The 70,797-nt window shown below is 35.8% G+C and overlaps 1 protein-coding gene across 1 annotated transcript; it reads right to left on the reverse strand.

Moving 5' to 3' along the window:
- Nucleotides 1–6,004: 6,004 nt before the first annotated feature.
- On the reverse strand, nucleotides 6,005–35,565 carry LOC308640133 (A-kinase anchor protein 9-like; the record flags this gene model as incomplete). The annotated part of the gene is made up of 11 exons (XM_081312152.1): nucleotides 6,005–8,359; nucleotides 19,512–19,688; nucleotides 20,454–20,609; nucleotides 21,562–21,735; nucleotides 22,112–22,165; nucleotides 25,427–25,471; nucleotides 25,994–26,239; nucleotides 27,410–27,466; nucleotides 34,415–34,819; nucleotides 34,873–35,110; nucleotides 35,204–35,565. Coding segments are annotated over 11 exons (4,269 nt in total), but the record flags the coding sequence as incomplete, so codon positions are not given.
- Nucleotides 35,566–70,797: the final 35,232 nt, after the last annotated feature.

The raw sequence follows: 70,797 nt of genomic DNA on the forward strand, positions 1-70,797 counted from the left end.
CACAAATAATATTAATTTTACAAATTTATTTTCTTATTCAATATGTCTCTGGTATTATTCCATGTAGGTAACAGGGGGTTTAATGTCCAGTACCACAAACAAACAAACAAACAAACAAAAAGTTAGCAGCATGTAGGCAACAGGTTAATTCATTTTAACTGTGGTATTATGACTATACCAAAATTTGTCCATTTCCTTTCAAGAGATAAATTGGTTTATTCCTAATTTTTGGATATTTAAAAAAATACTGCTGTTAAATTCTTACACATGCCCTTAGATAAATGCGCTAATTTCTTTCTAATTAGTGGTTCTCAAATGTAACATGCATCAGAATCACTTGGAATGCTTATTAAAACAGGTTACTTTAGGAACCTATCCCCATCCGCACGGTTTCTGATTCAGGAGAGGTCAAAGAGCTTTGAATTCTAACCCGTTACCAAGTAATGCTGTGCTTCTGGTCAGGAACCACACTTTGAGAACTACTTAGAAATATAGTGCATTTTTAACTGTGCTAGATTTGATCAAATTATTTTTATATGACAGTACTAATTTACAATGCTTCCAGAAGGTTGAGTACTTATATACTCACATCCTTACCATTCTTTATATCAGACTAACTTCACCAACCTAATGGGTATAAAATGTTATTTTATTTTTACACTGAATAGTAAGGTTGAAAGAATATTTTCATGTTTATTAGATACTTTGATTTCCTATTCAGGCACATGTCTTTCACATCTTTTGCCCATTATTATTTTATTTTTGGACCTCTTGTTACATTAATTGTTCTTTCTATATTCTTGATAGCTTTTGTTTGCAACTTACATACATGGCAAATATCTAGTCCCAGTCCTCAAATCTGTTTTATATTATTGTTTTTAAAAGATACAATAAAAATTTTAAATCTTTTCCCATGCTTTGTCTTTATTAAAAGTCTTTCCCTATCTTAAGATTCTATTTTCTTCTTATGTGTACATTTTTAACCAACCTGATTTTTTTTTCCCTAAAGCAACAAGGATCTAATTCCCTAACTTCTAACCTCTAGTATCAAAAGTCAATTGTGCTCAAACAATTTTGTTTTTTTTTCCTCCCAAACAATTTTGAATACTCTAAGCTTCTTCTGCTAATTTGGTTTATTTTTTGATTTCCTTTGTCTCTGCTCAAATATTATCTCACCAAAGTAGTCTTCCTTGACCTACCCTATGCAAAAAAAGCCCTACACTTAGGGATCTTATTCTTCTTATCATACTGTAATTTTATTCATAGCACTTAAGACCACCAGAAATATTTGTCTGTATTTTCTAATGTTCATCTAAACCCTAAAAAGTAAACTTTATTCTTCCTTGACCATTTTTATTCACTGTTAAATTATGAATGACTTGAACAGTGCCTGGAATGTAGTAGAGATTCACTAAGTGATTCATTGATTTGTAGGGCCTTCTTGCCACATACTAAATTTTTACAAGATACAGATCTGTTCTGGGCTTTTCATTATATTCCACTGATCTACTTAACCATCCTGGCATCAAACCATATTGTTTATAATGATTTTGTAATAAGTTTTGATAACAAATACATACTTTTAGGATTGTCTTGAGTATTCTTGGCTATTTACTCTTCTATATCAATTTTAGAATCAGTGGTCCACATTCATTAAGAAACCTTATTGTAATTTTGACTAGAACTATTAATTAGGAGAGAACTGATATTTTTCTTTGTATCTTTCCATTATGGATATGATATGTATTAGCACACAGTCAGGTCTTTGTGTCCTTCAATATTTTATAATTTTCTTAACAAAAACTCAAAACATCTTATCTTGGGTTTAAAGTTTTGCCTGATCTGTTCATATTTTTTCTCATTTCCTATTCTTGTCATATTGCAAGAACTGGAGAAGCATTCACTAAGAACTACAAAACCATGTTGCAATAGTAATGTTGACAATGGGTATGTATCCTAGTCCTATGCTTGATTCTAATGGAAATGCTTCTAAATTTCACCATCAGAAATATAATCTGTCAACATTTTGATGAAAATCAGCATCATGACTAGAAAATTTCCCTGCTATTCCTGATTTCCTAAAGCTTTTTTTTTAACTTATAAATGGGTTGTCAAATTTTTTATGAATTTTTTTCTGATTATGTACTAAAATAATCATGGATTTTGTCTTGCTACATAAAAATGTAGAGATTACAGTCACAGATATTTTTTCAAATGTTTAACTATTTGTCCACTCTTAATATAACTTGTTAATATTTTATTTGGAATTTCTGCAACCACACTTACAAGTTAGATTACTCTACAATTTTATTTTCTTTACAATTTCTATCAGGACTTCATATTAAGATTGGCCTTCTAAGGTGAACCGGGTGGTTTTTCTTTCTTCAGTTTTTCTTCTTTCCTTTCTTCTTCCATTCTCTCTTTAATCCTATTTTAGTGGACAATTACACTTTTGTTCTTGGAGAGTTAATAAGAATCACTTGTAAAATGGTCTTAAGTCTAGAATTTTGGTTTGAGATGAGGCAAAAGGGAAAATTTCTGACCACTACTTCAAACTCTTTAATGATTCCTGACTTATTCATTTCTATTTAATGGTCATTTGAACTTATTCATTTCTATTTGCATTAGTTCTGGTAATTTATATTCTTCCAGAACACCATCTAGAGTTTGCTTATATTTTCAAATCTATTGGCAGAGATTATTTGTAGCATTATTTATGACTTTTAAAATTTCTTGTGGTACCTGTACTTATATCCTTATTTCATTCTCGATTTTGCTTATGTGTTTTCCCCTTGGTCATATTTTTGGAGATCTAATACCTGTAAATAATCTTTTCAAATAATAAACCTCCAAAATTCTTGAAAAATTTTCCCACTTGTTTATTACAAGTTCCCTTATTTTTGCTCTTTATTTCCTTCCTTCTATTTCCTTTGAATGTAGATATTCTTGACACTTTTCTATGCTGTTGAATACTTAACTCATTTCAATATCTCATTTATTAAATTGATAATATTTAAACCTAAAAATTATTTTCACATATCATGTTACATACATTCTACTTTAAAAAAAAAATATTCATGGCTCTACTTGTGCATTTACTCTTCCAGCTGAACTATAAACCAATTAAGTCAAATTTCCGTAACTTTTTAAGTTTGATAAATCTAGAGATAACTGACATTCTATAATATAAAAAATTGCCCACTCAGAAATGAGACTTTTCATTTATTCAAATATTTTTCATTAAAGTATTCTAATTTTATTTGTATTGGTCTTACATATTTTTGGCTAATTTTGACATTTATTTCACATTAGGTTTTTTGGTTTATTTGCTTAGATTTTTTTTCTCAATTTCTTAATTACACCTGTGAATTATCTATTTCTATTTATGCCATGTATCTTTTTATCTTTGGAATGGTTAGGGCTTATAGAACAATGCTAAATAGCAAGCGACAAAAGCTATTCTGATTTTCATTCTAACATGAAGGCCTATCCTGATTCACTGCTGATTCTTGATAAAACGGCTTTATTTCCCCTATTCACCCCTCATCTGTCCATTCGTAAAACATTATTAACTGCTGATCATGTGCAAAACATTATTCTAGGTACTAGGGATATAGCAGCTGTCTATATAGCCTATATAGTAGTGTCTCTTCACTCACAGAACTGATATTATGGTTCCTCTTGAGGTTTCTAAGCTCCAGTATATGTTTCTAAGCTCTAGTATCTCTTCCAATACCAATAATTACCTCCAATTTTAAACACACACACTTGAATTTATGGCTTCTCTCAGCATCAATAATTAGCCAATATCTATAATGTTCCTGCCACTCCTTATTTCTTGCACCCCAATGTTGAAAAGATTCTCTGATAATCTGGAATTATACTCCAAAACTATTCATTTCTTTCTTTTCAGTTAAAAAATTATTTTTTTCTTTTTCTTTTTTGGTACCGGAGATTGAACTCAGGGCACTTGATCACTGAACCACATCTCATCCTTATTTTGTATTTTATTTAGAGAGAGGGTCTCACTGAGTTGCTTACCGCCTCACTGTTGCTGAGGCTGGCTTTGAACTCACTAGCCTCCTGCCTCAGCCTCCCTCAGCTGGGATTACAGGCATTTGCCACTGCAGCTGGCCAGTTAAAAATTCTTAACAGCCACATTTATTTTGGTTTCAGTGAGATATATCTGCTCTAATTACTAAGTTTAATACTGAGAGTAGGAGTATTTTGTTGCCTCTGCAGTATTTCAGACAAGTAAACAGTATCACTATGTAAGTCACCGCTCAATTTCTTCTGTGAGCTTCCCTCCACCTGCATACATACCTTACTCCCCTCTGTATCAATGATGGAGTTTATTTTAGTAATGATAAATGGGAACAATTTACAGACTTGCTTTTCTTCACTTTGTTTAGTTAATTTCAAGGAGAGAGTATCTAAATACCATTGCAAGTATCTTCAATACAGAAACAAAATTCCTATTAAGAAAATTTCACCAATTTGACAAATGTGCTTCAAATTCAGGTCTTCTTTGAATAATGCTTTTTAATAAAATTTAAATTATGTCTGACATTTTTTAGGAGTAATCACCACCATTTATAGTTTTAAAAACAATTTGCAATATTCATCATAGCAATAGTAGTTAAGCAATTTGAATTTCTTGGCTCTATTCAAGTTATTAAAAACGTAAAGTATGACCACATTTGATAAGATCATCAACATAAACATGTCAGTAGAAATAAAAACAGAAAACTTTCCGATGACTTCCTATTGTACTTAGGGATAAAAATCTAAACTTACAAAGTCTATAAGGCTCCCTATGATTGAGTTTCTTCCTTCTTCAAACTCTTCTCAAACTCAACTACATAAGCCTTCAATTCGGTTCCTCAAACTTACTCATGGTACAACTACTCTAATTTCCATAATGCAGCCTCCTCCCTCTCATTCGAATCTCAGTTCAATGTTAATTCCTCCAAGCTCCAGACCACCACCCACCTCCACCCATCATTCTCAATTTCTTTTGTGAGCTTCCCTGTTTTATTTTATCACAATACCCTATTTTATTTCTTCATAGACTGTAACAATATTTCTGTCTTATTTTCTAATTTATTACCTGTCTTCCTCACTGAAATATATACTCCTTAACTTCTTCTCTGTTTCAACACTAAACTCTTATATCTGCAAAAGATATTTATTACCTAACTTTTAGAAACACATAAGTTTATTTAGCAGGCTACAGTTGTGGCTCAGTGGTAGAGAGCTTGCCTAGCATGTGTGAAGCACTGGGTTAAATCCTCAGCACCATATTATAAATAAATAAAATAAAGGTAAAATGTCCATCTATAGCTAAAAGATGTTTTTAATTATAAAAAGTTTATTTAGCATTATCATACTGAAGATACACATCAGACTTTTCTGTTATTTCTAATATCAATAGCTGACATAAAAGGAAATAACCTATTATTTTATGTGTTCTATTTCTTTAGCTGTACAGAGAATTAATACTATTTTTTCCTCCTCAGGTATAAGACTCAAAAAACTCTAGGACTTAAGTGTTTTTCTTGCACAAAGGAAAAAGAATTTGTAACTATTGAACAACTGCATAAGGTTCTAAAACACTCAAGAGTTTGTTTACAATTGTGGAACCTTGAAAAAGACCAGTATGAAATAAAAACTCTAAAAGTCTTTGAAATTGCAACAAAATACTAAGTTATAAAATCAATAACTTTTGTAAAGTTGAGATTCTAAACAATATTATTTAAAGTATTGTCTTTACAAAGAAAATATTGCTTTACTTCCTGAGCAGAATATGTAATAGATTAGCTAAAAGAAAAACAGTGTTTAAGAAAAAATAGGAAAATTAAATGATAAATGATAGATCCAAATGAGAATTACATGATTCACTTTCATTCTGTTTTATGAATTTGTTTTAAGAAGGTGAAAACTCTTTTTAGCACGAAATGTACATTTTCACTGTGCTATACCATATGTAAATAAGTAAACATACCTGTTCTGATATAAGTACATAAAGTTCCTGAAGGAGTTTATCGTTTTCACTTGATTGATCTGTCCCAGGTGAGGATTCATTTGTTACTGATGGTGAAAATAACTGTTCTTGCTTGCTTTCTCTTCTAATAGCCACATTTTCAAAAGAAATTTTCTCTTCCACTACTGTTTTTGCTTCTTCTCCAAAATATTCACCTACATTAGATAATGATCCTTGAGAATCCTTGCTTATAATAGTTACTATTCCATCTTGTAAAGAGCTTAAATGAACATCACACATGTTTACATTTTCTGCTCTATGATGGTTAATTAGGAGTTCTAGCTCTTGACATCTCAATAGAATTTTCTCTTTTTCTTGCTTTAAAGATTTGACTTCTTCACTGAGAAAATTAACCTCACCATGTTTCTGTTTTAATTGTTCAGAGAGATCAGACAGTTTCTCTGACAATTCTAGCTTTTCTCGCTTGGTTACCTCAAGTTTTTCCATAAGTTCTGTTGTATCTTTCTCAACAACTTCACAGATTTCTAATGGCTCTGCGACAAAAGCTTTGTCAGTATCAAGCATGGCACTTTTCAACTTGATTATAGCTGGATTTATTCTTTGTAAATGAAGCTCTTCATTTAGTGCTTTAAGTTTACTTTTATACTCTAATTCTTGTTTGTTTTTACTATCTTCTAAATCATCTTTTACCTTGAGAAGGCAAATATACTCCTCCTGTAACTCTTGATAGTTAACTTCAAAATTTTTTACAGCAAATGAAAATGTACTTCTTTGCTTCTCAATTTCTTCATTTAGCTGAATGCACTTTTGCTTGAGGGCCTCATTCTCTTTTGTAAGCATTTCCATTTCTTTTTGCCAGCTACAATCTTTGGATATGGACTTGCTGGAGTCAATGAAAATCAATTTTTCTTCTTGTTCAGCAGGAACATAAATTTTCAACATGTCCTCAATAGCTTTTTTCTCATTTTTAAGAATGTTATTTTCTGTTTCAAGTTGTGAAAACTTTTCTTTAAGGTCATCCTCTTTTTCCTTTATTTGTTTCTCCAATAATTCAATTTTAAGTTGTAATTCCTGAACTTCTTGTTCAAGTGTAACTTTTTCTTTTTTTTCTCGTCTTAATATTTCGATTTCCTCTTGGAGTTCATGCATTTGAAGGGTCATTTCTTCTGATTTTGAATCCATGATGGACTTCTGTAAATCTTTCAGTTTTGAAATTTCCAAAACCAACTGATTCTGCTTAGTTATCAAATTATCTTTTTCAAATTGCATTGTTTCTATCTTTTGTCTCATTTCATTTTGTAAGCCATCTATCTGCTGTTTATAGTGAATGCCTAAGCTATCTTTAAGTTTTTCAATATTTATTCGATGTTCAACTTCTAAATCTTCTTTTAGTTTCGAAAGTTCTTCTTCATGACTAAATAGGAGCTGTGTTCTCAGCCTCTCTAATTCAGCTTCTTGTGATTCAGCCATTCTGTCTAATACAGCATTTTTTTCTTTTTCCAACATTTCAAGTTTTATCTTGTAATTTGTAACTTCTGCTTCATGTTTTAACTCTAGTTCTTTCCTAGATTCAGATGCCAGAACAATCTCAGCTTTTAAAGCTTCCACTGTACTAAGGGACTTATGTGCTTCATTCAGTTGACTTTCTTGTTCAGCTATTATCATTCTAGCTCTCTGAATTTGGTCCCTTAAAAAGTTCAATTCTTCCAAAAGGTCATCAAGTTGTCTCTGCAGAGTAGATTTTTCTCCTGAAATTATTCCTAGTTCTTCTTGGAGTTTTTCCTTTTGAGCGTTAGTATCTTGTAATTTCATATTCAGTTCATTTATTGCCACGTTCATTAACTTTATTTGATCTTCATTAATTGTAATATTTAAATGTGATTTTAAAACACTCTCAATTTCTTCCTTATGTTGTGCTTTAAGTTCCTCTATCTGTGACATGTGTTGCTTTATTAACTCTTGTTTCATCTGTACTATCTGTTGCCCATACATTTCATCCATCTCTGCTCGGAGTTGTTCTAATCTTTTCTGCATTTCTTGTTCCACCATTCTCTGTACCACATCAGATTCAAACTGGCATTCTGAGTAATGATATCTTTTCTGAAGGTCTTCAGCTGTACCCTGTTTTATTTCTTCAGAACACTGTCTTTCTTTTTGCTTAGAATTAGCCAGCTCTAATTTCATACTTGCAATTTGTTCTTGTAATTCTCTTATTAATTTTTCAGTGGCTGTGACTTGATCTTTTAGCTCAAGATTCTTTTTTTCTTCTTCTATTAGTCTTATATTTAATGCCTGGATGATTGCCTCCTTTTCCTGTAATTCTTTTTTATTTGACTTTTCTACTTCATCTTGTTCCTTTAGAAAGAAAAGAAAATGAAAATATAAGAATGACATTTTTAGCTTCTGGCAACTTCTTATGGGTGTCTCCTTTTTATATAATTCTATAAAAAGCAACTGTTGGGCCTGCCCCCCCATTTTTCCCAGTACAAGGAGACCTAGGACTTATCTACCTGACAGTACATATGAGCAAACAATATAACAGTTTTACCCTTCTTGGGAAGAAATTTCTCTTATATTGTGCTGTGATTAAATATTTAAATTTAAAAATGCAATCTAATTTGCCTAGCATGTGTAAGGCCTTGGGTTTGATCTCTAGCACCACCAAAAAAGCAAAACAAAACAAAAACCAGTCTGACTAAAATATCTATATAAACCATCACATTTTCATTTTTCTTATTAACTGGTCAACATTCTAAATATTAAGTATTTCTGATGGCTAGTTATAGTACTACATACTCTCTAGACACTTTCAGAAGACACAAAAAAATAAAAACCGGTCCTCCCCTGGATTCTCAGAAGAAACAAACAAAAAAAAAATACCGGTCCTCCCCTGGATTCTAATGATTTGAAGGTATTTCATGGACAAGTGCTATAAAATGAGAAAAACAACAAGAACTAAAGTGGATTCCTTTAAGTCTTCCTTAACTTCATTCCTGGGGTTTTAAGTGAATCAGAAATTTAGGGATATGCAATGCTTAAGTGACTAAACATCAAGTGACACCTAAGACCACTACTGTATATTTACGGCATACCAACTTGGGCTTAGACTCACAGTTCAAACAGAAATATAAAAGACCATCAGATAATTTTCCCCAGTTCCTATCTGGGGACTCAATTTTGGAACTGGAGATTAGGCTAAGACAAGACATATTAACGCATATTCATTAAGCAGTTAAGAGCTGTATTCCCAAAGCCAAGGAAATAAGTGAAATCTATATAACTGATGAAAATATGGGTAAGGAAGTAAAGTTATCTTAAGGAGACACGAGTCCTTGCCAAACAGGACTTCTAGGCGCCTTGAATGAATGTACTAAGAAAATGTAGGCATTGATCAATTGAGTATAGTTCTTGGAAGAAGACCAACGCACTGTCAACCTTTGAGAAGTCTGATCCCTCTCGAAAAGCCATACTTAATGCAGAAAACAATGTTGGGAGTTACAGCAAGGAGCATTTAAGAAGTTTAGTCTACAGACATGAACATTACAACTCTGAGATGGATGTAACAGGTTATCTCAACCTCATGCCACTGAAGATCTGATTCCTCCAACACCCTTTCATCTAATACTTAATAAACAACTTTTTAAATTATTACCTGGCTTTTAAAATTCATCTGTCCATAGAAAGAAAATAAAATCCAATGAGCTTAAAATCTGAAGTTTGTGATAATTATTTCTCATTGTAAATTCACAGTCTTATATTTAGACTTAAACATTAACCTCTTGAACTAATTCACCTCTGATATAGCTCAAGGAAAAAAAAAGACTTCTGAGCCTAACAAATAAAGGCCAAATTTTGCACTACATAAACCAAGGTTATCTTGTGCAGCCTCTTGAGTGAGACTATGAGCTGTTGTCTTAGTGTCACATATTCCTTTTCCAATTACATCATATGTTATTACCAAGTGCTGAGCCTTAATAATTTCTACACTAGAATGCAACATTAGTAAATTAGTTTAATCTGTTAATCCTGGTATTTCTATCTGTACAATAAAGATAAACTTCCTCTATTTCCCAGAATGTGTTTGAGGCTAAAATAAAATAATTAAGGTATTTTATTTTTACTGAACTTTATACAAATATATTCATATACTAGAAATAAATTTATAAATCATTTGGAACCTATATAAAATGTAAAATCAGGACTGGGGCTGGGTCACAGAGGTAGAGTGTTTGCCTTACACGCGTGAGGCACTGGGTTCAATTCTCAGCACCACATAAAAATAAATGAATACATAAAGATATCATGTCCATCTACAACTAAAAAAATTTTTTAAAAAGTAAAATCAGTTCATGATGGTCAATTTTAGCTAAACTGTTAAATAATAACTAGTTTTGAAAAATATTAACACTGATATAAAAATCTGCTATAATTTTATTTCCTGATTATTCTATAAGATAAAAGGAACACTCCTCATAAAAGAAAATAACTTAATTCAACACTGTCCAACACCTAATATGATTAATAAATAACTAACCATAATTCTTCATTCAACTATTAAACACCACAAATTCACAGTTTTCTTTGTTTAGCTTTTTTCAAATTACATGGTTTTAAATGACTTGTTCTATGTTACAAAACTGACAGCCCTTCAGTCATGGATGCAATCCTCTATTTTTAGAACTACACCTGGAAGAGTGGGGAATAATATACTTCCTGTTTGTGACTATTATAACACAGGAGGTTTGGAGAATTAGAATAATGAGCCTTTGACCATCAATATAGTTACTTCATCTGCTCTGACAGAACTACTTGTCAAAGGGATTCAATTTTTTGAAAACTGAGAAATTAAAATATAATAAGAACAATACAAGTATTGTTGCTAACATTCAAATAAACAGTTTATTTTCATTACTAAAATGAATTACATAAATTTTAGATAATCTGAAATTATACTGCCTAGTGACAATAAGAGATAATAAAATCCTAGATCTGGGCACTTTCAACCTAGGCCTCGATTATCTTTCTACTCTTACCCTCCAGAAAGACACTTCCAAAGCCTACTGCTTTCTAAGTAAATTATTTTTTGCTCCCTATACATTTTCAACATTTCAGCCTGGGTCTTTATGCCCACTCCACACCCCGCAAAGAATATCCTGCCTACCTCTATTTGTTATGAATTCATAAACAATTATCTTGATTACCAAATAGGTATTGAATAGCTATTATGTTCCATATGTTATACCAATTTATGGGTAAACAAAATATAAATACCACTTTATTCCAATTTATAGATCTATCTCAAATATTACCTCCCTGCTGATGTCTACCCTGAATCTTTTCCTCATAAAGCAGACCTAGTCAAAACAATCATAATACTTGTTACCTGCACTTATTTTTTATTTTGTGGTAACTTGTGTACATGTCACACCTCTCCATGGGTTCAGTGAAGAAAGGGGACATCTTAAGGTTCATCATATAACTTTTGCAAGGGTTACTACAGAATAGATATTCTGTAAACACTTGCATAATCTTTAAATTACCTTAGTTGAAAAGCATGCCCTTCTCATAATTTTAATTTGTACATTTCCTATTTTTTAAAGAGGAGTCTCTGGAGTCACATAACTGAGCTTTGAAATCTGGCTCTATCAATACATCACTTCTGCACCTGGATTATTTCCTTCATCTTGCGTTGTCTTGGTACCATCATTTGTAAAATGTAAATGATAAAGGTACCCTTATCTCATAGGGTTGTAGTGATGATTCAATGCATTAATATGTGTAAGAGGCTTTGAATACTGCCTGTTATAGAGTAAGTACTTAATAAGTGCTAGTTAATGCTTTTGTTATCCAAACAATATTCTTGCCTTGGTAATTTCTCAACTTTCTGTAGAATCTTCTATGTTTATAAAATATGCTGTATTATATGTATTCTGCATCTTCATTATTCACAGATTCTGTATTTGCCTACTTGCTCAAATTTATTTGAAACCCACAAATCCATACCAATGGTGCTTTCATAGACATTTGTAGACACGCACAGAGTGATGGCAAGAAATTTGAGTTACTGTAAAATGATGTTCAGCTATATTCAAATGATATGATCACACTATATGATCACACTGCCTTGTTTCAACTCTCATAGAGAAAAAAAGAGGACAGAGATGGCAAGGATCAGAATGCAGTGTAGTGCAAGGAGCTCAAAATCTCAACTCTGGCACCTGTTAATGGGGCAGCTTCAGGCAAATCACATCTAAACTTCAACTTCTCAAAAAAACAAACAAAAAAAAATAGAATCTACTAGCATGAATTGTTTTTAAGATTAAAGATTACAACATGGCGGCGGGCGCGGAGACATCAAGTCTCTGACCTCTTCAGCTGCGTGGGCATAGGGAGTCATAAACCGTCTAAATGCTGTTTGCTCAGGATCACTAGGCAATGCTGAGCTGATGTGGATCTGGGGCGAACAGTCTGGGCCTCTCAGAACACACACTGAGCCTGGATCGCCTGTGTCTCGCAGACAAACAACTGTGACTCAGCACTAAACGATCCCGCTGAAACAACTGGTCGGCCCTTCTGAACCTGCGGAGGTTAATACCAACCGAGCCTTCATAGGCAGTGGCCACAGGATTGAGACGGGGCTTGGGAGAGCCAGTCAGGACCCACCCATTACATTGGTCACCCGGCAAAGGGAATGAACAGTCGCCATTTGCATGGGATACCACCATGGCAGAGAACTGACGTCACCAGAATGCGGTGGAGGAGATAACTCCATTGAAACCGGCAGCTACAGGTGTGTAACCCCCAGCCCACCCTCTCTACACAGTGGGGAAACCTTAAGGGCCCCTCCCAGCTCTCCCGTGAGCACGATAGTCAGACCAAGGGAATCAAGAGTGGTGCGGGACCCAGGGCGCGGAACCCCCGGCTACCGCTCCCACCAGTGCTGACAACTGAGGTCTCTTGCACCAGCTACCAGGGGTGTGGCTACCGGAGGACAAGCAAAATTCACCGAGGGTTCTCAGCCCCAAGCTCCACAAACCTAGGGTCTAAGAGAATGGAAAACAGGGAGAGTGTGACCAGTCGTTCAAGAAAATAGGGCTCCCGGGAGCAGCAGACCTGGCGTGTAGCCAGTATTGTGGTAAGCATAACTGGTGAGCAGGGCCTGGCTTGAGGAAAAGTGGGGAAGTGACTAGACACAAGAGAAGGCCCTAGGCAATCAGGATTGGAGACCCGCCCAGTCTGGGAAGAGGAGCTGCTGCACAGTGATTGGTTCCCGTGTATTGAGAGGAGAAGCGTGGCCCAGTGGGCACAGCTCTACCTACTGGAAGAGAAGTTAATTAAACTCTAAGACTGCATTTATTAAATTTTTTTTCTTTTATTATTTGGGTTTTTTTCTTTTCATTTCCATTTTTTTATTTTTTAAATTTTTAAATTTAATTTTTTTGATTATTTTTTTAAAACTTTTTTCTTTTTTTATTTTCTATTTTTTTTCTTTTGTCTTTTCATTTCTTTTCAATTTCCTTACTCCCCCTTCCTTTAATTCTACCTGCTTACTCTCATTCTCTTTAGTGACTTGTTCCCTTCCCTTCTAATACCTTTCCTCCCAAGCATCAAATAAATAGGAGTACACAGTAACTCAGCAGTCTAACAGAACAAGAAGTAACATGATCAGCATGAAAAAGCAAGGAAGAAAAGGAATACCAACAAGGCAGGAGAGCCTAAATATTCAGGAGGACCTAGAGTCATCAGAAAAATGGTCAAATAAAGAACTCAAGGAATACCTTAGACAGATGGAATGGAACCTTAAAGAGGATACAAGACAGCAAATTAAAGCAGCGAAAGAACACATTGAAAATGAATTACATAAACAGATAAAAGAAGTTAAGCATCTTTATCAGGAGATAGAGATTATAAAAAATAATCAAACAATAATTCTAGAAATGAAGGAAACTATCAACCAAATTAAAAACTCAAATGAGAGTATCACTAACAGAGTGGAGCAAGTAGAAGCCAGAACGTCAGATAATGAAGACAAAATATATCATCTTGAAAAGAGTCTAGCCAACTCAGAAAGGCTGGTAAAAAATCACGAGAAAAACATCCAAAAGATATGGGATAACATAAAAAAAAACAAACTTAAGAGTCATCAGGATAGAGGAAGGTATAGAGGTTCAAACCAAGGGAATGAGCAACCTGCTGATTGAAATAATTATAGAAAACTTTCCAGAAATAAAAAAGGTATCGGATGAGCAAATTGTAGATGCATACAGGACACCGAGCACACAAAATCACAGTAGACCAACGTCAAGACACATTTTTATGAAGATATCCAATATACAGAACAAAGAGAAAATATTAAAAGCTACAAGAGAAAGGAGGCAGATTACATTCAGGGATAAACCAATAAGGTTAACAACGGATTTTTCATCACAAACGCTGAAAGCGAGAAGATCCTGGAACAACGTATTTCAAACACTGAAAGACAATGGATGCCAACCAAGAATTTTGTATCCAGCAAAATTAAGTTTCAGGTACGACAACGAAATAAAAATCTTCATGATAAACAAAAGTTAAAAGAATTTGCAGCCATAAAACCAGCATTGCAAAGCATATTGAGCAAAACACTACACGAGGAAGAAATGAAAAACCATAACCAAAACCAACAATGGGAAGTACCTCAGTAAAGACAGAGGGCAGGGGGAAAGCTAATCATGGAGAAACAAACTAAATTTAAAAAAAAGATAAATAATCAAACATGGCTGGAAGTACAAACCATATATCAATAGTAACTCTAAACGTTAATGGCTTAAACACTCCAATAAAGCGACATACGCTGGTAACATGGATTAAAAAAAAATCCAACAATATGTTGCCTCCAGGAGACACATCTGATTGGAAAAGACATACACAGGCTGAAGGTGAAAAGTTGGGAAAAAATATACCACGCATACGGTCCTCGTAAGCAAGCAGGGGTGGCCATCCTCATATCGAATAAAATCAACTTCAAGACTAAGTTAATCAAAAGGGATAAGGACATTATATACTGTTAAAAGAAACCATTCACCAAGAAGACATAACAATTATCAATATTTATGCACCAAATACTGGTGCTACGACGTTCATAAAACAAACTCTCCTCAAGTTCAAGAATCAAATAGACCACATCACAATAATTATGGGTGACTTCAACACACCTCTCTCACCATTGGACAGATCCTCCAAACAAAAGTTGAATAAAGAAACTATTGACCTCAATATCACAATCAATAACCTAGACTTAACTGACATATATAGAATATATCAACCATCATCAAGTAGATATACTTTTTTCTCAGCAGCACATGGATCCTTCTCAAAAATAGACCATATATTATGCCATAGGGCAACCCTCAGTAAATATAAAGGGGTGGAGATAATACCATGCATTTTATTTGATCATAATGGAATGAAACTGGAAATCAATGATAAAGGAGGAAGGAAAAATCCTACATCACATGGAAAATGAACAAAATGTTACTGAATGATCAATGGGTTACAGAAGACATAAAGGAGGAAATCAAAAAATCCTTAGAGATAAATGAAAATACAGACACAACATATCGGAATCTATGGGACACAATGAAAGCAGTTTTAAGAGGGAAATTCATCGCCTGATGGTCATTCCTCAAAAAAAAAAAAAAAAAAAAAAAGGAAAAACCAACAAATAAATGAGCTCACACTTCATCTCAAAGCCCTAGAAAAGGAAGAGTAAAACAACAGAAAATGTAGCAGAAGGCAAGAAATAATTAAAATCGGAGCGGAAATCAACGATATTGAAACAAAAGAAACTATTGAAAAACTGACAAAACTAAAAGTTGGTTCTTCGAAAAAATAAATAAGATCAACAGACCCTTAGCCATCCTAATGAAGAGAAGAATAGAGAGAACTCAAATTACTAACATACGGGATGAGAAAGGCAATACCACAACAGACACTACAGAAATACACAAGATAATTAGCAATTATTTTGAAAACCTATATTCCAATAAAATAGAAGATAGTGAAGACATCGATAAATTTCTTAAGTCATATGATTTGCCCAGACTGAGCCAGGAGGATACACACAATTTGAACAGACCAATATCAATGGAAGAAATAGAAGAAGCAATCGAACGACTACCAACCAAGAAAAGCCCAGGACCAGATGGGTATACAGCGGAGTTTTACAAAACCTTTAAAGAAGAATTAATACCAATAATTTTCAAGTTATTTCAGGAAATAGAAAAAGAGGGAGCTCTTCCAAACTCATTCAATGAGGCCAACATCACCCTGATTCCGAAACCAGACAAAGACACCTCAAAGAAAGAAAACTACAGACCAATATCTCTAATGAACCTAGATGCAAAAATCCTCAATAAAATTCTGGCGAATCGGATACAAAAACACATCAAAAAAATTGTGCACCATGATCAAGTAGGATTCATCCCTGGGATGAATGGTTTAATATACAGAAATCAATAAATATTATTCACCACATCAATAGACTTAAAGATAAGAACCATATGATCATCTCAATAGACGCAGAAAAAGCATTCGACAAAAGTACAGCATCCCATTATGTTCAAAACATTAGAAAAACTAGGGATGATAACAGGAACTTACCTCAACATTGTAAAAGCTATCTATGCTAAGCCTCAGGCTAGCATCATTCTGAATGGAGAAAAATTGAAGGCATTCCCTCTAAAATCTGGAACAAGAAAGGGATGCCCTCTATCACCACTTCTATTCAATATAGTTCTCGAAACACTGGCCAGAGCAATTAGACGAAAGAAACTAAAGGCATAAAAACAGGAAAAGAAGAACTTAAATTATCACTATTTGCAGATGACATGATTCTATACCTAGAAGACCCAAAAAGGTCTACAAAAAAACTACTAGAACTAATAAATGAATTCAGCAAAGTGGCAGGATATAAAATCAACACGCATAAATCAAAGGTATTTTGTTGCTGTATATCAGCAACAAAACTTCTGAAATGGAAATAAGGAAAAACACCCCATTCACAATATCCCCCCAAAAAATAAAATACTTGGGAATCAACCTAACAAAAGAGGTGAAAGATTTATACAATGAAAACTATAGAACCCTAAAGAGAGAAATAGAAGAAGATCTTAGAAGATGGAAAAATATACTCTGTTCATGGATATGCAGAACTAACATCATCAAAATGGCGATATTACCAAAAGTTTTCTATAGGTTTAATGCAATCCCAATCAAAATCCCAATGACATTTCTTGTAGAAATAGATAAAGCAATCATGAAATTCATATGGAAAAATAAAAGACCCAGAATAGCAAAAGCAACTCTAAGCAGGAAGTGTGAATCAGGTGGCATAGCGATAACAGATTTCAAACTATACTACAGAGCAATAGTAACAAAAACAGCACGGTACTGGTACCAAAACAGGCGGGTGGACCAATGGTACACAATAGAGGACACAGATACTAATCCACAAAGTTACAACTATCTTATATATTTGATAAAGGGGCTAAAAGCAAGCAATGGAGGAAGGATAGCATCTTCAACAAATGGTGCTGGGAAAACTGGAAATCCATATGCAACAAAATGAAACTGAATCCCCTTCTCTCACCATGCACAAAAGTTAACTCAAAATGGATCAAGGAGTTTGATATCAAATCAGAGACTCTGCGTATGATAGAAGAAAAAGTTGGCTCCGATCTACATATTGTGGGGTCGGGCTCAAAATTCCTTAACAGGACGCCCATAGCACAAGAGTTAATAACAAGAATCAACAAATGGGACTTACTTAAACTAAAAAGTTTTTTTCTCAGCAAGAGAAACAATAAGAGAGGTAAATAGGGAGCCTACATCTTGGGAACAAATTTTTACTCCTCACACTTCAGATAGAGCCCTAATATCCAGAGTATACAAGGAACTCAAAAAATTAAACAGTAAGATAACAAATAACCCAATCAACAAATGGGCCAAGGACCTGAACTTCTCAGAGGAGGACATACAATCAATCAACAAGTACATGAAAAAATGCTCACCATCGCTAGCAGTCAGAGAAATGCAAATCAAAACCACCCTAAGATACCATCTCACTCCAGTAAGATTGGCAGCCATTATGAAGTCAAACAACAACAAGTGCTGGCGAGGATGTGGGGAAAGGGTACTCTTGTACATTGCTGGTGCGACTGCAAATTGGTGTGGCCAATTTGGAAAGCAGTATGGAGATTCCTGGGAAAGCTGGGAATGGAACCACCATTTGACCCAGCTATTGCCCTTCTCGGACTATTCCCTGAAGACCTTAAAAGAGCGTACTACAGGGATACTGCCACATAGATGTTCATAGTAGCACAATTCACAATAGCAAGACTGTGGAACCAACCCAGATGCCCTTCAATAGATGAATGGATAAAAAAAAAATGTGGCATTTATACACAATGGAGTATTACTCAGCACTAAAAAATGACAAAATCATGGAATTTGCAGGGAAATGGATGGCATTAGAGCAGATTATACTAAGTGAAGCTAGCCAATCCCTAAAAAACAAATGCCATCTGTCTTCTTTGATATAATGAGAGCAACTAAGAACAGAGCAGGGAGGAAGAGCAGGAGGAAAAGATTAACATTAAACAGAGACATGAGGTGGGAGAGAAAGGGAGAGAAAAGGGAAATTGCATGGAAATGGAAGGAGACCCTCATTGTTGTACAAAATTACATATAAGAGGTTGTGAGGGGAATGGGAAAAAAAAAACAAGAAATGAATTACAGTAGATGGGGTAGAGAGAGAAGATGGGAGGGGAGGGGAGCGGGGATAGTAGAGGACAGGAAAGGTAGCAGAATACAACAGTTACTAATATGGCATTATGTAAAAATGTGGATGTGTAACCGATGTGATTCTGCAATCTGTATACAGGGTTAAAATGGGAGTTCATAACCCACTTGAATCTAATGTATGAAATTATATGTCAAGAGCTTTGTAATGTTTTGAACAACCAATAAAAAAAATAATTGAAAAAAAAGATTAAAGATTACAATCCATGTGATACATTTCCTACCAGGAGCTCTTATTAACTAAATAATTTCCCCAAACTGGAATATAACTCAAGTGAATAAAAAGAATCAACCACATTTTTTTGTAGTTTAAATTTACAAAATTTCTTTTTCAGAATTTTATAATCATGGCTAAAATAAGAAGAAATACATTTAGTTGGGGGAAAAAGGATAGAAATCCTAGTTATAAAAATAGATTCTCCTGACTTCAGTTTAACATAGGCAGATCACTTTTAAGGAGCAGAGTAATGAGTAGTATCATATTTAAAACTATTACTACGAAATTCTCAATGCTTTTGAAATATATTATTTTATGTACTCAAAGAGTTTGCCTCAATTATGAAATTTTGTGGTGCATATGCATAAAAAAAAGATAAACACCTCCATTAAAAACTTTAAAGTTAATTACAAAGCTGCTACAAGTAGGTTGACTTCCTTAAGAAACACATACCATTTCATATACTTTAATTTTCTCTTGTAAGAAATTAATTTGCATTTTGAAGTCTTCCTTCTTTTTTTGATAATCTTCTAATAGATGGTCTTGTTCTTCAAGCTGTTGTTTGGCTTGCAGTAAATCTGCAGCTGTGTTACTGTGAGTGCTGTTTCGTAGAGTTTCACTAGCCTGTAACTTAAAAATAGAAACCTCAAAATATTAAATTTTAAGTGACACTTTATCGTACCCTCAGCCCACAGGGGTTCTCTGGAAAGTATGCTCACTTCATAGGCTTACAATCTCAGTCAACATGTTTCCATGCTGTCAACATGCTGATAGGTAATGTGCACTTTGGGTAATGAGCCAAAGAATTTACCTTTCACATTATAAAGCTGAGAAAATAGGAGAAATAAGACAGGCAGACAGGCAGAGAAAAATGCAGACTGAAAGTTCTTCCTGGATTCCTGATGACTTTTCAAACTCTAGTTCCAATTTCTCTCAGAGTTCTGATTGTATTTCTGCCCTTAAGTTCTATAAACAAGCCTGTATTCTTACCTTAAATTCCTCCCTTTTGTTTAATGCAATTAGATTATAGTTCCAACTAAAGATTAATGGAATATATCCAGTTGTCAGTCTAGTTATAATTGAGAACCTAATTAACATAAAACCATACCAGGGTTGGAAAAAGTAGGGTGTAACTGCAGGTTAATTTCTGCAAAAATACACCTGATAAGACTTTGTAGAATTTTTAAATAGAGACAGGGAAAAGTACAAAGAAAATAACAGCAAGAAACTACCCAAGAAGTATAAATTAAATTCTTGATTAACATAACACTTATTCACTAGTTTTTCCAGTACGAATAAACAAATGGCTTTATAACAGATTTGTTCTAGAAAGTGAAAAAAATTAAAAATTCGTTATAAAAATCGAGTAAGTCTTGTTCTACTTGTAATACTTACTTGTTGGAATTGAATCTGCAATTTTTGACTTTGCTCCATCAATGCTAAAAATTCTCTCACCGTTTCATCCCTTTCCCTTCTTGCCTGTTGTATATTGGCGGTGAGCTGTGTGATAATAGCATCTCTTTGTTTAACTGCTGCTTCAAATTCTTGTAACTAAAGGAAATCAGAGAAAAGAATTACATTCTAGGCTTATATTTTACATAAAACTGATTATCATTATTACAAGCAACTTTTTAAAAAATATGAGATTCAAAGCACATTAGTGGAATTCTTACAATTTATATGCTATCTCCCACATTTGAAAGCTATGAGCTTTAAGAAATTTGTTTTACTTCCAAATCAATCTCAAAGAAATTAATGTGCACATGCAAAAACTTTTCACTTGTTCTGGCTTTTCTATATATCTAATTCTAGAAGCAAATGCCTTTATATTGGGGAGCTCCCCCAATCTGTTACCAGGCAACACCACAAACTTGTTTTTGGAGAGGATGAAACTGAAGTCTATTCTGTCATCCTCATTAATGTCCCATTTTCATCTTGAGTTCATAACTGATTACTTAATACAAGAGATGTCACTCTAACTGCAGAGAATATTTACAGGGACTTGCTGATATTCTTAATGGGTTTAAGTCATCATTTTTTAAAAAAAATGTGATTTATACCACATTTTTCTTTCAGGCTCATTAGAAAAACATCTATCCTGAAATCACTAAAGTTATTTTACTCTATCTTATTAAGTTAAATAAACAAAGTAACATACATGTTACCCCTATTAGTTGAATTCTAGTTGTAAAATGGGATTCTTAATACTATGCGCAAGAACCCCATTTTTCTCATGAATGAGATAATCTTAAGTTAACACCTGTAATTCTCATTAAATACATAAACTATCATTAAAATTTCCTGGAGGGCTGGGAATGTGTCTCAAGTGGTAGTGCCTCGCCTAGCATGCGTGAGGCACTGGGTTCGATTCTCAGCACCACATAAATGTAAAATAAAGATATTGTGTCTACCTAAAAAAAAAACTAAAAAATAAATATTTTTAAAAAAATTTCCTTTTTTGTTTTTGTGAGTAGCAAACAAAGGCCACAGAAGGTAAATGTACCTGATGCAATCCTTCAGTCCCATAGGTGGCCCTCATTTCTTCCAGTTCTCTGTTCAGTTTTTCGGGCTCATGTTCAGGTTTCCCAACTAATTCGTTTTCTATCAACTCTAGGCGAGTCTCACTATAGTGTGTGCCTTGTTCAGAATAAGAATCAACGACACCAAATTCTTCTTCCTAAATCAACCCAATATTTTTAATAATTCAGTACTAGCAACATTCCTGAGAGAGGAATTCGAATATTGAATTCCATAGCAAAATCCACTTTAAAACATCACTCTTCACTTTGAAGTTCACTTCTATAGCAATCTGGTTTGCTATTAATGTGATATTACCTTAAAAGCACCTAAACAGCATATCTGCAAATTTTGTTCCAATTCCATGTTATAATGAAAATGAGGTAACTTTGTTTTGTTAAGCAGTAAAGAAGATCTAGTAACTTTTAGAAATCACATACAGAAAGAATTACATACAGGAGAAAGCTTGGTTAGTAAGTCAAATGGTTTTAAATAATAAAAAACATTAGTATCATGAGTAGTTTTATATACTGTACCATTAATAAATTGGTAGGCTTTTCTCTTTTCACCACATTACAGCAATCATTTACCTGTATAAAAAATTTCCTGATATATTATGATAGACCAAATTTTATTTACCTAACAATAATATTTCTACTAACTGTATCTTTTACATCTAGGGAAAATGCCTTAATAGCAAAACAAATATGGTGATTATATTTAACTGAAGTATCTAAGAGGCATATCAAATGTCAATCATTCCTCAAACATCTAAGTTCTTACAATGCAAAAGACACTTTCATTTAAGTAACTGAAGTTCTAAGTGCAGTTCCTATTTAGTCTTCAGAAAGATAACTAAAAGCTTCAAGTTACTAGATCTTCTTTTACAAAATGCTTCCTTAAAATTAGCTAAATATATTTTTAAAATTAAGCCCTATTTATTTTCAAATAAAACCATTTACTGGTATAAATTTAATTAAAGGCTAGTAAGCAAACCAAGGGAAATAAAGAGGTAAAGAACACTCCCCTAAGAACTTTCCTCTGGGGATAGTACTACTGCTAGTCACGCCATCCAGACAGATGAGGGGGTTTTCTTTAACATATCACCACTTGTCTGTAGCACAGATATGTTTTAGTAAGAGAAAGGAGGATGCTAGAGTACAAAAACCAACTTCATTCCTGCCCACATTCCTGCCCATATCTTAAGCCTTCACAATTTTATGTTAATAGAACCCAGGAGAATGAAATTGTTAACACTGAAATATATAGGACAGACTAGTCAGAATGTCTAGAGTTAGGATTAAGTTTATATGAGCCATGACACTTTAAAAAGTACAAATCCTAGGACTGAAGATGTAGCCCAGTTGTAGAGCATCTGCCTAGTATGTGCAAGGCCCAATACCCACAACTGCCAAATAAAAGGGGGAGAGGTTCCTAACTAAGAGACTTTTTAAAAATCAGTTTGATTGCTCTACTTTTATTCTAAGAATAATCTCTGAGAAATAAAGCTAAAGGGAAGGCAAAAAACCAACTTTTGTTAACACATTATTGCAATTGGTGAAAAACCACAGGAATGTAGGAATACTAATTCTAGATATAAAGTCACTTGTGATAATTTTCAAATTATAATACTTCTAAATTTCAATTAGTTTTTCATGACTCAGAAATGACACATTCTGATTTTAGTACACACTAAAATTTCTATTTTGAAATAACAGTGTAATAAAATGAATATTTGTAAATATCCATCAAAGATCATGTCAAATATCATGTTATCAGTATTACATAAATTATTTATCCAGTATAATAATTATATCTAATACCTCTATAGCAAATATTCAGTTAGTTCTCCTCTAATTCAGTTTAAACATATTTATAATGCCCCACAATGAGTTGGTTAGGATCTATCTCCAAGTACTTTCTGGTCATCATGTTGCCCATTGTAGAGTTGTCTTGAAGTGCCTGGACTGTTATGATCTGCTCTGAGTTCGCTGTTCAGCCCTGAGTACTAGTCACAATGCAGCAGGTTGAAGACAGCCTACTGGAGGATTGTCACAACCTTCATAACTAAGATTCTCAACTTCTTATCTAAGATTTCTTTCATAAGTTTGCAGAAGAGTTCTCAAACTTCACCTCACTCCCCTCCATTTCATTCTTCTCATCCTCATCTTTAGTTAGTTGCAGGCCTTCCCACCAAATTCCCCAAGCTACAGCATGCAATACTCACCAATACACAACCTGAAAGCCCTGTTTCTCCACTCCACAAAAGCAGAGTTGCTATCTGATCTTTGCTCTCTTCAGTGATGAGACCTGAGTCTCCTTCAGGCAACAGACATTTTTGACAGAAAAGTGATCTCACCTCCAGACTGGGAGCTATGATAGTCAAGCAGCTCAGAAAGGCATCAGTAGTTATTGCGAGTCCTCAGAGCTTCCAGGTTTTAGAGAGTTTTAGAGAATGCCTCTGACATTTTTTTTCCTGTAGTTTTCTTTATTTTGTGCCAGCTCAGAAAAAAGCTCAAGGCAAATTTTAACAATGTCTTTGTGAATGACTTTCAAGATTTTGCTCTGCTGGAGCATTTTCTTGGGAGATGTTCAAAGGCAGGTCCTCAGAGTCAACCACACCATGGATAAAGTTGAGATAATTCTGGTTTGCAAGTACAAGGCTAGCCTGAGCAACTTAGCAAGTCAGTTTCAGATAAAAACAGCTGGGAATGTAGCTCCCTGGGTTTAATCCCCAGTAACAAACATACACCCACACCCAAACAACAAAAATAAAAACTGTAATATGTTAATTTAAGAACATAGTTTTTCGAGCTGGGATTGTGGCTCAGTGGTAGAGCGCTTGCCTAGCATGGGCGGGACCTGGGTTTGATTCTCAGCACCACATTAAAAAAAATAAAATAAAATAAAGGCATCGTGATGTGTCCATCTACAAAAAAGATTCATATTCATTCTCTCTCTCTCTCTCTTAAAAAAAAAGAACCTAGTTTTTCTATTAGAAGCCTACAATAAATTCAGACTTATGAAATATACTAAGTTGCTTAAACATTCAGAGTAAATAATAATTTTCCATGTACTCTAAATTTGGGAGCAAAGAAATGACAATCATATCTAAAAAGAATAAGATAACAAAGTGATACTTATTGCAAACATATAAAGAAGGCACGTATTTCTTAAGAGACCAAGGCCTATTTTACAGTTTATCACCTAAAATAAAAATCATCATTGTCAGGCATGGTGATGCACACCGTGCATCAGGAGGATCACAAGTTCAAAGATAGCCTGGGCAACTTAGTGAGAATCTATCTTAAAATGAAACTGAAAAGGGGCTGGGAATGTAGCTTGGTGACAAAGTGCTTTCCTAGCATGTACAAGGCCCTGAGTTCAATGCCCAGTAACACACACGTACACACATGCACACATACACAACACTACAGCAACATTAATTCCAATAAACACATTTTATTAAACTAGTATTCAAACATTTGTAAAAAGCATTACTATAAAAATCATACTAAATTATAAAATTTTTACTGTGCTAAATGGCTATCTTAAAATGGTCATGGGTCCTAGAAATGCAGACTCACTTTCCTAAAAACCAAAATAGGGCTGCTATATAATTAAGGATTAAGCAATTCAAACAGTTAAGACTTTAGCTAACCACTGGAAAAAGATACAGCAGTAAAATATAATTTTCAGTTTTTCAATCCATTTATATTATATTATGTTAAGTTATATTAAATATATACAGAAGCATATAATTTATAAGAAATAAAGTACCAACAATCAATAATTTCAAAAAAATATCAATTTTATCTATGACATTTTTAATTGGGATATGTTAGTCTTACCTCCAAAGTGTAATCATCTGCTGTGGTTGAAATCTCACTTTCCAGCTAAAACAAAAGTAAAACATGATTACAATTATGACATTTTTCCCCTGCTAAATATCATACTTTACAAAAAAAAAAAATCCTGCTTTACTAAGACATTGCTGTTAGTAACAATGATAGAAAATTCACAAAAATACTATTAAAAAACGAGTAAAAAATATCCAAATCTTTAAAAATTTCATTTCATTATGAATTACAATGACTTATAATAATGCATATAAAATTTATCACAAGGCATTGTTATAAATACAAAAGTACCAAGAACTTTTACATATATAGTAGATGTCATCTGTAAGCCAAAAGCATCAAAGACACCATTCCTCTAATTTATGTAACTCTTTTAAATAAAACTAAATCCTTAACATGCCATCAGAAAAATTCAAGTTCTTTAAAAGAATTATCAATTCTTGATGCTAAAAAGTCAATGACTTTGTCAAGCTTCCCTCAGGTGGATGCTAATGACTTTTCACTGCCACTACTTTCTAGTTAGAGGTAGAATGTTTTAAAATCTGGATGAATACTTACATCAACAGAAAAAACTTGTTCATGTTTAAGCGTTTCTTCATTGTTTAGAGTTCTCATTATTGTGGATTCAGGCATCACGGCCGATCCAACACCCTGAGAACTATTTATGAACATCTCCTCACTCTTTGATTGATCAATATTCAAGCCATGAACATCATTTTTATTGCTTGAGGTTTTCTTCTTTTTTGGCTTCTTATGAGGGTTTTGTCCATCCAATCGAGCTCTTCTTTCTCGAAACTCGGCAAGCTACAGGAAAAAGTATCATTAACATCAATGATAATTTTTCTTTGGGATCACTTTCTTTAAAAGATCAAACTATCACCAAATTAAAATGATGATAATAATATAGATGACTTCACAGTTTCAGAATAACTATTGGATTGAATATTCGGGTTGTAAAGTTTGTAACACTAGGTACTTGTGAATGAACTTATTAAATATTGAGGGGTAAGAAATGAACATGTCAAGTCTAAAGAAGAGGAAATTAGCTGAGTTAGGGGAATAACTATTCTATAACTAGAACTATATTATTCTATATTCTATATTCTATAACTATAACTATATAGTCAGCAAAATTTATCAAGGCAAAGATGAAGATTTTGCTTAAAATTCCAAGTGTCAGATTATATCAATAATTTATATCTAATATTTATTCAAATGTCAAATATATAACAAAGGAAAAAATTATTAACTTTGCATTATAGAAAGAATGACTTAGGTCTGGGGATGTGGCTCAGTGGTAGAGTGCTTGCCTAGCATGCACACAGGGCCCAGGTTAAACCGTCAGCACAAAATGAAAGATAAATAAATAAAGAATGGAAAGTTTGATTTAAACAACAACAACAACAAAACCCTCCAAAATAAGAATATCTGTTACTAAATGCAAAAAGTAGCACACAGATATGGAATAAAAAGTAGAAGTAGTTCCATTATAATATTTAGAATGAATCACTTCTACAGACATAATTAAAAAGATAATGTTCTAGGCCTATATTACTCATTATATGAGTTATATTATTTTTTCAGAAAAATTAACCAGAAGCTAAACCCCATGAGGGCAAGGACTTTTTTTCCTCCCTACTTCTATATATTAAAAGCCTAGAGCAATATTAAATAAATGTATGTTGAATTTTTTATCTATTTTTTTAAAAGAGAGAGAGACAGAGAGAGAGAGAGAGAGAGAGAGAGAGAGAGAGAGAGAGAGAGAGAATATTTTAATATTTATTTTTTAGTTATCGGCAGACACAACATCTTTGTATGTGGTGTTGAGGATCGAACCCGGGCCGCACGCATGCCAGGCAAGCACTCTACGGCTTGAGCGCACCCGGCTGCCGCAAACTCGTTCCCCAGGCCTCCTCCCACCCTTTCCCGGCCACCGCCTCCCACCTCTGGCCCGGCGGTCCCCTGCTCTCCTACCTTCTTTCTACCAGCTTCTATCATTCTCCTTCTTTCTTCGTCCTCCATGGCTTCTGCCTAAAGAAGAGGAAATTAGCTGAGTTAGGGGAATAACTATTCTATAACTAGAATAGGGGAATAGAGGGACTCTCATTCACAGTATAATCTCTGGATTTAAGATTATATGAAAATACACACAAAAACAAGGAGCTCCAAACACACTTGTTCTGTTCTACTACTTTATACAAAAGATATCGTCTATAATTATCTTTTATACAAAAAAGATAATGAGCCTATTAGCTATACAAATGCTCACTGCAGCCATATTTATAGTGGGAAAAACTTACAAGTAACTTAAAATTTTAAACAGCAGTGTTTTATCATTTGTCTGTCATCATCAGAATTTGTACCAAACCCTAGTCATCGATACGTTATCATTTACTTAATATATTTTAAACAGTGTATTTTCTTTAAATTGACAGTTAATATCACTTGTTATTTCTTTTAAGAGATAAATTGAAAATAAAAGAAATGATAAATCTATTATTGAAATTTTAGTTAGAGGTTGCTGAAGGCTATGAAAAAAAAATGGACAAAATAAAAGACTGTTAAAGACAGACAAGCATCAAACAGATTTTCGTTATCATAAGCAGAAAGAAAACTGAAAACGGTAAAAACTTTCTTACAATACTATCCAAAGTTTTTTAAGACCTAAAATATTTTCTTACCACCTAAAATCAGAAGCACACATTATATACCAGGTAACACTAGACTAATTATGGTGAACTTATATTAAAAATACCAATGCAAGCAATTGCTATTAAAGACTTTGTGATATAATAGCAGGTATAAAGTAGTATTGTAGCATATCTATTTCTTTTCATGAAAGGAAAATTATACTTCATTTTTAAAAAGATAAGGCAAGTCTCAGGCTCATAGCTTTCAATGATTATATCCAGTATGAATTTAAATATCATTATATTCATAGGCATAGATAAATTCTGGAAAACTACAACCTTAACAACTTTTGTTTACATTTGGAGTTCAGATTACAGGTATTTTTCCTATTGCTCACTTACATTTTATTTATTTATTCTTATGAATTTTTTTGATGGACACAATACCTTTATTTTATTTATTTTTATGTAGTACTGAGGATCAAACCCACAGCCTTGTACGTGCTAGGCAAAGGATCTATTGCTGAGCTATTACTGTATTTTTTTAAATAGAGTTAAGTTTTCTGATTTTTGTATAAAGCAACTACTGACAAAGACTTCTTAAATTTAATTTGAGCTCCTGAATCACTCTTAAGAGGAGAAAAAAGAAGACCACATGTAAGTTCCTTTCTGCCTTAAAAAGAGGAAATATATGCTTAGAATTACCATAACTATTAACCAGACCAATTACAAAGACAGCAAATAAATTTCTTATTATCTAAAGTATTAAAGCAATCTTGCTAATGTTACTATCAAAATATGTGGCAAATATATTATTTATAAATAACATTTTATACTTAAATTATCTGCTGTAGATGAAGAAAAGCATATAAACATGTCCTATTCCCTTAATGAAGATATTTAATTCATAAGTCAAAAATAGCTCATGATTATACTTACAAAGTATAAAAATATTTCACATTTAACATTTTTCCCAGTTATTTAGTAACTACCCAGTGTGTTGAGGAACAGGTGCAAGACCAGTTGCCTCTATTTGCACATTATTAAGCTGCTGGAATGTACTTGAACTACTTGAAGCATAGCAGATCATTCTTAAAAATAAACTAACTAGAATATTGGCAAATACTTTATCTATAAATAGAATCAAAAATCCAGGAGCATTATTTTAAAACATCCCTTAGAGAGAATGCAATGCCAAAAAATAAATACTAATAATGAGATTTCTAATATACTCAATTTCAGAAACTTCTTGAAATATCATGTTTCTGCATTAGAATATATATAGTCAGCAAAATTTATCAAGGCAAAGATGAAGATTTTGCTTAAAATTCCCAGTGTCAGATTATATCAATAATTTATATCTAATATTTATTCAAATGTCAAATACATAACAAAGGAAAAAATTATTAACTTTGCATTATAGAAAGAATGACTTAGGTCTGGGGATGTGGCTCAGTGGTAGAGTGCTTGCCTAGCATGCACACAGGGCCCAGGTTAAACCGTCAGCACAAAATGAAAGATAAATAAATAAAGAATGGAAAGTTTGATTTAAACAACAACAACAACAAAAAACCCTCCAAAATAAGAATATCTGTTACTAAATGCAAAAAGTAGCACACAGATATGGAATAAAAAGTAGAAGTAGTTCCATTATAGTATTTAGAATGAATCACTTCTACAGACATAATTAAAAAGATAATGTTCTAGGCCTATATTACTCATTATATGAGTTATATTATTTTTTCAGAAAAATTAACCAGAAGGTAAACCCCATGAGGGCAAGGACTTTTTTTCCTCCCTACTTCTATATATTAAAAGCCTAGAGCAATATTAAATAAATGTATGTTGAATTTTTTATCTATTTTTTTAAAAGAGAGAGAGACAGAGAGAGAGAGAGAGAGAATATTTTAATATTTATTTTTTAGTTATCGGCAGACACAACATCTTTGTTTGTTTGTGGTGTTCAGGATCGAACCCGGGCCGCACGCATGCCAGGCAAGCACGCTATGGCTTGAGCCACATCCCCAGCCCCTATGTTGAATTTTTTAAAAGGATAATTTATCTTTTACTGAAAAGTCACCACACTAAGCAAGATCATATAAAAGGCATATCTAATTCTACTTTATTAAAATGTTCCATGGTTTCAAAATTAAAATGAACAATTTTCAAATTACTTGAATCACTCTTAAAAGGTGAAAGATAAAAGAATGAGACTAAGTAAATTTCTTTGTTCCTTAAAAAGAGGAAATATATGATTGGAATTACTGTAACTATTAAATAGACCAAATACAAAAATGGCTAATAAATGAATAAGAACATAAAATGAATCCTTCTCACTATAACTTCCCTCCCTCCACCAAGAAAACCAAAAGAGAACAAAAAGTTTCTCATAAAAATAATATCCACAATAGCTTTCTGGCAAGACTACTGTTTTATAAAAATGTGAAAGGAATAAGACCGTATCACATATTCAATTATTTATAGCTATTTAGTTTTATTTTAAATTTGAAAAATGGCAAGCTAGCAGATAAGCAAAAAAATCTGAATCAATTAGATAACCATCTGATACTGAAATGATGCACTTTAAATTACTGAGAAAACATTTATTCTAAAACATGCTGAAAATTCAGACTACAGCCATCTGTGTTTGTCATTTGGAAGCCAATTATAAAAGTGTTAACATATGTAGTCACAGAAATAGTTGCAAGATTTACTGAAAAGATATTATGTTCACATATTTATCTTTCAAAAGTAGACCAGATCACAAGTAAATGTCTTATCTTGACCAGAACATGAGTAAACAACTGAATATAAATATATTGAGTTCCTTAAACTCAATATTTATAATTTTATAAATGATCATTCTCAATAAAACAATACATTTTCAAAATGTTATATATAAAAACATGCCAAATTTTTATAATGTTCCTTCAAAAATAAATGACTAATTGAAGTCTGTTTTTGTGTATTTTTGTGTGTCCATTGACTATTTACTACATGCCAGGCACTGTGCTGGACATCAATGAAACACATGGTCTCAAAAGTAGAACTTCACAGTATAATGCCAACCTATTATTAAATGGAGTGAGAAATAAGGGTTAAAGCACAATTTCTTAAGCCTGACAGTCATTCATATATACATATATGGACAGCGAGAAGAGAGAGAAGAGGTGTATTGTGTTATAGGAAACTGTATTGTCCTGATTTTCTTTAAAAAGGCCTTCCGAAAGAGATGTGTTGTAGTTTTATGCCTGGAAAGCATAAAAATTGGATTTATGTCAGGTTGTAAGTATATAGTTCAGTTATTTAACAAATACTTATTGACTGCCTATCATGAGCTATGACAGGGCATGCAGTGATAAATAACACATATGAACTCTCATGAATTGTAATCCAGTAAGAAAGATAATATTAAACAAAGAAATATGTACATTCAAGTTATAAAAAGTGCTTTGAAGAGAAAGTATATGCATTAAAGACAGCATACAATGGAAATTCAATTTGTGGGACTGTGGGGAGAGGTCAGAAAACATCTTACTGAGACAAAAATGTAGAAGCTGATATATAAAAATCAATTTGTTAGGGGCTGGGGTTGTGGTTCAGCGGTAAAGCGCTCGCCTAGCACATGCGAGGCCCTCAGCACCACATAAAAGTAAATAAACAAAATAAATGTATTGTGTAGAAATAAAAAATATTTTAAAAATCAATGTTACCTGATCAATATCATAATCAGTGGCAAAACAAAACAGAACTAGAGTATCTGACTCCAAATCCAACCTTTCATTATACTAATTTGCTTTCTATGTATTTTTAGGTCCTTTTTCATAGTATTTCACAATCCTAGAACATTAATTTTAAAGACATGAACAAATGAAATCGCCAAACTGACAAGTGTTTTTTGACGAGAGGAAAAACAAACGTGAAAATGCACATACCTCAAAGAGAATGTTACAAAAATATGTAATCTGGTAATCTCTATAGTATTTAAAAATAACTATAAAAAGTGATTTTTATGTTTTTCCTGTAGAAAATGGAAGAAATCCCAAATAATTCTAATTATGGTGACTATATGTTCTTTTCAGGGCTGTCATTAAGCCTTTCAATATTCCTTCATGGATGATAAACAAGAAGCTATATAAACTGTCACAGAAAAAATTTGGTGGCCTAACCATGGAAACAAAAAGATTATAACGACTAACCTAAAAACCAGCTGAAGAAGGGCAAATGAGAGCAAAGATAAAAGCAACATTTTAGGATGCTCTGAATCATATTTTCCAAAATAACAAAAAGGTACAAACCAGGCCTACTAGAATGCCTGTAGTCCCAGCTATTTGAGAGGATGAGGCAGAAGGACCTCTTGAATGCAGGAGTTTGGGGTCAGCCTCAGAATCAGCAAGACACACCCCCAGCTCAAAAAAAAAAAAAACTGTAAGAAAAAAATAGTGCTAAATAAAACTAAGGAAATCAAGAATGGAAAAGATGACAAGACTTTAAATCATTGAGTGACCAAACCTATTTATAGCCTATAATCTCATTCAATGCGATCACCTTCCTGTTTAAAAAGAAAACAGATTCTGTAGCTTAAGGAATCATCTTAATTTTGTGTACTTCATGGCCTGGGTATACAGACAACCCAAATATTTCTTGAATTTCAAAACAATATGGACTACATATAATATAGTGCTGGGCTGTCATATAGTACTAGCTATGTGACAGTGGAAAAGCCACTTAACATGAGGAGAATTCAGTTTCTTCAACTTTATAATGAAGAGATACATTAGAAGGATCATTTAAACTTGCCTCCAGGTCTTGGGGTTTTTTGAGAAAATTTTTCAATTATTTCCTTTCCTTTCTCCTTTCTTTACCTGCAATTCTAAGGAAACCAGCATTTTACTTATGAAAATTTGTAAACTGTTGCTTGAAAATACAAGTCAACAAACAGTATATAGCTATTACTAAATAATCCCAACTGAAAAATGGTATAGGATACAGAAAAAGTGGAATGATTCAGTGTTCATAACGAATCACATCTAAGTACATAAAATTACCAAAACATTATTTTATTCTCATGTTATTAAGTATCATTCAGTACAAATTACTAGAAAGTTCCAGAAAGGTGGGATTTTTTCATTATATGAGTTATATTATTTTTTCAGAAAAATTAACCAGAAGGTAAACCCCATGAGGGCAAGGACTTTTTTTTCCTCCCTACTTCTATATATTACAAGCCTAGAGCAATATTAAATAAATGTATGCTGAATTTTTTATCTATTTTTTTTAAAGAGAGAGAGAGAGAGAGCGAGAGAGAGAGAGAGAGAGAGAGAGAGAATATTTTAATATTTATTTTTTAGTTATCGGCAGACACAACATCTTTGTTTGTATGTGATGTTGAGGATCGAACCCGGGCCGCACGCATGCCAGGCAAGCATGCTATGGCTTGAGCCACATCCCCAGCCCCTATGTTGAATTTTTTAAAAGGAAAAGGGACAGGAGGGAGGGGAGGAAACCCAGACCCTGCAGCACCTTCCTCCGAGCGCAGCGCACCCGGCTGCCGCAAACTCGTTCCCCAGGCCTCCTCCCACCCTTTTCTGGCCACCGCCTCCCACCTCTGGCCCCGCGGTCCCCTGCTCTCCTACCTTCTTTCTACCAGCTTCTATCTTTCTCCTTCTTTCTTCGTCCTCCATGGCTTCTCCGGGGTAGGCAGGGAAAGTACAGGGAGGGGGTCTGGGGTAGAAAGGAAAAACCGGTTCAGACCGAGGTGGGACGCCTAGCTCCGCGATCCTGGCCACAGAGCCCGGCCGGGAGCTGCCTCCTGGCCGGAACAAAACCAGTCAGTTGCTGCAATCACTGGCGAGTCGTCCTAGTCCACACCAGTACAGCAGTAGTCACCGCCATCTTCGTCTCCATGTAAACACAGAGTGAGGCGGGAGTCAAGACACGTCACAGAGCACAGGCCCCTTGAATGCCGCGTTGCCTGGCAGGTGCGCCTCCGCCTCCGCCTCCACCAGCCTCGCGGGGCCAAACGTTCTTACGCAGTCCTTAGCGCGCACTGGGGGGCTCCAGCCCCGCCCCGCCCCGCCCCCGGGCCCCCGCGGCCCCGCCCCGCCAGGCCCCGGCCCCCCGCGGCCCCGCCTGGCCGCCGCCTCCAGGCCCCCGGCCTCCCCCCCCCCACGCAGCCCCGCCAGGCCGCTGCGGCGCCGCCGCCGGCCCCCCCCCCCCGCACCGCCAGGCCCCCCCGCACCGCCAGGCCGCCGCCACTGCCGGGCACCCGGCCCCGCCCGCGGCCCCGCCGCTGCCGCCGCCGCCGGGCCCCCTGCCCCCCCCCCCCCCCCCCCCCCGGCGGCCCCGCCGGGCCGCCGCCGCCGGGTCCCCGGCCCCCCCGCGGCCCCGCCCAGCCGCCGCCGCCGCCGCCGGGCCCGCGGCCCCCCCGCGGCCCCGTCCGGCCCCCGGCCCCCCCGCGGCCCCGCCCGCGGCCCCGCCAGGCCGCCGCCGCCGCTGGGCTCCCGGCCCCCAGCGGCCCCGCCTGGCCGCCGCCGCCTGGCCCCCGGCCTCCCCCCCCCCCCGCAGCCCCGCCAGGCCGCTGCAGCGCCGCCGCCGGCCCCCCCCCCCGCACCGCCAGGCCCCCCCGCGGCACCGCCAGGCCGCCGCCACTGCCGGGCACCCGGCCCCGCCCGCGGCCCCGCCCGGCCGCTGCCGCCGCCGCCGGGCCCCTGGCTCCCCGCGCGGCCGCCGCCGGCCGCCGCCGCCGCCGCCGCTGCCGGGCCCCCTGCCCCCCCCCCCGCGGCCCCGCCGGGCCGCCGCCGCCACCGGGCCCGCGGCCCCGCCCGGCCGCCGCCGCCGCCGCCGGGCCCCCAGCCCCAGCGGCCCCGCCCAGCCGCCGCCGCCGCCGCCGCCGCCGCCGCCGGGCCCCCGGCCCCCCCGCGGCCCCGCCCGGCCCCCGGCCCCCCCGCGGCCCCTCCCGGCCCCCCCCGCGGCCCCGCTAGGCCGCCGCCGCCTGGCCCCCGGCCCCCTGCGCGGCCCCGCCCGGCGGCCGCCGCCGGGCCCCCTGCCCCCACGCGGCCCCGCCCGGCCCCCCCCCCGCGGCCCCGCCCGGCCGCCGCCGCCACCGGGCCCCCGGCCCCCCCCCCCGCGGCCCCGCCCGGCCGCCGCCGCCGCTGGGCCCCCGGCCCCCAGCGGCCCCGCCTGGCCGCCGCCGCCGCCGCCGCCGCCGGGCTCCCGGCCCCCCCGCGGCCCCGCCCGGCCCCCCCGCGGCCCCGCCAGGCCCCCCCGCGGCCCCTCCAGGCCGCCGCCGCTGCCGCCGGCCCCCGGCCCCCTGCGCGGCCCCGCCCGGCCGCCGCCGCCGCCGCTGGGCCCCCTGCCCCCCCCCCCTGCAGCCCCGCCTGGCCGCCGCCGCCGCGGGGCCCCCGGCCCCCCCGCGGCCCCGCCCGGCCCGCCTGGCCCTGGGTATGAAGAATCAGCTCTGGATAAAACAGTTCCTGGGGCCTCTCCTTGTTTCCTCATCATAAGAAAGGGTTATTTTTTTTTTATATTTTTGATCTGGTTTTATTTGCATTGTCTTTGTATTTCCTTATTATCGGTCGGTTTTTGGTGATTTTACAAATTGGATTTTACAAGAAATGTTCAGAATTCAGCTATTAAAGTTTCCAAGTGGAAATTCATATATTTCCATTGTGGGGACCATTGGGGTCATTGTGACCTCTCAGTTTTCTCTGTTCTCTCCTGATGGAATGTCTACTTGGAAGTTAAGGCTTCTGCACTGATCCTCTAATGTCTTTTAATCTTGTTTTGCTTTTTTTTGCTCTATTTCCTGGGCCTTTTTTCTGACTCTATCTTAAAGCACTTCCCTAAAGTTTTTCATTACTTGCTAATGTGGTTTTATTCACTGAGCTCTTCTCTGAATTCCCCCAACCATTCCTTTTTATTATATTTATTATATTATATTTATTATATTCTTACCGTATGGCTTTCCATCTTTCCTGTTTCTTTATGGATGTTAATTGTTGTATTAAAACATTTATTTCCTGTGCTTCTTCTCTCTCTACCCCCCAAGGTACTCTTTCCTGTTTGTTTGCTTTCTTCTCTCCCCACTGGGCTGGAGGCTTTGCCAAAAGGTGTGCTCATCCTGGGGTATCTGCTCGTGGTTAAGGACAGTGAAAGCTTCTTGATACTGATGACCATGGGCTCCATTGAAGGGTGACGTGGTTGGGCCTTTCATTTGGAAAACTCCTGGCCTCAGAATCTTAGGTGTTTTCTTTGATGTTGTCAGATTTTCCAGATGTCTTTGAAGGGTCAAGACCTCATTGCCAGCCTCATAGAAGCCAAAGAGAGGAAAATAGAAGTGTGTTGGGTAGGGGTGAAGAAATGGATTGAGAAAGATGATGCCTTTTGAAATGAACAAGCTTAAATTCACGTAATTTCTCTGTTTAAAAACACTGTTCTACTTTCAACTCTAAAGTCCCCAATTAAGAAACTCAAACATTCTTATACAGTAAGGCAATTCCATGAAACGAGGTCTAAAATCTGGAAAATCTCATTACTTAGATTTCAGCACATCCTTTTTACATGTCTCCCCAATACTGTCCTTCAGGGGCAGCCGGTGCAGGCAGTTCTGGGGACTTTAGGGAAATCTGAAGCAGAAAATAGATCAGTTCTCTGCTCTTTCCACTTCCACTTGAGGTAGCTTTCCTGGCTCAGTTCCATTGGCTACCACTGGCCTAGCCACTTTGCAGCTTCCAAAACCTTGTCATAAAGTTTCTGAAGGGAGAGAGATCAGATGTCTAACTATGTCTGCCAACTTTATTTGAAGTTCTCCCATGAATTTTTAAACTATATTTTAGCTCCACAGGGCCTACTTGTGTCTTTTTAAAATAGGTACATACCCATTTTGTAGTTTTGTTCTTTTATCATATTTCAGAAAATCCGTGTTTCTGTGTTGAACTTGTGTAACTATCAAATGTTTTTTCATTTAACGATGAAACTTTTTTTGGAATGAGCATAAAATTTGTACATGTCAATGTGGTGCCATGTAAAAATATTCAATACATCTGTATAAACACCATTTAATGTTTAAATCAGGTTATGCTTAGCCATTTTCACCATAATTATTTTGTATTCTGGAAACTCCAGTATATACAGTAAGTCTGATTTGATTCTACTTTCTGTTGTTCCACTAGGTCTCTTGAATGTGTGTGTTTCCCTGTGTGTGTTTTTGTGATTATTATTTTTACTTATTTATTTATTTTTGGTGGTAAACCTGTATTGGGTAAGCATGTGCTTATAAATTCTTAAGAGAAGGTTGTTTGTTTCTTCTCCATCTAGGATCAAAGTTTGAAATGTCAAATTTCCTTTCTCGCTGACTTTTTTTTTTAAATATTGTTATTTATTTTTTCTACCCTTATTCTGAGATGTAACACTTTGAAGACCTCAGCTTTATTTAACTATACTGTTAGAAGGCCAAATCAGGCTGGGTCCAGGTACTGTCTTTTCCCCCTGCACCTTGAAAGAATATGAAGACCAAGGGCAACATTACCTGGGTTTGGCAAGTACCCTAGTAGTCAACTTAGCTTCAATTTTCTGTTTACGGTATAAACTATATGAATTCCCACTTTGACTGTGTTTTAGCTTATAGTTTTGTTTCCGTCCTGACTCTTTGAAGTTCTTTTTTTTTTTCAGAGTAGAAATTAGAAGTTTATTAAAGGACAGCAGAAAAGACTTCTCCCGGAGGAAGTAGGGGACCCAAGAGGTGGAATCCCTCTTTGAAGTTCTTAAAATCAAGCTTTTTATAATTTATCCAGCATGGTAGGTTGATTTCAGTGGGAGGATCAGTTATGATATCAAATCAGTTATCTATTATCTATCAAATCAGTTGTGTATTAACTATCGGTCTTAGCTGGAAGATGTGAGGTCTCCAGCTCTCAGTTCTTCTCTCATCCTTTCACACTCCTTTTCTTGGCAGGATTATCCATATCCATAGATTACTCAATCATCTGCATGCTACTCTTTCTCAGAAGTGACTCTAATTCAGATATTTAAATTTAGCTCCAGAAACATCCAGGATATATGTATCTAGTCCTCTTAATAACTAGAACATGAAAAGTTTGGGGGTTGATGTTATTGATGGTTGTTTTTTTTATTTTTTAAATTTTTCTTATCTTGGATAATCTAGCAAGTTTCTTTCTCCTACTCATACACTTAAACACATCTTGATGGATCCTTCCTCTTCATGTGTCACCAGGGTACAGTGTACATGCCTCTGTTGATTCACACGTGACATTAGAATAACTTAATCTTTTTCTTATGTTTTAGAATACAAACAACATCCACCAGTACTTTTTTTCTTTATTTTTCCTATATAAGTTCCTGACACCTAGCAGGCACTCAATAAATTTATGAATGAATGAATTTATTGGAAAGCTTGGAACAGAACTATGGCTCCAGACTTCCTTTTCATTTTGCTCTCTGCTGTGTAACATGAACCAAATTTAATAAAAAGAATCACTTTTTATAGAAATGCTTTCCATGTCCTAATAATTTTAAAACTCTTTTGGAGACTTCTGATCTCACAATATCATAACCTCAGGGCTGGAAAGGAGCCTGGAGGGTATTTAATCCTCTTTTCCAACCAGACTGAGTTTCTGTGTAATTTCTCTGACATGTGTTTTTCCAGATTGTGTTTATATAACTTCAGGGATTGTGAAAATGAGGAAACCATGGGGCCAGTTCTTTCTAACCTTGAAGAATTATGACCATGGAAAAGGCCTCCTTTTATATCAAATCTCAATCTGTCTTTCCACAAGTTTCACCTACTGACCTTTGTAAAATCCCAAGGGCAAAGCAGTACATATATAACATCCTTCGATAAAATAGCTGTTCCAGAATTTGAAGACAGCATATACTCCCCACCCAAGTCTTCTCTCTCTACTCAAAGCATATACAATGTTTTCTACTTTCTTCATGTGATAATTATAGGCCTCTACTCCACTTTTCCCACTGTTTCTCTTCAACTATGAGGATGGACCTAAGCCTCTGGGATTTCCTCATTGAAGAGAAATGTGTTGGATTCTAGTTTTACTGTTTCTAAAAATTTTGATAAAGCTTCTAATTTTCATGTGTTTGTCCTTATTGCTATTTTCACTTTTATAAAATTAATTTCCCTTTCATTATAAAAGATGAGAATAACAGTTGCATACTCAATACATATGATTCATAATCCCATTTTCCAGGCATTGACATGGTTAATGGTTTCTAATTTTCCAGAACACTTTTAGTATTCATGAAATACATATTTCATTTATGAAAATTTATACATCTTTATGAAAATACATACATATATACATCTTTTTGACAAAATTAAAGGAATTGAATCAACATTATATACAGAATTCTTTGACTTTCTATTTTACCTTAGTATCATAATTAAATTTTGTCATATATTTTGGATATCTTTGCATACCAGTACATACAACACTAGTAGATTCCTTTATTCCTTTTAAAAGCTATAAGATATTGTACTCTTTAAATACATAGTCACTTCTTCAGCTAATTCGTTGATATTATTTCCAATTATTGCTATCATAAACAATTCAATAAAAGTTTTTGAATATTTGCAGCATGCACAGCCTTAAGCCAACCATGAGAGCTAATGAGACCAGTGCAATATCTTCTGTCACTAGGAACTCACAGCATAGTAGAATGCAGTAATGAATTCCTAATTAAAATACAATATAAGGTCTATTTCAAAAATATTCAGACCTACAGAGGAGACAAATACTTGCAGCACTGTAATGCTTTCAAAGCTTACATTGTATACTGAAACATAAGAAAGAAATCACTAACCAGCAAAGATATTTCTAACTGCTAAGAGCGGCATACTTAAAATTATGGTGTCCTTGAAGAACTGCAAGTAGCCTTATGTGTTGCCCATGTTGGACCCATGCCAGAGAGGACTCTGATGAAGCAGAAATAGGGAGCTACTGAGGTTCCTGTTGAACCACATCACACGGTTGGATCTTATGGGCAACAGAGAGCCAGGCTATATCAGCGAAGAGAGCAGAAAAAAAGTATAAAATGCAGCAGGGCCAGATGGTAATGAGTCCTCTTAATGAAAATTTCATAAACAGTGGTATTTTGCCTGGTTTCCCTTTCTTGGGCATGGCAGGTGACATTTGTGTCCTGACTACCACCTTGGATCTTGTTAGTGGAGTGTCCCTATATTAGTATAGAATGAAGGATCACCGTTTTAAATCAACTACTTGTTTTCAAATATCTGTTTAAAGGTCTATTTCTCCAGGAACTCAAACTAAGTTGTAGGCCAATAAAATTTTTGCCAAAATAGTCCAAATTATTTAACTTTACAGCTACCTATGTCTTATATATAGTAGTACCAAAAAAATCTTTTTTTTTTCTGTTCCAGGCTTGAAAGGATAAAATGATTAACTGAAAGTGACCGTTTCAGTAATGGTAAGTTTGGCTTCAAGGGAAGAACCAACTCTGGGACACTCACAGGAAAAGAGAGACTCTCAGGAAGCTAAATCCAGATAGGCTGCACTTGAACTCCAATCCCTGGAGGTCTGGAGGTAATATCTGTGACTGCTGAGAGACAGGAGTCTTCATTTTTCTCCATGTGAATCTTCTGTTTTTCCAGCATCATTTATTTAAAGGTATATACTCTTTAAAACATCAAACTATCAGTCACTCTTTTCTGAGTATTCTGGATTCCTTTGTCAAAACTCACTTGGTTGTTAATGTGTGGGGTTATTTCTGGGATTTCTATTATGTTTCATTGGTGGTGTCTCTATTTATGCCAATATCATGTGTTTTTGATTATTACAGCTTTATAATATATTTTGAGATCTTATAAATATGATTTCTCCAACTTTATTCTTTTTGCTTAAGATTCCTTGGCTATTCCAGGCGTTTTGTAATTCCATCAACAAATTAGTGAATAAAGACAATATGGTATATATACACACTGGGTACTGGTCAGCCTTAAAAAAAAGCATGAAATTCTGTCCTTTGGACATTATCCTAATTGAAATAAATCAAGCACAGAAAGACAAGCACTGCATGATCTCACTTATAAGTGGAATCTAAAGAAAGTTGATCTTATGAAGTGGACAGGAAGATTAGTGTTTACCAGAGAGTAGGGGGAATAGGGGAGAGAAAGCAGAAAGTACATTATTATTATTACTACTACTATTACTATTTGATACCCAAGATTGAACCTAGAGGTGCTTAACCACTAAGCTACATTCCCAGCCCTTTTGATTTTGAAACAAGGTCTCAATAAGTTGTTTAGATCCTTTCTAAGTTGCTGGCTTTGAACTTACCATCCTCCCGCCTCAGCCTCCTGAGCCACTGGGATTACAAGCATGTGCCATCATGCCTGGCCTGTTATTGTTTGATAGGAGGAGTAATTTCTGTTTCTGTGGCACAGTAAGGTGAATAAAATTAACAGTGATATAATACATATCTTGAAATAGTAAAGATAGGAATCATAATATATTCATCATAAAGAATTAATAAAAGATTAAGGTGATAGATGTGCTAATTACTCTGAGTTGGTCACTATCCAATATATACATTAGTCAAAACATCACATTGTACCTCATAAATATGTTCAGATATTGTGTATCAATCAAAAATAAGTGAATAAAATGAATACCAAAAGGTATATACTCTTTAAAATGTAAAAGCATTCCATTTCTAGAAATCTATCTTAAAAAATAAATAAAAAGATCAGCCAATGACTTACATAACAGGATGTTCCAATGATCTGATTTATGTGAGTGGCAACTTTGTAAATAGTCAACATTACTGAATTGATTTAACAAATATATATTTTTTAAACATAGTGCTATTGAAGCATATTTAATTCCATAGGGGTATTTCACCATATAATCTTGAGTGAAAAAAGAGAAACAATTGTATGTGTAATTTAATTTTATACACCAATAGGGAAATGGTAGAAGAAAATGTATCAACATATTTTTTTAAATCCCTGTGCATTTATTCTTTGTTTTATTTTGTTTCTAATTACCTTGCATACATTTCTGTACATTCCTTCTTTTTCTACTTCTCCTTGACTTCCCCTGTGAGAACCTGAGAATTGACACCTTTGGATTGCTGGTCTACACATGGCATTTGACTGCAATGTCACCAGCTCCTCCTACATATCCACTGTATTTTATCTCAAGATATCAATTTATTTGTTTCAATTTTAAAAGTCAATTAACTTTTAGTTTTTGAGTTATATTTGACATATTATAAACTGCATATTTAAAGTACCATGTGGTAAAACTCAATCTGTATATAAGCCAATAAAACTATCACAATCAAAAGAATGAACATGTGTATTGCCCTCAAAAATTTCCTAATGCCTGTTTGTGACTTTTTGTTCTAAGTCCCCACCTTTTTAGGCTTTTTAATTGCTGAGAAATATTCTGTTATAAGTACACAATAATTTGTTTATCCATTCAAATTTGATAGTTGGGCATTTGGATTGTTTCCAATTTTAGACTATTGAAAATATTCCTATGTATAATCCTTCATGTATAAATGTTTGTATGAAAATACATACTTTTAATTTTACTTGATTAAATACCTACCAATAGAATGACTGGATCTAATGATATGCATAAGTTTAACATTGTTTTTTTTTTTAAAGTACCTGAGTTTTTCAGAAGCAGCTGTGACATTTGACATTCCACCTTCAGTGTATAAGAGTTCCTATAGTTTTGTAGTCACAACACTTGGTAAGATGGGTCTTCTTATTTTTAGCTTCACCAAGTGTGTGTATTAGTATTTGATTTTGGTTTTAATTTACATTTCCCTAATTACTAATGGTGTTCAGCAACTATTTCTATGGGGTTTTTCATGCATAAAACTTCTTTAGAAAGCATCTGTTCAAAGCCTTTGTATATATATTTTTGAGTTGGGTTGCTTATTTTCTTACTAATGGATTCTGTTTTATTCTGAAACTTTTGAAATTGGATGTGTATAACTCTGGTTGTAGCATCCCGCAGTGTTGTACAGTGATTTCCACTATTTATTCCAGGACGTTTCCATCATTCTATAAAGGACTCAATACCTATCAGCAGTCACTGCAAACCTCTCCCCTCACCTCAGTCTGGAAACCTAGTAATTTCTTTTCTCTGCTTTCATGAGCTTGCATATTCTGAACATTTCATATAAATAAAGCCATATAGTATGTATAATTTTTAATATGACTTCTTTCTGTTGCATAATGTTTGAAGGGTTCATCCAAATGTAGCATGTGATATTTTGCTACATTTCTATGGTTATGCAGTATTTACTACTGAGTTTTGAGATTTCTTTATATAGTCTGTGTCCATCAGGTTTTTTAACAGATTCATGATTTGCAAATATTTTACTGTGTTTGAATTTTAATGCTCTTTAATGTAACTTTTGGAGACTAGAAGCTCCTAATTTTGATGAAGTTGAAGTTATCATTTGCTTTTCTTTTGTAGATCACACATTTCATATGGTATCTAAAATCTATTTGCTTCTAACACAGGACCTCTAGTGTTTAATTCTGTGCTTCCTTCCACATTAAAAAAATAGTATGGCATTTATATTTATGTATCATTTTTCATTAATATTTTATGTGTGAGGACCCTATCTTTCTTTCTTTGACTCTGCCAGTCTTTTTTTCTTTCTTTCTCTTTCATATGTATACATAACTGCTACAGCCCAGTCTTTTTAAAAGGTTGCTATTCTACATTGATGGACCTTGACTCTGTTTTTAACAGTCCCCAATATCTTCTGTTGTTTCACTTGTCTACCTTGACACTAATGCTCTATTGTCTTACTGTAGCTTTATAATAAGTTTATAAATCAGGTAAAGCCCTCCAATTCTTTCTCAAAGTATTTTGGCTTTAGATTTCATATTATTCATATTTAACTTGTCATATTCTACTTCCAAGAGATAGTATACCATTTCATACCTAGTATTATATTTTTAGAACAGTTTAATTCCCTTCTTATTTCCTGTCATTTTTACAATCAATAAACTTTAATTTTTAGGGCAGTTTAAGGTTCACATCAACATTAAGCAAGAAGTAGAGAGAGTTCCCATATGTCCCCTGATGCCCCATATACATCCTCCTCCATTATCAAAAGCCTTGGGATAATTACATATTTTTAGCATCAATGGTGAATATACATTGACAACATTATCACTTAAAGTCCACAGTTGGCATTGGGATCAATTCCTGGTGCTATGCATTCATAGGTCTAGACAAAGTGTATAATGATGTATATCCACCACTGTAGTGTCAGGCAGGAAACTTTCACTTACTTCTGTGTTCTACATATTCATTCCTCCCTCCTGCTTAACTTCTTTTTCTGGAATTTGAGTAGAGTCATGCAGTCAAGTGCCTTTTTAGATTGACTTTTTATCTCTTTTTAGGTCTGAATAATAGTCCATTGTGTGGATTACTTCAGTTTTTATTTGTGCATTTACTTCTTAAGATAGTCTTGGTTGCCTCTAGCTTGGGGCAGTTATGAATAAACCTGCCATTAATACCTCATGTAGGTTTCTATGTGTTCATATGTTTTTAACTTACATGGGAAAATACCAAGTGGCATAATTGCTGGCTCATGATAAGAGTATGTTTATTCTGGAAACTGCCAAACTGTCTTTCAAAGTGGTTGTACCAGTTTGCACTCCCAGATTCGAATAATATAGTATCTACTGCTTTATAGACTCTCCAGCATTTGATGTTCTTAGTGTTCTGGATTTTGGTCATTATAATAGGTCTGCATTGGTATCTCATTGTTTTTGAATTTTCAATTCGATACTCACATAAGATGTTGATCATTTATTTTTTTCTTATGCCTATACCATTTGTATATTTTCTTTCATGCATGTCTATTCAGGTGTTTTCCCCATTTTAAATCAGTTTTTTTTCTTTTTTTTATTATTGATTTCCAGGAGTTCTTTGTGTGTTTGGGGTAACAATCCTTTATCAGATGAATCTTTTGTAAATATGTTATCCTAGTCTGTGTCTTATCTTTTCTTTGTTGAACTTATCTTTCAGAAAAACGTCTATTTGTAATAAAGTCCAGCTTATCAGTTTTTGCAATTGATTTGTCTTTAATGTTGTATCTAAAAAGCAGTCATCATAATCAAGTCAATTAAGTTTTCTCCTGGTATCTTTTAGGACTTTGCTAGTTTTGCATTTTGCATTGAGGTCTTAGATCCACTTTTGAATTACTTTTTGTGTGGGTGGTGAAATCTTTCATAGACTTATTATTTATTTGTTTTTGCATTTGGCTGTCTGGGAATCCAGCACTCTTTGTTGAAGCAACCCTCTTTGGCCCACCGTATTGTCTCTTTTTTTTTCAAAGATCAGTTGCCTACAATTGCCCATTTCTGGGCAGTTCTTTCTGTTCCATTGATTCCTTTGTTGTTGTTTTGCTGATATAAACATATTTTAGTGATGATTGTCTTATAATGAGTCTTGATTGAAACCAGGGAGTATCAGTCTTCTGACTTGGTACTTTAAGACTGTGTTGGTTTCTCTGGGTCTTTCCTCTCTTCATATCAGTTTTAGAATCAGTTTGTTAGTATTTCCATACACCTTACTGTTTTTTTTTTGTTTTGTTTTGTTTTTTGGAAGGCAGGGAGGGGATTCAGTTGCTACTGACATCTTGAAACCTTTGAGTTTTCTGCCTATGAACAGGTATTCTCTTAATTTCTTTGTTTCTTCTTAAATATGTTTTACCAGAGCTTTTTTAATATAGAATTTGTACAAGTTTTTGTTAGATTTATTCATAAGTATTTAATTTGGGGGTATTAATAGAAGTGATAATGTGTTTAGAATTTAAATTTCTCTTTTCAACTGGTGATAGTGATTTCTAAGATGAAGTATTTGCCTTTTGTACATTAACCTTGCATCCTAGACCCTCACTATAATTGCTTATTAGTTTTAGGAATTATTTTTATTTATTTTTTTCTTTTTTTGTAAATTGTTTTGGATTTTGTACACAGCTGGTCATGTCACCTAAAAATAAAAGCAGTTTTATTTCTTTTCCAATCTGTACACCTTTTTCTTTCCTTCTGTGTCCTATTGCATTAGTTAGGACTTCTGGCACAATTTTTGAAAAACAATGGTGAGAGAGAACATCCTTGTTTTCTTCCTGATCTTGGTGGAAGAGCTTTGATCTCATCATTGAATGTGATCCTAGCATTAGGCTTTTGTAGTTATGTTTAACAGTTGAGAAAGGTCCTCTCTATTCCTAATTTGCTGATATTTAAAAAAAATAATAAATGGGCATTGGATTTTGTCAAATGTTATTTTTTTTAATGCTTGCTATTATGGGCATGTGATTTTTCTTCTTTATTTTGTCGGTTTGATGAGTTATTGTAATTGATTTTCTTATGTCAAACCAGTCTCTTATAACTAGGATAAATGCCACATGTTCATGGTGCATATTTTTTAAATAATTTCTTTAAAAAATTCTAAATATAATTTAAGATACTGTGTGATCTAACAAAGTGCGCTTGCTAATATTTTGTTAAAGATACTCTTATTTAATATTAAAAAAGAGCTAACTAGCTAGCTATACATAGAGATTGATCAGTGTAGATATCCACAAAGGAAGTGATGTGAAAATTTTTCTCCATACTACCCTCAAGAATTGTGAAAATACTTAGATGGAGAGCTTTGAAAATATCTTCCCCAGGACAACTTATTTGTTTATTGAATAATTCCATTTCTGCTGATCTTTTCTTTATGACTTGGAATCATGATTTTCATTCTCTACTGAGATCCACTAGAATTGTCAAATCCTTGAATTGAACTTATTAATAATTCAGGGAAATTCCCATGGTCTACCTTTGTAGCTTGCAAATTCTGTCTATAGTTTTAAAGAAGTTTGTTTTTCCTCCAACATTCTGAAAGTCTTCTAGCAATTATTCAAACTTTATAGAATGATTTAATTTTCTATTCGTGCAGTCATGGGACTTTATATGCTGCCTAATAGTTCTGCTTTGTTCCCAGTCTTGTGGAGTGCCTTTAAGTTCTATGGAATAATCTGTATGTCCTCATTATCAAGGTCGAATTCACTCATGCTACCTTTATCTGCCTGATGACAATCAGCTTTATTATGTAATTCTTTCTAGACACTATGTTTTCTTATTTATTTAATGGTGTTGGCCCACAGCACTGAACACTTTTAAATATTTGAATGGGATATTGTATGTGATGAATTTCAGCTTTTACAAGATTTCTGATATTCTGTGTTTTAGATGTTTTGAAAGCATTTACTTAAAAATTTGTGTGCTTTGGTAGAAAATACAAAGAAGAAATGGTATTATTTGCAAACAGTTCAGTTTAAAAATATTAAAGTTTTACTTTATATCTTTTATGTGTACATATTTATGTTTTTTGACAAGATTTGTACAAGAAAACACTGGCATGAGCTGATAACTCACAATTTAAAATGCATTTTGTTTAGTATTTAATGACAGTTTGTGTCAATATGTTAAGAAAAAGAAAATAAATGTAATATGGTCACCTGATCAAAGAAATATGCATGGGATGGTTTAAAATATTTGATCACTGAATATAATGAGAAAAAAAAAAAACAAACTATCATGTGGCAGTTCAGGTTAAATTCATAGTTTAACTGTTATCAATGTGTACACGATGTCAAAATCAAGCACATTGATGAACTGTAGAAAAAGAATCATTATGTTCATACCACGAATAAAGTAGTGCATATGACTGAAAGTTATTAAACTGTGATATTAGTTAACCACAGTTTCCTTGGAAACAATGACGGCTGAAATAATTCATTGCACTGTATTAACCTGAGGTAATAGAGCTAATGAATTGCCTACCTACATTGTCACTTGTAGGTATTTTCAATATGCTGTCAATCTTCCCTATAAATTTTTAAAATTAAGGATTAATGACATAGTAGACTCATCTTCTCTTAATTCTTTACTATCTATTTGTTGATTTTATTATTGATTATCCCTTATAATTTGTTTATATATATATACATATATATGTATGTGTATATATATATATATGTATATATATGTATACATATATATATATGTATATATATATACATGTATATATATATATGTATATATATGTATACATATATATATATGTATATATATATACATGTATATATATATGTATATATATATGTATACATATATATGTATACATATATATATGTATACATATATATATATACATATATATATGTATACATATATATATATATATATATATATATAGAGAGAGAGAGAGAGAGAGAGAGAGAGAGAGAGAGATTGATTTTCTCCTTAAGACAGATTGGTTATCAAATTCTTTGTGCCATTTACATGTTATTTTGACCAAAATTAGAGGGCAGCTGAGCATTATGGTACACAACTCTAATCCCAGCTACTCTGGAGGCTAAGGCAGGAGGATTGCAAGTTTGAGGTCAGCCTGGGCAACTTAGTGAGAACTTGTCAAAACTCTGTGAAGAAGCTGACTTTGCCAATAATCCGCTTATGGATTTCCTATTTTAAAATGAACATATAAACACACAAATTAATTAAATAAATATATCAAGTGTTTAGCTGTACATGTGGTGGGGACTATTGTTTCCCCCATTTTGCAGACAAGGAACCTGAGAGACAGAGGTTAAGTAACTTACATAGGGTTACCAGGCTAAAGTGAAGTTTAAACCCATATTTTTTAGTTCCAGAATCTGTGTTCTTAAACATTATGCTGCATTGCTATTGCTATAGGATGACTGATGAGATGTGGGAGCAAAACCAAGCTCAGAAGCTCAAGGATTTAGAAGTATTAGGTTAATGATTTCATGGAGGAGGTTGAAATACACTGGGTAATGCTCTATTACTCTTTGCCATTCTCTCTTACATCTGTGTCTTCATATATGACTGTGCTGAAATCTGTTCTTTGAATTCATACTTCCTGCTCACATCCTGAGTCAGTCCAAGTCCAACTTGGAAGGAAGAATTCTGCATTTTTGAGACACGAGGGACTTATGAAAGGATTAAACAGGAAATGGAAGAGTTGAGATGCCAGCAAAGGCTGGGGAAGCAGCCCTAAAATTGGGATCAGTAAAAGCACCAGAAACCCCAGTCCTGGGGGTGGGGGAGAGAGTTGTCAGCAGAGCCCAAGGACCCTTCCCCATCAGTAGGAGCTGAAACCACACTGGACCCACTGAGACTCAGATGCTATAGAAAAAAAAAAAAACATGCCATTCCAGAAAAGGAGAAAAATGACACGTCCATTCCTCGTGCCCTTCACATTCTTTGGTCAGTCTTCCTTTGGCCCAAACCAGCTGCATCCCAGCTGTCCTGGGAACCTGGGAAAGGCAGCCTGCAGACTTGTTCCCACCCAGCTCCCACCTTGAGTTACAGTGCAACCATGAATAAGTAGAAATGTGGTCTGAATACAGACTCGGCACTGACGTGTTTCCCTTCTATTTTCTTTGTTTTCATTCTCCTTAGCAATCATTTCCACTAGATTGCCTTCACCAGGGAATGAGTTATTATGACAGGTTTAGACTGTTCAATGACACTGCATTGTTTTTTCTTCTACTGACAAGATAAGTTAGAGTTAGCTGCTGTAGAATTTGAAGAATATGCCTGTTTTTTTTTTTCTAGAATCCTTGAGGTTCCAAAGATGAGTATTATCCCTGGCACATAGGAAATGTTCACTGATTATTATTATTATTTTTTATTGATGGCAATGTGAACCCTTAAAAAGTTGGTGATTCACATGTAATGAGTTTGGTGAATGGCCCCCACTCTTTGTATTTGTTTCATCCTTCTAGTATTTGCTGCTGACCATGCCAAGAAGAATCTCTTTTTCTCCTGAATATCTGGCTCCATTTTTATTTATATTTTCCTGTTTCAAAAATTCTTCAGTAACTTTCTATTATTAGTCACTGAGAGTCACATTTCAGATTATAGAGGTTAGCCTATTAATTTTTCTCTATCTTAAAAAATGTTCAAAACTTTAGCATGAACAGTACAGTGATCATTATAGAGAGTAATCCCCTCTGATAGTGGTTATGCTTCTTTTGTATCAGTTATTACAGTCCACCACCGTCTGAAAATATTAAAAGAAAACTTGCAGAAATACACAAGTCATGAGTTGAAACTGCATGAGTAGCATGATAAAATCTTGTGCCATTTTGCTCCTTCCTATCCAAGACATGTACCCTCCTTTTGTCCAGCGTATCCATGCTGTATACACTACTCACCCTGTAGCCACTTAGTAGCCATTGTGGTTATCTGACCGACTGTTGCATTTGTTAGTTTAGTATCATTAATCTTTTACTGTGCTTAATTTATAAATCAAAATGCATTATAGGCATGTATATGGAAAGAATATATATAAAGCCTTGTGTACTACGCAGTATAGGCGTCCTCTGGGGGTCTTGGAATGTATCCATTTTGGATAAAGGAGAGTTACTATACTTTTTGTTTATGTTTAGTCATAATATATGTATTTTAATTATTTATTAGAATACTAATTTTATGTAAATATGCGTAATTCTCTCTATTTTCAAATATATGCATATATACTCCTGCTTTATTGAGGTATGGTTTATAAATAAAAATTATATGTATGTAAGGAATATAAGAGGGATAACAGAATTAAACTAATTAGCATATCTATCACCTTACACATATCACCTTATTTTGTGGTAGAAACACTTAAGATCTACTTTCACCAAATTTTAAATATGTAGTTAAATATGTAAGAATGCATAATATATTTTATATTACACACATATACCTATAAATCCACACAACATTTAGTGGCAGGGATATGTTCTGAGAAATACATTATTAGACAATTACACATCTGAGTGTTCTTTCTCATAACTAGCTGGTATAGCCCACAACCCACCTATAAAATTTGCAACCTCCTACTTGTATGCTACAAATCTAGACAGTGTGATATTTACTGAATACTGTAGGCATGTGCTACATTGAAACATAGAACAGTTACAGTAAAAAATACAGTATGAAAGATTAAAAATAGTACTGACCATGATCTGAGCCTTCAGGACAGTGAGTTTCTGTGGCCGAGTCAGTGAGTGGGTGGGTGGGCAGCTATTGAATGCGAAGGCCTAGGACATTACTGTCCAGTGGTAAAGACTTTGTGAACACTGGACACTTAGGCTATAGTAAATTCATTAATTTTTTTTCTCTCTTCAATAATGAATTAACATTAGCTTGATATAACTATTTTATAAAATTTTAACTTACTATTTTGTGATAATGCTTGGCATTTTACAGCTGCACAAAAATAGTTTCATTCTTTTTATCCTCATTCCATGAGCATTTTTCTATGTTTTAATCATTATTTTTGTTGTTCTTGTTAAAAATCACAATGTGGCTGGACACGGTGGCACACACCTTCAATCCCAGCAGCTCTGGAGGCTTCAGGAGGATCTCGAGTTCAAAGCCAACCTTAGCAATTTATTGAGGCCCTAAGAAACTCAGTGAGACCCTGTGTCTAATAAAGTACAAAAAAAGGGCTGAGGATGTGGCTCAGTGGTTAAATGCCCCTGAGTTCAATCTCTAGTACCCAAACAAAACAAAACAAAAAAAACTAAAACATAAACACATGTATTAACCTAGGCCGTCATGGGATCAGGATCATCAATATCTCTGTCTTCTACCCTGGCATCTTGCCCCACTAGAAGGTCTTCAGGGCAATAACATGCACAGAGCTGATGTCTCTGTGATAGCAAGATCTTCTTCTGGTTCCCTCTATAGGGACATGTGTGAGCCTGCTTTCCAGTGAACTTTATATTTAGATGTAGAAGTATACTTCATTTGTTTATTTTTTTTAATTGTCAATGGAACTTCATTTTGTTTATTAATTTATTTACATGTGGTGCTGAAAATCAAACCCAGTGCCTCACACATTAGGCAAGTGCTCTACCACTGAGCCACAATCCCTGCCGAGAAGTATACTTTAAATAGCAATAAAAGTACAGTGTAATAAGCATAGAGACCAGTAATGCAGTTGTTGTCATTTTATTGGGTATTATATACAGTTCCAAACTGTATATGCTATACTTTTATACCACTGGAAGCACAGTATATTTATTTAAACCACCATCAATACAAACATGTAAGTAAGGCATTGAGCTACAACCTTATGGTGGCTCTGTCACACAATGTCACCAGGCGACAGGGATTTTTGAGCTCTATCATAATCCTATAGTATCACACTAAGATCATACATGCACACACATACATGCTATGTAGAAATAAGTAGTAGGCCTTTTGACACTGTAATCCTAAAAAGTATAGAAGATATCACCTAAGAATACCAAATACCATTATCACTCGAATAAAATGAATAATAGTTTTTTAATTTCTTTTTTATGGAAACTAGACAATATTTAAGAAAACTGGGAAAATTTTGTGTGAATGTGAAACATTAAAAATAACTGCATAACATTCTCTAATATCTAGTCTATATTTAAATTTTCTTATTTGGCCAAATAATATATTTTGGATATTATTTTCAGATATCATGTCTGAAAGTTGCTTGAATTATTTTTTTTCAGCAGAGTTCAGCTATCATTTCTATATATGGTCAATCTCACTTCTATTTATAGTACAGTTTAAAAGTTTTTTTTTAAATCTTTTTGATTTCATTCATTATGTTTTTTTTAAAAATTTACAACATGGTTCAAATATCAAACCAAGTTTAAGCTGTATACTTAGAAAAACCTAACTCTCATTCCCATTCCTTCAAATTCTTTTTTATAAACTCCCAGTGTAATAATTTATCCAGTTCATGGTTTATTTTTCCTATGTTTACACACACATAGAGATATAGATATGGACATAGCCATAAAGAATATACATGTAATTTTCCCTCTTGATGCCACAAAGGTTAAAAAAGCACTACTCTACTGTCCCTTTCTCCATATATATATATATATATATATATATATATATATATATATATATCCTTTTGCATCTTGCATTTTTCTGACTTTAAAATGTGGTCATAACTTTAAACATTTTTTTCCCTTTTTATATAAACAGGAATGTACTTTTATCACAGTTCTGCAGCTGAAAGCAAGAAATCAGAGGGGAAGCAGGGCCTCACTCATCTGAGAGCTCCACTGAGAAGTCCTTCCTCATCTTCTCCTAGCTTCTGCTGGCCACCAGCTGTCCTCAGCTTTCTCTGTCCTGCAGCTGTATCACTCCAGCCCCTTTCTGTGTCCTCAGGTAGCCTTTTCCCTGGCCCATCTCTGCATCTCTGTCTTCTTACAAGGAAACCAGTCATATGGAGTTGAGAACCCAACCAAATTTCACTATGTCTTCATCTTCAAGTTAAGTTAGTTATATCTACAAAGATACATTTCCCAAATAAGGCCACATTCTGAGACTCCGTGTGGACATGAATTCTGGGCAACAGTGTTCAACCCACAACAATCTACTGCCTGACAATAATAAATAAACAAACAAACAAACAAACAAATAAATAAATAAAATAATGACAAGTATGATTTCTTTGCAACATTAAAAAAAATCCATCTCTATATCAAATTCCCCAAAATCTTAATGCTTTCTAGCATCAGATGCTAATATGAAATCACAACTATACACAATCACTCAAAAATGTCACAAATCTCATGCTTTAAGTCATAGAAATCTGGTCTGATGAGATTCTAGTTATGATCCTTTGGGAGGTAAAATACCTCCCTGTGTGTGAACCTGAGAAACTAGAAAAGAAGTTATCCCTTTCCCAAATCATGATGGGAGAATTATAGGATAGACACTTCCATTCCAAAAGGGAGAAAGTGGAAGCAAGAAAGAAGTCAAAGCAAGTTCAAAACCCAACAGGACAAGCTCCGTTAGGAATCAAGATCTGAGCATAATCCTTTGTGGCTTGTTGCTCCTTTCTCTGGGCTTCCCTGGGAGGAGAGGGGTGCAGTAGGGGTTCAGTGGGTACACCCTCCTAGCCCACAGGAGTAGTCCTGCTTTCTGGGGTCTCTGCACCCGTGATTCTTTACTTAGCATCAATCCGTCTTCATTTTCCACGTGTTTCCTCATTTCTTTCTGTGGCTGGCAGGTATTTCACTATGCATGTCAGCCATAGTTGGCTTAACCAGTTGCCTACGAATTGATTTGTTTCTGTTATTTCGCTAGTATCAATAATTCTTCAGTATATTAGCATACCTACTTAGTATTTGTATAGTATATGTGAAGGTTTATCTTTCAGGTAATTTCTCATTCTAAAATGCAATGAGTTCAGAGGCAAAGGACAAAGTTAGACATTTTGGGTTTGTCACATTTTCCATAGGATGACAATATTATAAAAATTTCTTCTATAGAAAGCGATTCCATTTGTACCCTCATTGATGATGTGAGATGGCTTGTTTTCTTACAGCCTTGCAAACCATTGCACCTAGTTTTTATATTTCTGCCAATATGACAGGTGAGAAATTAAGTTTTATGATAGTTTTATTAGTATTTTTCATATGCTTGAAGTCCAATTTTTCACCTTTTTTTTCTTATTCTTTAAGAACTATTTATATATTAAAGAAATAAATGTTTTCTGTGGTATTGCTGCTCTTCATTTTAACATTTTCTTTTTTCCTTGAATTCTGCTCTCTCTGCCCTCCCCGACTCCAACAAGTAAGGTCAGAGGCTGCTCTGACTTGCATTAAGAGGGAGGGGATGTGCTCTGCCCCCTCGCACTCCTTTTTCACTGCCTTCTCTGGAGGCAGTGCAGGAAACAGAGAGAGAAAACAGAAACTGTTTTCAAATTTTTTTTTATAAACTCCAAGTGGAGCAGATGACTGTCTTTTGCAACTACCCCTGAGGAGATGGCTGCCCTTATCTAATTCGGGTGTTACAGATTCTCAATTAAACAAAAATGACTGAGACTCAAATTCCAGGTCTTTATGAAGCACGTTATAGGTTCTTCCAAAGACCATGTGAAGGCCATTCCTCAGATAGTTCCCTTCCATCAGCATGCATTGGCTCTGGCTGGTGAAGTCTTCTTGTCCAGTGGTCAGTCTTGCTGGACTAGCTACTGGAAGGGTGATTTAACTTCAGCCACTCACCCCTTGATTCATGGGAAATTCAGTTATTCTTGCCAAAAAAAAAATATGCTGCGATGCAAACTGACCTTCATCATCCCTAGCTTCTGCTCCCTTCTTCCATTAGTTGCAGCCCCTCTTCCTGCTCTTGCCCCCAAACCCCCAACTTCAAGAACTTGCTAGTTTAGATGTTGTGCAATTTTTCAACACATGCAGCTGTTTTCTGGGACTGGGGAGGAAGAAGAGACCATCTAGTCTACAGTTTTAAGAACAGGGTGTGGGTTAGAAAAGCACTATTCCACAACTCTGAAGTTGTCTCCTCAATGATAGCCCTGGGGAAGGCAAGAAGAAAGATTTACTGTTCCTCAGAGTTGAATACTCATTTAATCTCCAAGGGATCACAGGGATGGGTGTGGTGGTTATAATCATTCCTTCACGCTATAAGCTCTGGTCATAGGTTGCTCACTACAATAGGGATGGTATTTAAACCTAGGACATAGAGTCTACTTACATTTAATTTTTTTCTAAGCAGTAAACCTTAATAGTTAACTCCTGGAAAGTAGGGAAAACCAGCTTGGCCTCTCACATGATTCTATACACAGACATTTACCACCTGAAGAGAGTCCTGCTAAAATGACAGTATAAAATTTTACCAGTATTTAGAAATTTAGACCCTTTCAGAATTTCAGAAAGTCCTGCATGTAGTAATCTATTAAATTTGTCAAATATGAGACATGATGAAAATCAATTATTTAGTTGTGAGTAGTTGAGGTTATTTACTGGAAATTTTAAGTTATAGTCAAATGAAAGTTAAAATAGGATATAGGCAATGCACTCTATCTCTCCTTTTCTTTCTTTCTTTTTTTCCCACTAGTTTCCTACTGTTCAAATAACCTTACACTGTCAGGACACCTTTGTGATTAATTTTCTTGATCAAAATCACCATTTGGTGGTATTGACTATATTCTGTTCAACCTTATGTGTATAAATATCCTTTTATATTATATGTGAGGATTCTTCCACCAGAAGGTTCAGTAGGACTGTATTCACATCTGCATTCAATTGGATGTAGACATCATTATTGTAGAACAAAAAGAGAAAAGAAAATAGTTGCTACATACTCATGTCAGACGTGACGTCACATGATAGAGAAGTTAAAAACCAACAAGATCATACTAGTTTCCATGAATGAAACATTGACTGTATAACAGCCAGGAGTGGGGAGACCACACATGCCTTAAAATGTTTTTTTCCTAACCCACACATAATATCTCACTCATATTTGGGCTGTGAGCAAGCCAGATCCTTCTCAGCCAGTTAGAAGCAGCTTGTGCACCAGCCCGCCAGCGAGCTGAGTCCGACTCCTTGTGTACTCAAGCTGCGGCTGTATTTAAATGGATCACTGGGAAATATTGGTTGCTGGGCTCTCTCTACAATCTGTCTCTGTCTTCCATGCCAGGCCACCTAAGTACTTCTTTGGAGAGCTGTCCCTTTTTCCCTTGAAATTCCACCCAGGGCACTTTGAAAGACCACCTAGGACTGACTTGTATAGAGGCATGACAGAAAAGAACCCAGAGTGCCTAGTGGACACCTAGCTAGGGGCTACTGCATTCTGGAGACAGTCTGCTGCTCCAAACTCAGAGGTGAAGCTTGTTAGGAAATTTACTCAGGGGGCTGAAAAATGGCTGGCATCGGGCTCAATGGCACACAGATATTTCTCCATGAGACATTTAGTTTTTACTTAGGTTTTAGTCTTATCTTTGGTAACCTATTTAAATATCAATAGTTCAGAATATTTGGAAGCTTAAGGATTTAATATTTTTTCTTTTCTAAGATGTTTAAACTGCTTTCTTGTTAATTCCTGTAAGCCATCTTAGTCAGCTCAAACAAGAGGCATTATTTTAAGATAAATCAATTTAAGATCAATTTGGCCATTCCCCAACTTAATCATGGGGCCTTGTAGGACTATTTCCTCCTTCCCTCTACTAAATTTTGAGGCAATTTACAATAAGTCATTTTCAACTAACCCACACCTATCATTGTACCCAAGAAATAAGTATGATTTTCATGTGTCGGTGGAAAAACAAAAGATGTCCAAAGTACAGGGGAGGAAAGAAGCAGAGAAGGAAGCAGAGATTCCCAACACCGTCTGCTTCACAGGAATTCCTTATGCTGTTGTGAATGTCTCAGCAGAATGAGGAGGGGCCACAGCACCTCCTGTTCCCCTGGACCCTTGCTGTTTTTATGGGTAAAGGTTGTGGCCCGCCATGGGGTCACTAAGGGAAGAGGGAGTTTGTTCTTCTGAGGTGTCCTGGGAGCATGCACTGCTCTCTGCATCCCCGCCACTGAGCTGTGTGCAGGGCCCACAGGGACATGCTGAGGCTATGCTGGGGGTGGGGTCTTTGCATGGAGGCTGCAGAGGGAGTGTCAGGGATACTTGCTCTTCTGCTGCCTTCCTGTCCTGACTGCTTGTCCTCCTCAGCCAGATGATGCTCAGAGGACAAGAAGGGGAAGGAAAGAAGGACAGGCTCACTGGCAGAGCATGAAGGTGAAAGGATCTGTGGGCACTGAGCAAGGACCACCCTCCAAAGGTGCAGGCTGAACTTGAATTGTGCTGCCCCAGCCATCTTGTACTGGAGCATCAAATACGTACGTGTGGCATCATGGAGAGACACCCACGTGTGGTACGGGTGCGCATGTCAAACATAATTGCCATTGTCATGGGGTTGGGGCAGTTGGGAGGTGGGTTGCTATAGTTAGTTGGTGAACATTCCTCACTGGCTCAGTTACTAGTACCTCACAATTTGTGGGGCTCATGGTCAGTAAGTCACTGATGAGTTTTCACACTTTGGCTAAAAGGTGACAAGGGATACCATACCTTGTGCACAGGATCTGCCTCCTCAGCTGTGCAATGGTGGTCTCCTTAAATGGGACTTTTACAGCCACCTCTGCCTCCACAAGTATATGTTGTGCCAGTTTCACTGGGACCATGAATACAGGTGACACCCAGGTTCCAGTCATCCACTGCAGGGCTGTCATAGTCTTTCTGCCGGTATGTTTCTGAGGCACGGTACTGGAGAGTGCTGCAGAACATTTCCAGATTCCCGCCCAGCTGTGAGCCTGCCCCCGGGTGGAAGTAGCAAAGTTTGATGTTGCCTCACCAGCCACCAGGATGCTGTTTGGCCTCAGGACTCTGCCCTGTGCTCTTCTCCTGGCAGTAGCACACAGCTGCCTCCTAATCCTCCTCCTCCTCCATGCCGATAGCCTCCAGGATGTGGTACCCTAGGTGTCCCCCACTGTGTCCTCCACAATGACGTAGATGCTGGTAATACTTTCAAAAATTTCAAAAGTTCGATCACATTTGGGTGTTTCCCAGTCTTCATGATATCCAGTTTGGATAGAATTGAGACCACGTTTTCCTCCATCTCTGTCCCCACAAGGATATATTGGGCCAGTTGTGAAATTTGCCCTGCCCAATGTCCCTCAGAACCCTATGATGGCAAGCGAGGACATCTTGAAAGGGTAAAGTTTCTAAACTTCAAAGCCTGTGTTAAATTCCTGAGGCAGTTAAGACAATGCCCTACTGGCCATTTAGTTGATTTATAGCCTAGGACCCTGTGTCGCTTGTCACATGAGCATTCAAGACCCTGGGTAGCTTGTCACGTAGACATTCAGGGCCCGAACCAATCAGTTTAAATGTAACCCCCTCCTTAGGAATGACCTATCACTCCAGCTTGCCCTGTTCCCGCCAATGAATGTACTAATCAAGTCTAAGAATTATTGTTTGATTTTCCCGCGTTCATAAAACAAACTCTCCTCAAGTTCAAGAGTAAAATAGACCACAACACAATAATTATGGGTGACTTCAACACACCTCTCTCACCATTGGACAGATCCTCTAAACAAAAGTTGAATAAAGAAACTATAGAACTCAATATCACAATCAATAACCTAGACTTAACTGACATATATAGAATATATCAACCATCATCAAATGGATATACTTTTTTCTCAGCAGCACATGGATCCTTCTCAAAAATAGACCATATATTATGCCATAGGGCAACCCTCAGTCAATGTAAAGGGGTGGAGATAATACCTTGCATTTTATCTGATCATAATGGAATGAAACTGGAAATCAATGATAAAAGAAGGAAGGAAAAATCCTACATCACATGGAAAATGAACAATATGTTAGTGAATGATCAATGGGTTACAGAAGACATAAAGGAGGAAATCAAAAAATTCTTAGAGATAAATGAAAATACAAACACAACATAGCGGAATCTATGGGACACAATGAAAGCAGTTTTAAGAGGAAAATTCATCGCCTGATGGTCATTCCTCAAAAAAAGAAAAAAAACAACAAATAAATGAGCTCACACTTCATCTCAAAGCCCTAGAAAAGGAAGAGCAAAACAACAGCAAATGTATCAGGAGGCAAGAAATAATTAAAATCAGAGCGGAAATCAATGAAATTGAAACAAAAGAAACTATTGAAAAAATTAACAAAACTAAAAGTTGGTTCTTTGAAAAAATAAATAAGATCGACAGACCTTTAGCCAAGCTAACGAAGAGAAGAAGAGAGAGAACTCAAATTACTAACATACAGGATGAAAAAGGCAACATCACAACAGATGCTACAGAAATACAGAAGACAATTAGAAATTATTTTGAAAACCTATATTCCAATAAAATAGAAGATAGTGAAGACATCGATAAATTTCTTAAGTCATATGATTTGCCCAGACTGAGTCAGGAGGATACACACAATTTGAACAGACCAATATCAATGGATGAAATTGAAGAAGCCATCAAAAGACTACCAACCAAGAAAAGCCCAGAACCGGATGGGTATACAGCGGAGTTTTACAAAACCTTTAAAGAAGAATTAATACCAATACTTTTCAAGTTATTTCAGGAAATAGAAAAAGAGGGAGCTCTTCCAAATTCATTCTATGAGGCCAACATCACCCTGATTCCGAAACCAGACAAAGACACCTCAAAGAAAGAAAACTACAGACCAATATCTCTAATGAACCTAGATGCAAAAATCCTCAATAAAATTCTGGCGAATCGAATACAAAAACACATCAAAAAAATTGTGCACCATGATCAAGTAGGATTCATCCCTGGGATGCAAGGCTGGTTCAATGTATAAAAATCAATAAATGTTATTCACCACATCAATAGACTTAAAGATAAGAACCATATGATCATCTCCATAGACGCAAAGAAAGCATTCGACAAAGTACAGCATCCCTTTATGTTCAAAACATTAGAAAAACAAGGGATAACAGGAACTTACCTTGACATTGTAAAAGCTATCTATGCTAAGCCTCAGGCTAGCATCATTCTGAATGGACAAAAGTTAAAGGCATTCCCTCTAAAATCTGGAACAAGAAAGGGATGCCCTCTATCACCACTTCTATTCAATATAGTTCTCAAAACACTGGCCAGAGCAATTAGACAGACGAAAGAAATTAAAGGCATAAAAATAGGAAAAGAAGAACTTAAATTATCACTATTTGCAGATGACATGATTCTATACCTAGAAGACCCAAAAGGGTCTACAAAGAAAATACTAGAACTAATAAATGAATTCAGCAAAGTGGCAGGATATAAAATCAACACGCATAAATCAAAGGCATTTCTGTATATCAGCGACAAAACTTCTGAAATGGAAATGAGGAAAAACACTCCATTCACAATATCCTCAAAAAAAAATAAAATACTTGGGAATCAACCTAACAAAAGAGGTGAAAGATTTATACAATGAAAACTACAGAACCCTAAAGAGAGAAGTAGAAGAAGATCTTAGAAGATGGAAAAATATACCCTGTTCATGGATAGGCAGAACTAACATCATCAAAATGGCGATATTACCAAAAGTTCTCTATAGGTTTAATGCAATGCCAATCAAAATCCCAACGGCATTTCTTGTAGAAATAGATAAAGCAATCATGAAATTCATATGGAAAAATAAAAGACCCAGAATAGCAAAAGCAATTCTATACAGGAAGTGTGAATCAGGCAGTATAGCGATACCAGATTTCAAACTATATTACAGAGCAATAGTGACAAAAACAGCATGGTACTGGTACCAAAACAGGCGGGTGGACCAATGGTATAGAATAGAGGACACAGAGACTAATCCACAAAGTTACAACTATCTTATATTTGATAAAGGGGCTAAAAGCATGCAATGGAGGAAGGATAGCATCTTCAACAAATGGTGTTGGGAAAACTGGAAATCCATATGCAACAAAATGAAACTGAATCCCTTTCTCTCGCCATGCACAAAAGTTAACTCAAAATGGATCAAGGAGCTTGATATCAAATCAGAGACTCTGCGTCTGATAGAAGAAAAAGTTGGCTCCGATCTACATATTGTGGGGTCGGGCTCCAAATTCCTTAATAGGACACCCATAGCACAAGAATTAATAAAAAGAATCAACAAGAGAAACAATAAGAGAGGTAAATAGGGAGCCTACATCCTAGGAACAAATTTTTACTCCTCACACTTCAGATAGAGCCCTAATATCCAGAGTATACAAAGAACTCAAAAAATTAGACAATAAGATAACAAATAACCCAATCAACAAATGGGCCAAGGACCTGAACAGACACTTCTCAGAGGAGGATATACAATCAATCAACAAGTACATGAAAAAATGCTCACCATCTCTAGCAGTCAGAGAAATGCAAATCAAAACCACCCTAAGATACCATCTCACTCCAGTAAGATTGGCAGCCACTATGAAGTCAAACAACAAGTGCTGGCGAGGATGTGGAGAAAAGGGTACACTTGTGCATTGCTGGTGGGACTGCAAATTGGTGCGGCCAATTTGGAAAGAGTTTGGAGATTCCTGGGAAAGTTGGGAATGGAACCACCATTTGACTCTGCTATTGCCCTTCTCGGACTATTCCCTGAAGACCTTAAAAGAGCATGCTACAGGGATACTGCCACATCGATGTTCATAGCAGCACAATTCACAATAGCTAGACTGTGGAACCAACCCAGATGCCCTTCAATAGATGAATGGATAAAAAATGTGGCATCTATACACAATGGAGTACAATGCAGCAATAAAAAATGACAAAATCATAGAATTTTCAGGGAAATGGATGGCACTAGAGCAGATTATGCTTAGTGAAGCTAGCCAATCCCTAAAAAACAAATACCAAATGTCTTCTTTGATATAATGAGAGCAACTATGAACAGAGCAGGGAGGAAGAGCAGGAAGAAAAGATTAACATTAAACAGAGACATGAGATTGGAGGGAAAGGGAGAGAAAAGGGAAATTGCATGGAAATGAAGGGAGACCCTCATTGCTATACAAAATTACATATAAGAGGTTGTGAGGGGAATGGGAAAATAAACAGGGAGAGAAATGAATTACAGTAGATGGGGTAGAGAGAGAAGATGGGAGGGGAGGGGAGGGGGGATAGTAGGGGATAGGAAAGGTAACAGAATACAACAGTTACTAATAGGGCATTATGTAAAATTGTGGATGTGTAACCGATGTGATTCTGCAATCTGCATTTGGGGTAAAATTGGGGGTTCATAACCCACTTCAATCTAATATATGAAATATGATATGTCAAGAGCTTTGTAATGTTGTGAACAACCAATAAAAAAATAAAATAAAAAAATAAATTAAAAAAAAGTAAAAAAAAAAGAAAAAAAAAAGAAAAGTCAGGTATAGGTCAGATCAAGGTCACACCGGGAGCTGGGTGTTCTGATGTTTCCTCATTCTGCGGATGAGGAAACTGAGGCTCAGGAAAGGCAAATCATTCTTCCAAGGCCCTTCTCTCCTACCATGGGGCCAAAGGCCTCATGCTCAAAACACTCCACTTGGGTTGAACTCAGACGTGTGTATTTCAGGTATAGTTGCAATCGACATAGATATCCAGACAGGGAGATTCAATGTGTTTAGTCATTAGTGCAGTCCCCATCATGTATATCAGTAGAGTCCCTGGCTCCCCCAAACAGCTCTGGCCTATTTTTATATTATAATCACAAGAAGATTTTTCTAAAGCACCTAACCAGATGGGTATTTTTCCCATCTTAAATTGAACTTGAGTACGACTCCTATAAGGTCTTTGTACTTCAAGGAAAGGCCAATGATGCCTTCCAGAATCAGTGGGAACACATACCGAACTCACTTAAGAGCCACGGGAGGCACCATGCCTAGACCACACTGTAGACTGGGTATAGCTAGCAGGATCATCAGTAAATTGGAAGACCATCCTGAGGAAATTGCTCAATATGCACCACAGAATAAGGAAACGTACAGACAAGCTCTGAGAATCAAGAATACCCCAGAAACCAACCAGAATTCAAGTGAGGAGAGAAGTAGGCATTTAATAGGCCCCCAATGGAGCTACCCTCCAAGCCAGGACTACCACTTCCCACTCAAGCCGACATGGACATCCTCAGGTGTTCCCTTGGCATTTAAGGAGCTGAGTCTCCAGAGACTTTAATGGTGGAGAAGAAAGGAAAGGAGACAGAAATGGATGCTAGTTGAATGCCACATGTGTTGAAAGCCACAGACTGTCCCTTCTTCTACTTCATTTAATTGGTCTGTTGGCTGTGGGTGGGCACCCCACAGTATATCTCTACCCTATATCTCTATTCAGCATGCACTCAGTAGGTACTCTGAAGCTGTCAGAGTTCAGTATCAGGTCCATAGGGACAGAGGGTAAGAAGAGGAGAATGGATCTGAATTCAAAACCATTTGACCACAGTGCCTGCATGGATTTCATAGTGTTAAGCAAGGTCAGCATGCCCCCTGTTATGGTTTGGATCTTAAATGTGCCCCCAAAGGTTGCGTGTTGAAGGCTTGGTCTCTGATGCAACAGTGCTCAGAGGTGGGGCTTTTTGTGAGTGACTGGATCCTGAAGATTGTGATCTCATCAGTGAATTAATTAATCCATGGATGGATTCATACTTAATGGTTTTTTTGTATGTAGCTTGATTGTTTAAAACTTAGAATAAATTTCAATTGCTGTGGAATCCAGTTTTTGGGACACACAGTCCTGGTGCTGTTAATTCTGGAGGTAACAATCTGAATTCCAGTAACCAAATCACCATCCTACTAGAGCCAGTCATTACACATCACATAGTGTTTGAAGTTTCAAAGTACAAATACCCATGGTGTATAATTTAGCCTGTCAGTTGTGTTTATTATACATGAACTCTGTCTCCAGCCTTTGCATTAACTGCATCCCCTGCCTTAAATACTTTTTGTTGTCTCTAAGACTTTCTTACCTACTCTCAAGAAACTGGGTTAAATGTCCTTTATGAGAACTACACTACTTTGTGACTGTCTGTATTTCAGAATTGCTTTCTCACTAGATCAAGTCTCTTTGAGGACAAGACATTAGTATGTTTATGATTTTTATCTTTCCTACTTGGCATAAATCTTGGCACATCATAGGTATTAAATAATTTTTTGTGGAAGAGATGGATTAAATTACCAGAAAAAAATTGTCAGTTAATTTCTTACTTCTTCTAAATTTAAAAGCCATTATAAATCCCATATGCAAAAATATCCATTTGTATCTTAATTAACACTATACTTCTTTATATGAGTGGAAATTTTCTATTATTTGGTCACATTATGAATTTGGGACTAGCAAAATTGGTTCTTTAGAGAAAGACCTCTAGTTCCCATTGAAGAAAAAACTTTAGCTAATATATTCAGAGGACATATAATTACCATCCCATGTTACTCATTAATGTAAATTTCTGAAATAGCCGGACTTATTTTTTTTCTAAAAATTCAGAGTTTTCTGTATGCTAATTGTAGAGCTTTGAACTTGAGTGGGGAGTAGGTGCTGTGCTCCCTGCCCATTTAAGTAAATATAATATGTAAACATTAATTAAATGTTTCTTCTCTTGTATTGCTACTTACCACCTAGCACAAACTCCGGTTAGTTTAGGAACCCAATAAATATATGTTCAATAAATTCCTGAAAGACGTAGTACTAAAGTGGAGATCTTTGATCTTCATATGCCCTGGGAGTGAGTGGTAAAACATATTCACAAACAATTTAACAGATGGAAGTTACTGTGTACATGTCATATACTTTCTGAAAATTAGTAAAAATGTCCTATTGAGGTTAGGAAAATAAGTTTGGGAGTTAGTTTTACATAATATGTCACCCTTTTAGAATAAGTAGGTATAAAATTAATCCATATACAAATAGACTTTTCACACTTAATCTAGCAAAAGGAATAGAGAAAGATAGTGTTTGTGGCTTTTAAGATCTTTATTCTGGAAGACATAAGATAAAAACTTTAATGCCAGTAATCAGGAGGGTTAGTTCAGAGAATTATATTTTAGGATTTTATAGAAGTTCCTCTTCTGCCAGAAAGAAAACATGAGTTTGAGAACCAGTCTTAAGATTGTCCTACACTCTTAAGATTGTCTTACTCAGATTGATTTTGTTATTTTTGACTGAAGATTAAAATAGCTTACCTAGAGCATTTCCTTGAATGTTTGAACTTTTTCCTTCACTATTATTTCTCAACACATGTGTTTTTCTTTAAAAGTGACAAATGCTTATGGTATATATAAAAGAGTGATTCAGCCTTGTTTAGAAGAAAAGGGATTTAAGTATTCTTTATAACACATAGTCATCCATTTGTATTGCAGTGTAGGAGCTATCTTCCATGTTGAGCTTCAGAGCATCAGTTCTGGGCAGTGTGGAGAGAATAAGACCAGGAAAAGAACAGATGACAGGGGCCACTCCTGCTGACAGAACAGAGGAAAATCATAAAAGTCAAGTTGAACTACATAAAGGTATTCCCTATTTGTTCCTGTGTTTATTCAATCACACAAGTTAAACTGGTTCATTAAGTAACTAGTTTTCAGATTTGTGCTCCTGGTGTCATTCAAATTTATTTGTTTATTCATGTTTTCCCTAAACATCTTATACGTATATTTTTTCTACTTACTCATTTAGTTGATAAGTAAATAGATAATTTTACATTCTGAAATAAAATTTCTGGATAATAACAAAATAGCCACTGCAGGTCTATGTTGGTTAATTTACCCATTATACAATTTTTTAAATAATGTTTATGTTTAGCTTCTTTGAATGTTTATATTTAGGGTATCTCTTTTAATCTAGTATATCAATCCATGTGCACATCCTTGAGAAGTATTTTCTTGTCACAAGACAATTACTGATATTGACTTTGTACATACATTTATTTCTTTTATTTCATTTTTACTTTATTGCTTTATTCCTCCTTTCTTGACTTTTTACTTTGTTCTTCATGAATTAATTCTTTGTAGTGTACCATTCTATATTTCATAGGGATTTAGTTTGTGTTCTACTGTTGTAGTAATTTTCTTAAGATTCAACAAGAAACTTTGACTTATGGCCCATGTTAAGTGAACACTTTTTAAAAATTTCCTGCAATTAAATTTTGTTAAACTTTCTACAATTCCAGACCTCACAGAAGTTGATAAACTGCCTTGCTTTTGTGATAATTATGATTGTTAGATGTATTATGTTTACATAGGCACAACCTACAAAAATTATAATAGCTGGTATTTAAACATCATTATCAATTCATATTTCTAACATATTTTCCTTTATCCCAATATTTCCATATTCTTGTGCCATGACTCTACAAGACTTACAAGTGTGTAAGTGTAACTGACAGAGCTCAATTAGTTCAGCACTAAGAAATTGCTGAAATCCTCTGTTCCCCAACTCACAGAAGCTTGGAGTTATCTCTTTAGCCTCAGAAGCTCAATAAATATTATTATGGACATATAATGAAAACCACATGATGGCATCTTAAATACAATTTTTGTGTTTTGATAAATACCATTCTAGAGCCCAGTCATATTTCTATAACACTCCAGTGGGTAGATAAACATCAGAAATTTGTTCCTTGGGGATTTTTTCATGAAGCTACATTATCTGTCTTAGCCTCAGTACTCAAACAACACAAACTTGGTACCATGACACTTTCTTACTCTTCCACTGTGGGTCCAGGATTTTGAACAGTCCATCAGAGTTGATCTATTTGTTCATCGCCTTTGAATATTTAGGCAAGTTTCACTTGATGTAACTCATTTATTATGCTAGCTGAGAGGGTGTGAATATATGTGTGTTCCTTCCTGAAGTTCTGCCAAAACTACCAAGAATATCAAAATGAGCTTATAACCAAGGACAAGAAAAACAGAATGAAAAGTGACAGATTTAAAGCAGGTCTCAGATGGACCATTTTAATTGACTTGAATCTTAGAAAATCAAATACCCCATGTGCACTAAGAATCATTCTGAAATATATGAATAATTCTCAGGACTCTGGGTTGGTGATGATGAACCTGAAATATTCTAAAATCAGAATGAGTGGAACTACCAGAGAAGCAAGTTGACTTCCATATTTTCTCTGTCCGTTGTATGGCCTACCAGCTATCTCTCACCTTTATTTTTAACTGTAGAAAGTATAACTAAGCTGTGGAAGGCAAATCTGAGCAGAACTGACATTATAGTATCAGGAGAATGCCTGTGTACCTCATGAATGCTGTGTGCTGTGACTCCCTCTCTTTTGTAACCATATCCATCTAACCCTTCCATCAAGGAAAGATGACTTTCCAAAGCACAGAAAATAGGTACAACTTATAATTCTGAATATGTAACACCTTGGGGAGGCCCAGATTATTGTCTGTACTTTCCTATCCTTGCAACTATTCTCTTGATAATGAAATTTTTCTGTATTCCCTTAGTGCCCAAAGACCAATATTCCAAATTACAGTTGGCCCTCTTTTTATCTTCAAATGTGTTCTAAGACCAGATGCTAGAGACATTGCTTAGCTCAGCAGTGAAGAATATGGGGAACATTATCCCCTGCGAGACAGCTCAGCAATCACAGATGACTGACCAACTGGGGAATGCTCTTGACTTATTCCATTATACCTTACCACTCAGAATGAGTAAACACAGGAGTATAAAGATATGTTTGCGATTTTTTGCTCTTTGTTGAAATTTAAGAAATTGTTTTCATGAAAGTATCAAACTAAAAAGTTTCTTCTCAGCAAAGGAAAAAATCAATAATGTGATGAGAGAGCCTACAGAATAAAAAAATAAAACTACCACACACAAATCAAATAGAGCACTAATCTCCAGGATAAATAAAAAACTCAAAACACTTAACACCAAAACAACAAATAACCCAATCAGTAAATGAACTAAAGAACTGAAGAGACACTTCAAAGAAGATATACAATATATCCACAAATATATAAAAAATGTTCAATATCTCTAGCAATTAGAGAAATGCAAATTAAAACTACTCTAAGATTTTATTTCATTCCAATTAAAATGGCAATTATCATGAATACAAACAACAATAAATCTTGGTAAGGATATGAGTTAAAAGATACACTGTTACATTGCTGGTAGGACTGCAAAATGGTGCAAACTCTCTGGAAAGCAGTACAGAGATTCCTTAGAAAACTTGAAATGGGACCTCCATTTTACCTAGCTATCCCACTCCTCAGTTTATACCCAAAGTATTAAAATCAGTATACTCTAAAGAAGTAGTCAAATCAATGTTTATAATAGCAGCTCAATTCACAATAGCTAAACTGTGGAACCAATGTAGATGCTCTCCATCAGATGAATGGATTAAAAAATATCACATATATACACAATGGAAAATTAATTGGCCTTAAAAAGAATAAAATTATGCCATTTGCAGGTATATTGATGGAATTAAAGAGTATCATGCTATGTGAGTTAAGCCAATCCTTATAAACCAAAGTTCAAATATTTTCTCCGATATGTGGATGCTGATCAATAATGGGGAGCAGGGGGAGAATGGAGAAGCTTTGGAATGGGCAGAGGAAAGTGAGGGAAGGGAAGAGGATATGGAGGTTGAAAAGATGATGAAATGAAATACCCTATATTCATGTATGATTGCACAAATTGTATGAATCTGCATCATGTACAACCAGAGAAATGAAAAGTTGTGCTCTATTTGTGTAAAAGAAGTCAAAATGTATTCTGCTGTCATAGATAGGAAATTAAAACAAATAAAAAGGTAAAAAGAGAAAATAACTATTGTTCTTCTTAAGAAACTAATGGGAAGGTAACACACTAAAGAATGTTTATGCAGCCTTAAATAATCTTAAGAAATAATATGGTATTTTACTGTACTCCGTCCCCAGGATGATAGAGGATAATATGTATGCATATTTCTCTAAACTTTAAAACAAAATTTCAAAATAAGTTTTAATGTGGACTTAATACAAAACCCTAATCACTATAACAGTTCTATTTTCCTCTAAATCTTAATTTCTCAAATTGCACTTTCGTGTCACAATAATTTTCTTTGCAAGACTTTTTAAGTCTATTTTTTATCCCAGAGTCCCATATCCACCATTACTAAAAAAAAACATAGAAATTCATCTTCACTATTTTCATGTTATATTCAATCTCATAGGATTCAGCCTATATAAACCATATAAATCAGACCTACAACATAATTATTTTTCAATTAAATGTAAGCTAAAGTTATATCTCCATATAAAAACCCCTTCAAAAATATTATGACTTGAAGCTCCACAATCACTAATTACAAAAAGCATAATAACTAATTATATATTCAGCTATTGAGACAAACTATGTAAAGCAAACCCAAGTGCAGGCTATTTAGTGTTGGAATCATGGGCTGGGAAGCACATTAGTTGAAACACACTCTTAAGGAGAAAGCATGTTCCATGTCCAAATAAAACTGCAATGCCAGATTTCATTACAAGAGTGTGCACCCCCAATGTATCTATCGATTTCAAGGTATTTTAAATAGAAAGTAATTATTTCTTTTATAGGTGGCCACAACAATTCTGTCTACATTTCTGTATCTGTTCTAGGTTCCTCATTCTTCCTACTCATACATGATCTCTCTCTAAAGCAAATACATGGTCAATGTTTCAAACACAGAAAATAATGAAATCTGGAAAAATAAGAGACCTAAAATAGCCAAAGCAATCCTTAGAAAGAAGAGTGAGGCTGGTGGAATTACTATTCCAGACTATACTACAGAGCAATACTAACAAAAACAGCATGGTATTGGCACCAAAATAGACAAGTAGACCAATGGCAAAGAATGGTGGACACAGAGTCTAACCCACAAAACTACAATTATCTTATATTAGACAAAAGTGCCAAAACCATAAACTGGAGGAAAGATAGCATCTTCAAAAATGGTGCTGGGACAACCAGAAATCCTCATGGAACAAAATGAAATTAAACCCCTATCTCTCACCATGCACAAAACTCAACTCAAAGTGGAACAAGGACCTAGGAATTAAAACAGATACTCTGCATCTAATAGAAAAAAAAAAGAAGTCTCAAATCTCCATCATGTAGGGTTACACCCCAACTTTCTTCATAAGACTCCTATAACTCAAGAATTAAAACCAAGAATCAATAAATGGGAGAAACTAAAATGCTGCATTTTAGCAAAAGAAACAATCTGTGAGGTGAATAGAGAGTCTACAGAATAGGAGCAAATCTTTAGTACAAGCACATCAGATAGAGCACTAGGATATATAAAGCACTCAAAAACCTTAACATCAAAAGAACCAAATAACCCAATTGATAAATTGG

Source organism: Spermophilus citellus (genome assembly GCF_964194105.1).
Source record: "Spermophilus citellus genome assembly, contig: SCAFFOLD_351, whole genome shotgun sequence".
NCBI lineage: Eukaryota > Metazoa > Chordata > Mammalia > Rodentia > Sciuridae > Spermophilus > Spermophilus citellus.